We start from the raw sequence: 72,089 nt of genomic DNA on the forward strand, positions 1-72,089 counted from the left end.
GTGAGGAAAACAAATTTGCTACCATAAAACACTCATTCATAAGCATTTGTTAAAAGGGGGATTTAGGTTTGCATCTTTTTTCGTTAATTCATGGGAGAATTCAAATAATGACCATTGTGATTGGCTGTAAGCTTGGGAACCACATGCAAATCTGGCAGGCGCACACAGATGTCTATGTTGGTGTGAGTGGACGTACCATGTCCAGTGTCAGGTGGAGTTCTGACCAGTTGGCTTTTTATTTCCCAATGAAGTGATCGGGGGGGGGGGGGCGATGTGTCACATTAGAACAAAGCTTTCCTCAACCCAGACCATGAGTTGGACTTTTCAGGGATTAGCTGACCCATGTCACCAAATGAAAAATGAGCTTTTTGGCTTTCGCCCATTGTTGCCTGTGGATTCTTGTTAAGGCCAAGTTCAGTTTATAGTCACTGTCCTAGACTAACTTTGGTTATAAGCTAGTGGCAGTGCTGAACATTTACACTAATTACTCCTGTGGAAGAAACTTCAAGACTAACTATATTGTCTCTATTTCACCTGTAAAGTAAGTGACTGTCAGTGAGGTGAAGTAATCATCTTAAGGAAACACATAGATAAGCCATGACAGAACTGGGTAAGATGTCTGGATACCCGAAATTGTATTATCAGTTGTAACACACACTATTATTAAGTACTTTTAAAACCATCCCTTAAATATAACAATTGGGGTGATAGGTCATTAAGCTAATTCCAAGGAGATTTTTTCTTTCAGCTTTTGGTGGATGGAGCATGAAGCAGGGAGTACCAAGGAGCAGGCAAATCAAGATTTTACTGACAAATCCCACCCATGGGTTTTGCCTCTCTGGGGGATTTTGAACAACTTATTATAGTCTCCTATTTCTGTATATACACAAGGCCACAATGGATGTCTGTGTGATATACTAAATTAATTACACTGGTAAGGTACTTTCCATCCTTCCGCCTCATGCTGCCTTCCTCTGCTTCCTCCCCTTCCCCTTCCCCCTGTCCCCAGCCCCATGCCTCTCTTTCGCTCTGTTCTCCTTTCCCCTATTTTCAATGCCATAACTGGTTCCAAAATATTCTGTTACAAAATCTTCAATAATTCACAAACTTTTCGGTTGCTTTTAATAATTAAGAAAAATATTAAAGTTTGGAAAAGAAAAAAGAAACTTTTTTTCATGAAACTTCTTGCTTACCAGTTAACATTGGATAACCAATTAGGGGACTCTTCCCCAGAGACGACTATCTAATGCTCTCAGCATGCATTAGTTTTTTGTTCTTTGTTTGAGGGTGCTATCCTGTGAGATTTTCCCCTTCCCTATTTACATATTTCCAGGTGTTATTCGTGTTCAGGTGCTGTTTAGAAGTAACACGAGTGAAGAGACCTGTCACTTCTATGAGACAATGTCACGGAAGGTTTCCTGATCCTCTAGCTCTTGACATCTTTCTTTCATATATGTGTGTAACAATACCTAAGAAAAAGAGGTCATGAATTTGACAGAAGGCAAGGGGGTGGTAGGAGGGTTTGAGGTTGGAAAGGGAAAGGAGGAATAATATAATTATACTTTAATTAAAAAATAGAAAAACTCAGCCAAACCCTCCCATCAACCCACCCATAATTTAATCAATCAATCAATCAATCAATCAATCAATCAATCAGGATAAAACATCCAGGGCTTGACAAAGTTTGGAGCTAAAATGTGGTTTAAAAACAATCCCAGTCACATAATTTTCTAAACTGTCCCGTGTGGAAATGTGGGTCACTGGGATCCTCTGTGCTTTCACAGGTGAGTGGTTGTCGACCTCTGGGCAGATGGCTTTTTCCTGGAACTTTTACTTGCAAATGATTGCAGGAAATTTATTTCTGGTTGACCCCTGCTTCCTTCTTTCCATTTGAGCATGTTTGCCAATCAGTAAATTTTTGTCCCTCTATAGATTGTATGTTCTCTATTAAATGATGCAATACGCAGGCATTTTCCCTCCCTGTTCCAACGGAAACTCCTTTGTTAAAGCAGGAGGGGAGCACAGCCTGTCCTTTTTGGCTCAAGGAGGAAGAACAATTGCACACCCAAGTAAATTTCCTCAGACTTTCGCACTCTCAAACACTGATGGGTGCTCTCTCCTTTAGTAAGATGGACGTTTTCTGATCCTGCCAGCAGTTTGATAGTACTTGACTCTGTTTGTGTACTTACCAGGGATCTCAGCAGATTGGGGCAGTATTGGCCAAGCTGAAAGAGACCCTGGAATTCCAATAACACAGGCTGCTTACTTTGCCCATTCTGTGTTTATTTTTTGTCTTTCGTTTGATTAGATTAAGTTTCCTTTATTTAGACTTCAGCAAGAACAACAGACATAAAGAAATTTAGGGGATTTGAAACTTAATTTGAAAAGACAGTCAATTAAATCACTACCATAAAAATATCAGATCACATATAGAGGCTTATTCACCCCATGAGCTAAACGGCCCTAACGAGAGCCCAGGTTTACTGTGTTCACTGGGCAACTGGTATGGAAATTCAAGGGAGACGCTGCGCTCTGATTCCCTGCTTGGCACAGCTCATGTTCAGTGTCAGGCTCTGGCATGGTAGTGTGTTTGACATTGGCTGGGGATGAATTTTCCCAGTCAGCCTTACTCTTGCATGAGTTTCTGTTGACTGGGCATGTGACTTTGTACTTTTCTCTGCAAGAGAAGAACAAGAGAAAAACACAAAAGAACACCATGTAATAACATGAATTACTTGCAGGATTCCATCTGGTCCATTGTTTGAGGATGTTCAACCCTTAGTGATGTCCTGAAGCAAAGGCCATTCTTGTGTTTTAGGAGCAGCTAGTGAGGGAGGCAGAGGTTTCAGATTTATCTGATGTGTGATTCTGTCATGATGATAACACCTTATCTTCCAAGTATCTCTTTTTACGTTTTCCTACAGATCTTCCCTTGCTTTTTTTTTACTCTATATTAAGCTTTTTATTGATTCTTTGAGAACATCGTACAATGTATTTTAAACATATTTACCCCTCCCCTAACTGCTCCAAACCAACCTGTCTTCCCTTCCCTACCCACTCAACTGTGTTCTAAAATACCTATTAACTTAGATTTGGGTTGCCCTATACTTTTGTGTATATGGTCATCTGGTGGACCCCGCCTAGAATGGCTCAAGGTGCAAGCAGTTCTTTATCTAATTACTCATCCCTCATCACTCTTCATCTGGACTGATATAGCCAAGTTCTAAAAAGTCTTCTTATTCCAGTTCCTAAGGCGTGTCTTAGACTATAAGTACTCAGGTATTCAAACACTGTCACGTCATGTCATACAGGATCTCCAAGGACTGGTTCCACATATGCAGCACTCAGATCTTTCTACTCTGCTGCTTTAGCCCACCTACTGATTCATTCTCTTCCTGTCAGATACAAGCAAGTCAACACAGAGCTGCCACACTTGTCCAAACATCCCAGTGGCAGCCTTTGCACTCTGTATTCCTCAGGGTCTTTTACACTTAGATTGCACGTGTTTCTTACCGGTCACTCTAGTTAGACCTCTTGTATGAAATATTTATTTATACTCAGAGTTTTTTTTAAAAATCCCCACCCTCTTGTAATATTTGTTTATCAAAACTAGTAAGACTTCGGAAATGGATATGTTCAAAATACATTTTATTGGAATTCTTTGAAGAAACTTCTTGCATACCTTTATAATTATTTATTAAGTTTAGACATGGGGCATATATCCAACTTTGTCATTGATGTTCTTTATAAAGATTTTTAAAAATTAAGTTTTAACAGATATCTCCCTTCAGGGCCCACATCTGTCACTCTTCTTTCTTGATTTCGTAATACAATTAAAATATTTATTTACTTACTTGAGACAAGACCTTGCAGTGTAGCCCTGGCTGACCTTGATACAGAGACCATTGAACTTGCAATGATCTTTTAGATTCTGCTTCCTTTGATTATTTTAACATTATATCTTATTTATATAAGATCTTAACATGTTGATGTACGTCCCCATAATGCTTGATTTTCTATACAATGTTATATCATTTGAAATCTGAACCCATTATGAAACATTGATACCACCTCTTGTAGAACCACAATGTTTTAAAGTCTATGTAAACTTAAGAAGTTGTATCAAATAAGACAAGGGTTACAGTGATGAAAGATGCAGTCAGTTAATAGTTTACAAAATCCTATTTTCCGCAGCTTAAGAACAAAGAAACCAGACACTTCAGATTTTTCACATAAAAAGCTGATATTTAAATATTCAATTCCTTTAGTTTAAAAAAGTCATTATCTTTCTTCTTGGCTGTGATATCACCTTTTGGATGAGATCCTGGTCTATACATACACATTTAGAAGGGCATTTGCAGTTTTAATAGCACTGAGGGCAAAATGAGTTCTTTTACATATATGAAAGGGCTTCAAACTGTGTATTAACTAAATCTATAGCTGTTAGTGAAGCTAATAAATGCAGAATGCTAGTAGCCCCAAGGTGATCAAAAATGAATCAATAATTGGTTAGCCTTTTATATTTCATGCCATGTTCTCACCCTGTATGCTCAGCCATTGCCACCAAGCAATTGACCAAACAGACTTGCTATAATACAAACATGGAAATTATGTATTTTATTGCACTAGCCTCTGGGATCTGGAAACCCACTCACTGGAGATGCTATGGGATGGAGCTAGCTGTATGTGGAAAAAGATAATTTTGTTTCCTTGCAATACCTATAGTCTGGCTATCATCTATCTAGGTACTTACAAGAAAGCATATCCAGTCAAGCATTAGCATGAGATGATCTCAGATATTTTCCAGTGGATGAGACTGAAAACCAGAAAATGACCAGCACCATGGTTTGCAAACAGCAGAAGCTCAACTTAAAACTATTGTTTCTCATCTTGTGGGTGTAGAGTCATAACTGAGACAGCCTTCCTGTTACATTGCACAGAGAGGACCTCAGAAGAATGAAAGAGAAGGGGTCGGGAAAGTATTATTTTCAGTTCAAAAGCATGAAGTGAGTCACAGGAACTGGGAACTAGTGAGCTCCAATTTCAGAGTTTGGTCTAGGGGCATAAGGAGCCAGCAGCTGGGAGTGTGTATCAAAAATATCCCTTGCTGGGGCAAAATAAAGAAGCTGACAGAGATTTTAAATATTCTAGGGAGGCATTTCACTTTGGCTCTTGTTAAAAATTATCAAGTGATGTTAGTTTGATTGGAAAGAAAAACCTTTCAAATTTTCTATGGATTTTCCCACCAATGGTTAAATTTTTTGAGTGTATTAAATTTCCCCTGCCAACATGTCTTACATGGTAAGTGATGTTTAAAAAGACCATACATTCTGAGATATCTCTGTAAGCCGAGAGTGAAAAGGTGGTGAGGATTGTTTTGGCCATTTATACCAACAGTAACTGGACTCTTTGGACCCTACAGAAATGGGTCCCTGTGACTAATTTAAAGGTTCAATGTTCTCTCCAGCCACGTTTTTCACTGTGTAGAGGAGGAAGAAACTTCCAGAAATAAATATCGCTCTGGTCTATTTTTGTTCTTCCTGATGATCATGAAAACCTAAAATATTTATTAAAATTCTAGATACAAGACTTTGGTTTATTTGTTTTTTTGATATTAGGGCAAGACCTTAGATCTGAACAATGTCTAAAATTGAGATATTGTGCTGAAAACGTAGATAAGGATGTTCATTCTCTCTGTGTCTCTGCCTCTGCCTCTGGTTCTCTGTATCTGTCTTCTCTGTCTGTGTCTGTGTCTGTGTCTCTGCCTCTGCCTCTGCCTCTGGTTCTCTGTCTTCTCTGTCTATGTCTATGTCTGGGTCTGGGTCTGTGTCTGTGTCTGTGTCTGTGTCTGTGTCTCTGCCTCTGCCTCTGCCTCTGGTTCTCTGTATCTGTCTTCTCTGTCTGTGTCTATGTCTGGGTCTGGGTCTGTGTCTGTGTCTCTGCCTCTGCCTCTGGTTCTCTGTATCTGTCTTCTCTGTCTGTGTCTATGTCTGGGTCTGTGTCTGTGTCTCTCTGCCTCTGCCTCTGCCTCTGTCTCTGTCTCTGTCTCTGTCTCTGTCTCTGTCTCTGTCTCTCTCTCTCTCTCATCCTGTGTGGTTTACCACAAACAAGCAGTTGCTGGGCCTTGTAAAGTATGTATCTAGGACAGACTCAAAGCCTTTATTTTCCTTCCAGTAGACAGTGTGTGTTGTCATGCTATATTCTAAAAATTCTGTTTTGGATAGTTTTAAGATAGCTGTTAGTTCTCTGTCCTGTGTTGTATTTTACAGCACTTTTTTTTCCATTACACAACTATCTTTTTACACACTTTGCTTTAGTTTATGCCTATAGCTGCATCTCTGAGAGTCATTGTTTTTACAATATAGTTTACCAAGACCTCAAATTCTTCACAACAATTATCACAGGATGGAACACATTCCTCCAAGGGTCAATTTAAAAGGTTTCTCTTTTAGCATGTTATCTATCATCTATATTTGCTCATTTGTCATAAATCATTTGGAATTCAGCATTGCTGCTATAATCCAGTTTTTCTCAGAATTCTTCAACCTTCCTGTCCTGGTTAATGTTAGAGTTTTCTTCTATAATTTTGTTGAAGATATTTACTGGCCCTTTAAGTTGGGAGTCTTCACTCTCTTATATATTATCCTTAGGTTTGATTTTCTCATTGTCTCATTGTGTCCTGGATTTCCTGGATGTTTTGGGCTAGGAGCTCTTTGCGTTTTACATTATCTTTGATGGTTGTGTTGATGTTTTCAATGGTATATTCTGCCCCTGAGATTCTCACTTCTATTTCTTGTATTCTGTTGGTGATGCTTGCATCTATGACTCCTGATCTCTTCCCTAAGTTTTCTATATCCTGAACTAAAAAATATCATCCTGAGTGAGGTAACCCAATCACAGAAAACCACACATAGCATGCACTCACTGATAAGTGGATATTGGCCCAAAAGCTCAAATTACCTAAGATGCAATCTAAGAAGAAGAAAGACCAAAATGTGGATGTTTCACTCCTTCTTAAAAGGGGGAACAAAAATATCCATAGGAGGGGATATGGAGGCAAAGTTTAGAGCAGAGACTGAAGGAATGGCTTGTCAAAGCCTGCTCCACATGTGTCCTGTATGTATACAGACCCCAAAACTAGTTAAGATTGATGAAGCTAAGAAGGGCATGCTGATAGGAATATAGATCTCTCCTGAGAGACACATCCAGAGCATGTAATACAGAGGTGAATGCTAGCAGCAAACCACTGAACTGAGAACGAGACCCCCGTTGAAGGAATCTTAGAAAGGACTGAAAGAGCTGGAAGGGGCTTGAGACCCCATATGAACAACAATGCCAACCAACCAGAGCTTCCAGGGACTAAACCACTACTGAAAGACTATACATGGACTGACCTTGTTGGGCACCAGTGGAAGGAGAAGCCCTTGGTCCTGCCTAAGTTGGACCCCCCCCCCCCAGGGCAGGGGAATGACAGGGGGCTGTTAAGGGGGGTTGGATGTGGTGGAGGGGAACACCCTTATGGGGGAGTGGATGGAGGCTTATGGACAGGAAACTGGGAAAGGGAATAACATTTGAAATATAAATAAAGAAATATATCCAATAAAAAAAGGAAAAAAGAGTTTTAATTTTAAGGCAAGAAGCACTCACTGTATTAGAAGCAAGATGAAAGTCAACTAGATTTCGAGACTCCCAAAAGAGTTCCCTCATTCATATATACTTTGATGGAGTTAAGAGAAGGAAAAAGCCAGAGGCTCTGTCTAATCCACTCTTCTACAGTCATCTTCCAGGGGCATTCATGGAGCAGTTAACAGCAGGAGGACTCATGCGCACACTTTACTGTCTTGCTCTTGACCTCAGCCCCGATTCAATCCCTAACTAACTCTGCTGGTTGATTGTAAGTTTGGAAAGAATAACATCATCTTAGGATAGTTCTTTTAATAGAGAAGACAGCATTGTACTGTATAGAGTTATAGGACTGAGAATGTTCCTGAACCTATCTTGCCCTGTCATCTTCCCTTCTCTCCAAAGACTTTCAAGAAGTTTCTGTCCTTTAAATCAGAGGACTGCACCTCTGATGAAGCTGTGTGTTAATCTAAATCCCCTTAGCTATCAAAGGAGCCCCCTGAAGCCTGATTTCTCATCTCTGCATATCATATGTTAACATTCCTTTGTTCACCTGAGATCTTTCTTAATGCTTTCAGACTGTAACAATGGTATTTTCTCCTCCTTTGCTGTCTGTATTGTGTCATTCACTCGTTGATTTTTGCTCAATGCCAAAGTATGGGCTTTCCTTTTCCTTAGTCTGAGATCTTGTGAGATAGACAAGCTGAAAGTTTAGGGTTATTAAATCCTTACTCTTTCATTCAGGTCAGACAAATACAGCAGGGATATCCTTGTAGGCATAATTTTATTAAGCATTGGATAAAGATTATCCATGTATTTTTCAAATGCTGCCCCCATATCGGATTGCAATCCAAATATGGCATTGTAATGCTTATTCTAAGTATCTCCTACCTGAATTTGGTTTTAAACATTACTTCCTCTTTATTCTGACTTGTCAATAAAGCTGATTAGCCAATGGCTGAGCAGAAGAGAAAATAGGGCTGGATTTCCAATCTCAGCCAGAAGAAGTAGAGGGGAGGTAGGGAGAGGATTCGCTAAGAGGAGACAGGGATCTAGAAGACACCATGGGGACACACCTGGAACAGAGAGAGCCAGCCCAATACTAAAATTCAAGTGTCTTGGGGATTTTGGCTGGGAAGTAGCCATAATAGTTTCGAGAAATAGAATAGATTAATAGCTGCTCATCTACTGTGCCATGAAGCCTATTAAATAAATCTTATAGTCTCTGTCTCACTTATTCGGGAGCTAGCTGGGATGGAGAAAAGATTATCACTCTTAAAAAACACTAACATTTGGCACCCATTATCACTTAAAATTGCAGTAACATGTGCTATTTACAGCAGTATTGAGAATGAATTAGAATGGAAGTGATTTTTCACTGTTTTTTATGAGGTTCAAATTGTTCTAATTTTGTCTTTGAAACCTTGCCTATCACTAAAATTTAACTATGTATCTACAGGTGGTCTGGCAGTACTTTGAATGAAAATAATGTTGAAATCAGGCAACATTACTTATTTCCTCCCATTTGCTATTTCTTCATTTCCTGTAAAGATCATTGAAGAATGGCAATCAAATTATACGCATAGCCACACAAAAAGGCAAGAATAATTACTTTATCAAGATGTCTCCCCTGATTATAAAATAATTGCCCAACTCCTCTTTAAATGCAGTTATTAAGTTGTAGCTTACATGTGGCTTTGTAGTAGATATAGTAGAAACAGGAGTACAAAGGCTCTGCCCTGCTTCTTCCCTGAAAAAGAAAACATATAATGAAATGTTATTGGTTAGGTATTAATACCTTGATTCCCAATGTGGGTGTGGGTACCATTCCGGTGATGTCTAAGTCCTGGCTAAAATGGAACATGTATCTGCCACTAGTCATAACTGAAAACCATAGTCAGAACTTGCTTAGTCACTTTTGGATCCTCTTGAGGAAAAGCGGCAACAGATGAGTTTCAGATCAAGTAAAAAACTAAAAAGAAAAAAAATATAACAATCTTTTTGATTTGTTTTCCTCCCATATATTTTGATGGAGAATTTAGAAGAGCTCAAACTCCTGAACTTCATAGCAGGTGCTGGCACAGAAATATCTAAGAGAAGTTCACCATCTTTTTACTTCAGGCATAGGTTGAGAAAACAAAACTCTGTAAGATGGAGATTTGTGAAAGTAAAAACAACAAACAAACAAACAAACAACCCAACTCATGTTCTAGCTCCAAGCTAATCTCAATCTTACACTTAACTACCATGAAGTCACCTAAATCTTCAAAGGAAAATTATAAATTTTTGGTCCAGTCAGTAACTCCCTATGTTCCAAAGAACATTATTTTTCTCTCCTCGAGTCTACTGTCTCCACTCCTAAGGCAAACTCTATTTGGAAGAACTTAGTATTGGAAAGAAGTCAAGACTCCAGTAGAGGACCAGAGGAAAGGTACTATAGTATGTGTGTGGGGAAAAATGGAGAAACAGAAATGGGAAAACTGGAGAAAGAAACCCCTAAATATGAACACGAAATCTCAGGCTGTTCTTCAGTCTGAATAAGGGTTGAGGAAAGTTGGTCTACTTCATCATGAGAAAGGCATGGTCCTGGAAGCACGTGTGGGGATCAGTGCCAAGAGCACTAATGAGACTGTAAACACACACAAAATCCAGTCTATAGAAGGTGATTTGATAGAGTATGACTCTAACCACACACACTGCAAGTCAACTTTCTCTAGAGGCTTGTCACAGTACCCAGCCTCAAAGCCTATTTGTCAAAACCATCAATTCATAATTACTTAACATCCAACCATCTAGGAAAAATACAAAGTACTTTAGGAAGTACACAGTACCTAGCCTCAAAGCCTATTTGTCAAAACCATCAATGCAAAGTTACTTAACATCCAACCATCTAGGAAAAATACAAAGTACTTTAGGAAGAAAAAAATATTGAAAAAGTACCAACATTTGCAACATCTCCAATGGTAAGAAAATATAATAGGGTCCATTAAGCAGCTGTGACAGCTTTGGAGTAAAAGTGAGCTCAGTGAATGCAGAGAAGAAGTTGTTAGCTAAGGAGTGAACAGTAAAAAAGAACTAAAGGAAAATTGGTATTGAAAATAAAACAAATGAGTCTGCACCAGGGTGTAGGCCTGGGAGGTTTAAGATAAAACATTGACTCGGGCCATCCACGTTTCACTAATGCCAAAGCTTTTACTGAGGTTTACAGAATATATACCACAAGCCCACTGGGTAGAGAAATCCAGGAAGCACAGTGGAAAAACAGGTTTATGCCCTCAGGAACAAAGAAACAGGACCGAAAAACAGGAACCGATTTAACAGTGTTATCGCTCAGGTGTACCAACCAGTTGTACCACCCAGGGCAAACGGAAAGGTCAGTTCGTTCCTTTGTTAGGAACAAAAGGTTTCCACATGCATTAGCAAGGCTCAGCAGGGGTCAAACACTGTTGGGGCCCAGGAGGGTCAGGCCCAGGAGAACAGATTCCACTGCAGAAAACAGCAGAGTAGTAACCATGGAAGAGGCAGATAGCCTCAGGACAGACCCATAGAAATGTTCACAATCTGAACAAGCAAGGAAAACACACACACACACACACACACACACACACACACACACACACACACACACACACACAGGACCAATAGTCAGACTGAACATCTTGTTATAAAAGTGGTATGATACAGAAAAATATGACTGTAAACTTTCCAACTTTGTTGAAAGATGTGCAAATATACCAGCTCAAGAAAACCAGAAATCTGAACACGATAAATGCAAAGAAAGTCATTCTGGGGCTTTCAAGTCAAATGCTGAAAACTTCCAACGTGGAGAAAGAAGCAGTATACCACACATGAAGCAATACTTGGAATGACTTCGTGAACCTCATCAGAAACCACAGACAGAGGAGAACTGAAAAAAAAAATCTGTCAATCTACATTTCTATGTCAAGTAAAAACATCCTTTAGGAAGAAGTGACAACATTCATCTGTTTCCAGCTACAAAGCCTGACAATAAAATGTATGAAAATTTAAGAATAAAGAATGGGAAACATAGTAATTACTGCTACAAACATTACTACCTTTTTTTTTCTTAGATTTTTTAAGTACTAATCCTAGCCTAAGGCAAACATGGGATATCAAATATTAGGGCTGTCAGTGTACACAAACACAGTGTGTACATCAACCTCAATGTTTTGTGTGGTTGTTTTGTAACATCTCTACACTCTGTTTGAAGTGGTAAATTTCCCCAAGTAGGTGATAAAAAGCTAAGTATTTTGTAATCCCTTGGGCAATCCCTGAAAAGTTAAAACAACAGAAGTAACCAAAATTCAATATATTTAATAAGTGGAGTACTACAAACAAAAAAGAAAAGGGAAATTAAATAATAAAGATAGGGGGTGGAGGATGAGAGGAAAGATAGACCATAATCAGAGTGCAATTGTACATGTATTTATAGTAGGTGCAATACATATACTACCTACGGTATGTAAAAAAATAAATAATCTAAATATCATCAACTTAAAAGTCTAGAAATTTGAAATGCAAAGGCTTAATTCTAATCCTGTTCATATAACTATTTTCATCTTTTATTAAAAATAGATTAATTTCTCACATAAGATACCTGATTACAGTTTCCTCTTCCTCTACTCCATTTCCTACCCACCTCCCTTGCCTTTTTGATATACTCCCTTTCTGTCTCTTGTTGAAAAAGAGCAGGTTTGTAAGTGATAGTAATAAAATATAGCAAAAAGAAATATGAGATAAAGCAAAAAGTGTCACATTGAAATGGAAAAGAACAAACCAAAACAGAAGGGAAATTGCCCAAGAGAAGGCACAAGAATGAGAGACCTACTCATTTGCATACTCAGGAATCCCACAACAACACTAAACTGGAAGTCATATGATAGACACAGAAAACATGGTGAAGACCTGTGCAGGTGCTGTGCATGTTGTCTCAGTCTCTGTGAGCTCATGTTGACTTAGAGGGCCTTGTTCTCCTGGCTCCTTGTTCCCATCTGGCTCTTAGACTTTTACTGCCTCCTCCTCTGTGGGGTTCCCTGAGCCATGAGGGGAGGGATTTGGTGGAAACATCCCATTCAGGACTGAGTGTTCTAATGTCTCTCACTCTGCATAATGTCTGGCTGCAGGTCTCTGCATTTCTTCCCATCTGATGCTGGAAGAAACATCTCCAGCAGTAGCTAAGGAAGGCAGTAATGGTCTATGAGGATAGCAGAATGCCTTTTTGTTGCTACTCTATCCCCCTCTTCATTTAGAACTACTGTTCTATTTGTAGTATTTGCTTCTACAGTAGGGTCTTAGGCTACCTAATCTCTGGTTCTTAGTCACTCAAACAGTGCAGGTTATGGGTTCCAATTCACTGAGTGGGTCTTAAGTCAGATCTGTTATTGGTTGGTTATGCCCACAAACTTTGTGCCACCATTGTCCTGGTGGTCCTCAACCTGTGGATCATGACCCCTTTGTCAAACCTCTTCAAAAAGTATTTACATTACTATTCATTACAGCAGCAAAATTGCAGTTACAAAATGGCAAAGAAAATAATTTTACAGCTGGGGCCACCACTGAAGGAGGAACTGTATTAAAGGCTTGCAGCATTGAAAAGATACAGGCAGGACATGATTGCAGATCTAAGGATTTATGGCTGGCTTGGCATTTATGTTCCTCTTTTGGTAGCGTACAAAGTATCTTCCTGTCCAAGAGAGTCTAGAACATAGGGATGAAAGCTCTACGTAGGCACCAGCTTAACTCTTCTGTTTGGTGAGTTGTGTAGTTGTTGTCTTTAGCAATGGGGCCTTGTTGTCAGATTGTGGAGAACACCCTTTTGATAATCTTAGCACAGATTGCGTTGTTCGGGGGTTTCCATTGAACCCTTTGACCACCAATTCAACTAGATGACATCCAATCCCAGTGCAGAGAGCTTTATTTGGTGGTAGAGAGCTCCCATGACAAAAATTGTCCCAGCAGGGATTGCTTGCTGTATACTCAACTATTATGCAATTAGGGCAAAACAAGTAATAAATGTAAATACGAGCCGTCCTCTGTTGTATTACGTGACTGCCAACAATCCAATGCACAACCCCTTTTTATAATGTGGAAAATGTAGAGGAATCAAGCTAAAGGCAAAGAGTTTAAGGCAATTGGCTTCTGCCTCCTTTATTGACACAGTCAAGATACAATTAGGCAATTAGATCCCTCTATAGATCTAACCCTCCCTAATGCTGACACCCTTCAATACAGTTGCTCATGGTGTAGTAACCCCATGGTTCTCAACCTTCCTAATGATGCAACTGTTTACTACAGTTCCTTGTGTTGAGGTGACCCACAGCTTTGAAATTAATTCATTGCTACTTCATAACTGTAATTTTGCTACTGTTACAAATCATAATGTAAACATCTATTTCCAATGGCCCTAGGCGATCCCTGTCAAAGAGTCATTCAACCGTCCACAACTTACATGTTGAGAGTCACAGATTTAAGTTCTCTGCCAGAAATCTTTCCTTTAGTTGCAAAATCCTCATCTACATACAACAGGTCATTATAAATGTTCTCTTAAGGGAAAAGTACACATATTTGTAAATAGCTTTTATGATGCCTCTGACTCACAGGAAGATTATGAATATGTAGACCATTTCAAGGAACACAACTGCTTTATTGCATACAATCAACCACTTATATAATCCACAATGTTAGTTAGCACATTACCTCATACCACCAGAGATGCTGTGCAGGGGAAGCACATTAAAGGAGATGTGCAAAGTGCAGATGCATCCACAGACCATTTACTGGCTACTCTACTATTTCAGAATTAGTGTTCTGACTTCAGAAGAATGGTATGCAATGTTTGTAGACTAAAAGATTATTAATATTCTGTATATTAATTAATTAATGCTTGAAATTAATATGGTGGCAATTATTCCTTAATCAGCTAGTTGCTCTAATAACCACAGAGAAACTCTTTACTATTTCAAAGCTATGTCTTAGCTAGGCAGAGTTTCAACTAGTTCATCTAGGTTAATCCAATCACCTCTCTCCATCCAGCTACAAGGCTAGTTATACTTTCCAGGCCTAATAGGATATTTCCCTGGCCCAATAGTCCCATCTTCTCCCATGTCTCCTGGTGCAAGGGTTCTCCCCTTCTTCTTTCCAGGGTTCCCTTTTCCACCCCTAGAAGTCCGGCCTTCCACTTCCTGCCCAGCTAACTGGCCATCAGAGTTTTATTAAAGCCAATCAGAGAATACCTTAGATAGATGAGAAAGGACAGAAACAGTTTTATGAACAATGCTGATGACTTAAAAGTGCGATGTTCCAGGTACACTGACTGCCAGGTCATGACTGTACTTTCTCCTACAAGTATTATACTATTTTATATTCTCAATTACACTTCAAAGTATTCTATTTTATTTAATTTGAATACCACATGTCACCCTACTATTAATCGTTGCTAAGTTTCTAAATTAACATGTGCTGATCTTAATAATGTTATGATAACCATGCTCTAAAAATTCTTCTTCTCTTCCTTCATACAAATAATTAGAAATAGAATTGTAGTGAGACACAAGGAACAGAAAATGATTTTATTTGCTTCTGTTTGGGTAAGAGGAAGAAACCAAGATCAGATCTAGAAAATAGTACCATCCTATGCAAAAATCAGACTTTGCCCATATGTCTACTGTGAGGATACTTCTTCAAATTTGTCAAAAAGAAAAAAAAATCCCAAACATGTGAATTGAACTAAAATGTTAAAATATGCCGTTTAGCTGGATTTTGTGGACCAGATTTCCTTTTGTAAATATGTCATGTTATGATCAAAAGAGTTAGATATTAAAACATTTGAAGAGTAAACCAACACTCATAAAATAAATTATACAGTCTTTAAAATTTAATTTAAATTTTTTTGTGTGTGATTTTGAGACAGGGTATCTTTCTGTAGTTCTGGCTGTCCTGAAACACACTCTGTAGACTAGGTTGACATTCAACTCAAAGATTCTTCTGCCTCTAACTCCTGTGTGCTTGGATTAATGGCACACACCACCACCACCCAGACAATTTAATACATTTACCTCTTACCTCTGTCCAAACCCTCCCATGTTCTCTTCCTCCAACTTCTTCCAATATTTCCCCATTCTGAAAATTGTAGCTTTATTATTATTGTTGTTGTTGTTGTTATTAATTAGTATTAGTATTGTTGTTAAATTATATGTTTAAGTATGAACAAATAAATAAGTTACTGAGTTTGTTTTTCTTGTTGAGGATGTATGGTTTCAGGGTTGACTACTTCATATTAGGTAACCAGTAAGGGGGCTTATCTCCAGGAGAGGCAAATTCTTCCTCTCTCAGCAATCATTCATTGCCTATAGTTCTTTGTCTAAGTGTAGGACTCAAGGACTCTTCCACATTGGTATATCTATTAGTATGTCTACTGCTACTCTTCAGGACTTATTTTTACAGTCATTTCTATGAGAGATAGTTTCACAGTAGACTTCCTGATATTATGGCTCATTGATGAAGGATATTGTATGTCCAAAGTATATCTTTAGGATATAAGTTTAAAATTTAGAATGTATTAGGAATTATGCTGGTCTCTCAAAGTGGCATTACTTAGATTCTTATCTAAGACTTATGACCTCATTGGCCCAGGCATCTGGCTAGATCCCTAGTTCCAGACATGCTTGTTCTCCTACTGAGTAGGACTTAAGTTCAATTAGACCGTTGTTGGGTGCCACCAACATGTGAATGCAGCTTACTACACATTTATGGATATCTTGCAATGCTAAACTCTCATTATTGAGGTTCATAGGTGTTGCATCTGTTTAGAATGAATGTTCCCCTCCCTAGGCCATGGGCATAATATTTTCTGGTACTGTGCAAGCTAGATCAAGAAAGAAGGTTTCAGATAACACGTAGATCAAATTGACTGTGTCCTGTATTCTAAGAGTATGGGCTCCTCAGAAACTTTCAAGCTCTGAGAGGCAAACAAGGGCTATGCCCATAGCTTATACTATTTTCAGACTCATTTGGAACACCTTAACTAACCATTCAAAAGGAAGCTTTTTATACCTCGTATTGGGGCTTTTGTTAATCTATGATTCTCTTAGGTGGCAACTGTCAGCCAAACACACACACACACACACACACACACACACACACACACACACACACACACACACACACACACAGAGAGAGAGAGAGAGAGAGAGAGAGAGAGAGAGAGAGAGAGAGAGAGAGTTTCTCTGGCCTCCTTATACTTTATGGATCTTACTCAGTATTCACTTAATAGAACATTTACTAGGCAATCCATTTACCTGCGAATTTCATGATTCCATTTTTCTTTAAAGCTGAATACTCCTGCATTGTTTATCCATGTCCCACTCTTACCCATTTATATGTTCAAGGATATTGTAGGTTGTTTCCCATTCTAACCCCCGTGAATAAGTTGGCAATGAACTTGTCTGAGCAAATATCTATGGAGTAGGATGGTAAGTCCTTTCTGTATATGTGAAGGAGTGGTACAGCTGGATCCTGTGATAGATTCACTTTTACATTCTCAAAAATTCTCCATACTGATTTCTGGTGTGGTTGTACTGTTTTGCATTCCTACCCACTGTGAATGAGGAACCTTTTTCGCCTTCCACCTTGCCAGCATCTGTTGTCAGATTTGGTTCTTGCTGTTGACTTTAGCCATTCTGTCTGAGGCAAAATGAGTCACAAAGCTGTATTAATTTACATTTCCCTAACTGATAAGGGTGATGAACATGTTTTGAAGTACTTTTTAGTCATTTTTGTTTCTTCTATTGAGAACTCTGTTCAGATCCTAACCTATTTTTAATTGGGTAATTTGTTTCCTTCATGCTTTCTCCTTTGAATTCTTTGTGTATTCTGTCCTTTAATCCTTTGTCAGGTGGATTGTTGGAAAAGATTCTTCTTCATTTGATTGGTTTTTTAGGTGTGCAGAAGCTTTTAAGTTTTATGAAGTCCAGTTTCCAATTGACTGCCTTAAGCACCCTCAGCAAATGGAGTCCTGTTCAGGAAGTCCTTTCCACAGCCACCCTTTGCAGGGTAATGCCTACACTTTCCTGTAGCAGTTTTGGCATTTCAGGCTTTAAATTGAAGCATTCGATCCACTTGTATCTATTTGGGGGAAGGATGATAGTGTAGGTCTAGTTCCTTCTTCACGGGGCCATGCAGTGGACACAGCACCATCTGTTAACAGGTCTGTCTTTTCTCTAGTGCATGTTTTTGCCTCTTCATCAAATATCAGATGACCCTACTGGTGAGTACTCAGGCTTGTGCTGTCTATTGACTTTCATTGGTCTGCATTTCTGCTTCTGTGACACTACCACATTGACTTTATTACGACAGCTACATAATACATCTCGAAGTCTAGATCTGTGGCAATTCTGGCAGTATTGTTCTTTTTGCTTAGGGCTGCTTTGGCTATCTTGGGTCTTTTCTGGTTCCATACAAATTTTCCTCCTATTTTTGTAAATAACGTCATGTATATTTTGATTGTGATTCTATTAAATATGTAAATTAATTTGAAAAGTTGGTTGTTTTCACAGTATAAATTCTACCAATTCATGAACATAAGACACCTCTCCATTATCTAGTGTTCTAGGGTTGTTTTTAAAATTTTTTATTTTCATTATCTCTGCAGAGATTTGACATTTTCATTGCTGAGGTCTTTGCCTCCTTGGGGAGGTTTATTTCAAGACAGTTGATTGTCTTTGGTGTGATTATAAACAGGAGTGTTTCCATAGTTACTTTATCAGTGTGTTGATTGTATGTGTGTAGAGGGGCTGGCTTTTGTAAGTTGGTTTTGTACCCAATCATTTCTTTGAAATTCTTGATAGTATCTTGGAATATTTAGGTGGACTTTTGGTCGTCTCTTATTTCTGATAGCATGTCATCCACAAATAGAGATAATCTGACTTCTTTTCCTATTTTAATCTTTTAGTTTCCCTCCTTTACCTTATTATTCCAGCTAGTGCTGCATTATATTTAAAAATTAGAGTAGGGATAGGGGTGAGCTCCTTTCTGTTCCTGATTGTGATGTGATTACTTCAAGTGATAGAAGGTAGGCTTTGGGTTTGCCACATATAACCTTTGTTATATTGTCACATGTTCCCTTCACTTCTACTTTCTCTAGGACTTTTATGAGGAAGTCATGTTGGATTTTTGTTGGAGGCTTGTTCTCTCTATATAGAGATGATCTATTGGTGTTGCCTTTAAGTCCATTTATAAAAGGTATTATATTTATTAACCTATGTATGTTGAACAAACTGAATTTCCAAGATAAAGACATCTTGATTATAGTGGATGATCTTGGAGTGTGCCTGTTTTCAATATTTTATTTAATATTCAATAATATTTTATTGAGGATTTTTGTGTTCAGGGGTACTGTTCTGTAGGGTTCTGTTGTTCTTACTGGTGTGTGTGTGGTGTGTGTGTGTGTGTGTGTGTGTGTGTGTGTGTGTGTGTGTGTGTGTGTGTAAAGGTTAGCATTAGGATGCTTTCGATTCTGGTTTCTATCTCCTTTTTTGTTATGGATCTGTTACTGAGGTTTGTTGATCTCTTCTTGATACTTTGGATAAATCAGGAAAATCATCCGTTTCTTTTAGATTTACCACTGCTTTATTTTTCTGAGGTTTCTTGTAATGTTTCCCTATTCATTTCTGATTCTGTCCATTGAACAATCATGTTCTTTCTTGGTGAAGGTTGGCTAAGGCAAAGAGTCAGCTTTTATATGAGTTGATTTTTTGTTTCTATTTCATTAATTTTTGTTCTGATTTTTATTATTTTTGTGATCTACTGAATTTGTGTTTCAATTATTCTTGTTTTTACAACTTCTTGAGGTGCATCATTAAGCAGTGTGTTCTTTCCAATCTTTAAATGTAAACATTTAGGGCTATACACTTCCCTCTTGAACTGATTTTAATGTGGTCTAAGGTTTTGTTGTATTGTGTTTTTATTTTCCTTTAGTTACCAGAATATTTTGATTTTCTCTTCGAATTTTTCATCATTCAGTGATGGTTTGGTTAATCTCCATGAGTTTATAAAATTACTATATTTTTGTTTGTTGTTGGTTTCAAGTGTTATTGCATAGTGGTTGGATAGAATTCTTTCCATACAGGAATTCTTTCCACTTTTCTGTGCTTGTTAAGATTTGCTTTGTGTTCCATCTTGTGGTCTGCTTTACCGAAGTTTCAAATCACTTGTCTTTGAACCTGACACCTTTGACTGGTGCCTTTTCTCTCCCATCTTCTCTTAGCCTTAGTGTCATGATTGAATCTAGAAGCCTAGCTCCAGATCTGTGATTTTTGAGGTCATTATGTCTGGCCCAATTGAATACCTTACCTACTAGATTTACCTGAGTCATCTCTCCACCCACAAATTGTAGTTTTAAAGGCTCATTTAAAAAAAGTCTATGTCTGTATTTACTAAGCAAATATAGAATAGCAAGCCAAAACAGAAACTTGATGCAATTACTGCCTCTTGCCTTTTATTTGCTATTTTACAAATATTTAAAGCAGTTGAAGACAAGCATTCAATATTTCTTATTTTACTATCAAAACCTATAAAGGGAGTGTATTAAGCTTGAGTGTGAATTTAAGAGTTTCTGCCTTTATATCTAAGACTGTATTAATATCAAATATGAAATAGTTGCAATTTAGTTACTGTCTTACTTCTTGTCATTCTTATATGGCAAGTAACTGAAACTAATGCCTGGAAAGGATTTAAGGATTACTTGCAGACAGATAATGTAAATTCATACATGAAAACAAATTGTTTACAAGGTTTCTTTTGTACATAATCTGTTGGCCGCTGATTTGGAGATGATGCTGGGAAGGGAGGCACTGTGACATGACTTTAGCTTGCAATAAACATCCAAAAGAGGTGAAAGATTATAAAATTGTGTAATAATATAAAAGGGTGTTGACTTGTTTTAATCCACAGTATAAAATCCTCCCTTTATCTATTTCTAAATACTTTGATTTTGTTACTGAATATTCTAGAAGAGTGGCTATAAAATAGCTAAAAAGAAAAAGATTTTGAAATCATCGTAACTTTACTTTTTAAAATAGGAGAATAGGAAATTTTGATATCATCATGACTTTATGTTTTTTTGTTTGTTTTACACTTGGGCTATCTTTTCTTGGTAGTGATAAACAACTTCAGCAAACTGGCTAGATATAAAATTAACTCAAATAAATCAGTAGCCTTCCTCTATTAAAAGGATAAATGGTCTAAAAGAAATTAGGGAAACAATACTCTTCACAATAGTCACAAATAATATAAAATATCTTAGTGTAACTCAAACCGTACAAGTGCAAGATCTATATAATGAGAACTTTAAGTCTTTGAAAAAGAAATTGACAAAGACCTCAAAAGATAGAAAGATCTCCCATGCTCATGGATCTGTAGGATTAACATAGTAAAAATGGCCAACTTACCAAAAGCAATCTACAGATTCAATGCAATCCACATCAAAATTCCAATTCAATTCTTCACAAAGAGCAATAATCAACTTCATATGAAATAACAAAAAACCCAAGAGAGCAAAAACAATTCTAAACAATAAAAGAACTTCTGTGGGAAATCACCATCCCTGACCTCAAGCTATACTACAAAGCAGTAGTGACAAAACCCTCATAGTATTGATACAGAAACAGTCAGGCAAATCAATGAAATAGAATTGAAGACCCATATTTAAACCCACACACCTATAAACACTTGATCTTTGACAAAGAACCCAAAACCAAACAGTGGAAAAGAGAAAGCATCTTCAACAAATGCTGCTGGTCTAACTGGTGGTCTGTATGCAGAAGAATACAAATTGATCCATATTTATCACCTTGTATAAAGTCTAAGTGGATCAAGGACCTCCACATAAAACCAGATACACTGAATCTAATAGAAGAGAAAGTAGGAAATTGCCTCAAACACATTGGCACAAGGGAAAATTTCCTGAACAGATCACCAATGGCTCAGCCTCTAAGATCAACAATTGATAAGTGGGACTTCATGAAACTGAAAAGCTTCTGTAAGCCAAAGTACACTGTGAGTAAGACAAAACAGCAACCTACAGATTGGGAAAAGATCTTCACTAACTCTATATCAGATAGAGGACTAATATCGAAAATATACAAATAACTCAAGAAGCTATAGTCCAGAAAACCAAATAAGTCAATTCTAAAATGGGCTACAGGACTAAACAGAATATTCTCAACTGAGGATTCTTGAATGGTTGAGAAGCACCTAAAGAAATGTTCAACATTCTTAGTCATCAGGGAAATGAAAACCAAAATGTCCCTGAGATTCTACCTCACACCAGTCAGAATGGTTAAGATAAAAAACTCAGGTGACAGCAAATGCGTGTGAGGATGTGGAGAAAGAGCAGCACTCCTCTAATGCTGGTGGGATTGTGAACTGTTACAACCTCTCTGGAAATTAATCTGACAGTTCCTCAGAAAACTGGAAATAGTTCTACCTGAAGACCTAGCTTCTTTTGAGAATATAATCAAAAGAAGTTCCACCATATCACAAAGACACATGCTCCTCTACGTTCATAGCAGCCTTATTTACAACAGCCAGAAGCTGGAAAGAACCTAGATGTCCCTCAACTGAAGAATGGATACAGAAAATGTGGTCCATTTACACAATGGAGTACTACTCAGCTGTTAAAAAATGAGGACATCATGGATTTTGCAGGCCAATGGATGCAACTAGAAAATATTATCCTGAATGAGGTAACTCAGATCCAGAGGACAATTGATGGTATATAATCACTGATAAGTGGATATTAGCCAAAATGTTCAGAATACCCATGTTATTACTCACAGACTATATGAATCTTAACAAGAAGGTGAGTCCAGAGACTAAAGGAAAGGCCATCCAGAGACTACCCCAGCGTAAGATCCATCCCATGCTCAGGCACCAAATCCTAATACTATTGCTGATGTTGTGTTGTGCTTGCAGATAGGAGCTGGCATGTCTGTCCTTTGAGAGGCTCTACCAGCACCTGACTGAGACAGATGCTCACAGCTCACCATTAGAGTGAGCCTGTGGACCGCTATGGAAATGTTAGGGGGAAGTCTGAAGGAGCTGAAGGGGTTTGCAACCTCAAAGGAAGAACAAAACCATCAACCGACCAGAAACCTCAGAGCTCCCAGGGACTGAGCCACTAACCAAAGAGCACACATGTGCTTGTCCTTGGCCCCTGCTACATATGTAGCAGAGGACCACCATGTCTGGCCTCAGTGGGGGTACATACTTGGTCCTGTAGAAGCTTGATGCCCCAGAGAATGAAGATGCTCGAGGGGTGATGTGGAAGTTGGTGGGTAGAGGGGAGGGGGAAAGGGATGACTCATGGAGAGGGGACTGGAAAGTGGGACAACATTTGAAATGTAAATAAATAAAATAATTTTAAAAAAGAAGAAATAATTCAAAACAAGCACAAAACCTTAATTTGTCTCATTCTATTCAATTTGATGAATAAGTCAGTTATTCATAAAAACAACTAATATTCTATCAGTATTATCAAAATTATGTCTTTAAAGTCAGGGGTCTAATTTAACTCTATTGTAATCAATATAAATTTTATCTAGCTGTAGGGAAATTCACTTACTTTTCTCTAAACAGACAACTGTTTGAATGGGAAGAAAACAAGCGTATTTTATCTACTGCTGGTAAATCTAGAAGTCTACAAGTTTGGTCACATTGACTTATCTCGTTAAGATGCTGAAAAAATTATTAGGAACTAAAATAGGATGGACTTTATGGGCAAATTACTTTAATTAATTTAACAAAATCATTTAATTCAAAATCATTTTAAATGTAATTCCTTTCTTCCAAATACTGAGGGCCAGCAGGTTGGCTCTGTAGGCAATGTGGTGCTTATTGTCCTGCGTGGCACTTTCATGAGCTGTGTTTAATCCCCAGAACCTGTATGGTGGAAAGAGAGACCCAACCCACAGCTATCCTTTCACCACCACAGGCATACTCTGACAGCATGTGTCCAGTCACAGAAACACAAATAAAGTGTAAAAAAATTAAAATACTTCCTCCTTTTATAAATGAGTATTTCATGCACAGAAAATGAAATTCTTCACATCCTGAATTTTTGCAATAAGTTGAAACATCCTTTGATAACAGTATCTGATGATAACACTCTCTCTTATGCAATTATCTTTCTATGTTGCATATATATACATATAGATATATATACATATACATATATATATATAATATTTTGAGTTATTCTTAGAATACCAGCATTGTTTATTGACTAACAACAAAATTCAGTTTTTACTAGCAATTTTGGAGTCTCTCAGCTGTTAGGTTACACAGCTTCGAAAAGGCTACAATAGAATTGGAATTAAAGTTTGCTACAGTTATCTGACTACTGAACAGACTTCCTCAAATAGTCTCCATACCTGGTAATTTTTCCTAAATAGTTCTCAATTGACACAAAACACTGCAAAATATTTGTTTAAATAGAACAAAATTATAAAGGATAAAGAAATATATGTTAATAAAAGTGAATATTGATAACACAATCAATATTCTTTTAACAGTTATTCTTGAACTATTTGTTGTAAAGGTAAATAGGCATGAGCATACAGCTCACAGAATCAACAAAGTAGGGCTCATAGCGGTTCACAAAGACTGAACTGACAATCCAGGAATGTTCATGTGTCTGGCTAGGTCCTCTGGATACCTGTTGAGGTTGTTGCTTGGGGTTTTGGTACCACTGATAACAGTGGGAGTGTGGGTATCTCTGACTCTTTTGCTTGCTCATGGGACCCCTTTCTTCTTGCTGGGTTGCCTTGTTCAGTCTTGATATGAGGATTTGTGCCTAGCGTTATTGTCAGTTGTAATGCTCTTTTTTTTTTTTTGAAGGAAAATGGAGGAGCAGTGGATCTGGAGGTAAAGGGACATAGAGGAAACTGGGAAGAGGGGGAGTGGAACCTGGGGTTGGTCTGAATTGTATGAGAGGAAAAAAAAGAAAAAGAAAAAAAAAGAGAGAAAATAACATATGTTTACAGTTTTTCTTTAATTTTACCTGCTACATATTTAATAAATTCACTCATTTAAAACTCATTATATCACTACTGTCAACAATTTCTCTGTATGTAAAAGAATTTTGATCCAGCAGCATGGCTGCTCTGGCAAGGAATCACATCCAAAGACTTCTATGATTCAGCCAGAATGAAGACATTCCCCAGATTATAGTATGATCTGGCTGGCATACAGACACTCACTTAGTATATACCTTTAATTCCTAACAATGGAAGTAAGGTTAATTTGTAAAAGTAAGCAGCCATTTTTGAAAGTGTTGTCTGATTGAGGGGCAGACAAAGTGATAAATCAGAGAAAGATTTGACAGAATGAGTCAGAGATAGGATATTCCCAACTCTTATGAAAACAGCACAGGACAGAGAGGCTCTTAAATGCAGTGCAGGGAAATAAAGGGGATGTAGCGAGGTGGTATGTGGTATAAGCAATTTATTCAGATGTAGGGAGCTGTATTGGATTTTGGGCCTGTGACTGTATGGCCATAAAGTCTTGAGATTGTTGGACAAAAGCCTCTCCCATGAATTTACGGCACAGAATTGACTCCAGGGACCCGAACCAGGAGAGCTGAATCTTCATGCACCCAGGATCAGCATGTCTCACCAGCCACTCAGGCAGCTGGCACACTCCTGTAGCATCCTGTAGAAAAACCACAAAGATTCCCTCTTCCCCATAAAAATACCTGGACAGGATCATGCCAATATGTGGATCTTTCTATTTCACCTAGGCAGAAGTATGCCTAGTTGTAGGATGCCATAAACTCAGAGTGTTGCTTGGCATCCAAATTTTAAAATTGAAATAAAAGGAGCATTATTTAGCATACAGGGATAACTCCCCTTTTTTATTTATTAAGATAGTTAAGATTTTTTATTAAGATAAGTCCTCGACGATTAAATTGAGGACACTGAGCACTTGTATTTATAAATTGACTTTTATACCAAATTATTGTCTCCAGCATTGTTGTTTTGGTGATATAAAGAATGAGATTTTTTGACTAATTGTTCCTATGTAAGGCCTATAATCTGTCTGGTATCATTGTCCTCCCTTGTTAAGGGGTCCAAGCAATCCAGTTTGAGTTCTTAAATGGCCTATAAAGAAACAGTACTTAGTGCTCTTAACCACTAAGCCATCTCTCCAGCACCTCACAAACTTCATTTACCTAAACATAAGCATTAATTAGAGATGCCAAATCCTATAAATATTGTCCAGATTCAGTCGTACTAGAAATCTCTGAGCTGGCAAGGTGAGACTGGGAGTTGAAAGTAAGCGAATGGAGTATTCCTCTTTTTGTGAGGGTGTGTTGTCAACTCCATTATCATTTCCACAAAGCTAGGTATGAGTCTATGGTTTAATTTAGTTGTCTGAGCCAGAGCTCTAAAAGGACAGTGAGTTGTCAGACAATCACACTGGAATCATCACTCACTGATTTCATGTAGAAAACCTGTCTCTGGTTAACCATTAAGTAATTGAAATCAAGTGTAAACCACAAGCCACACATTGGCTATCAGTATATGAATTGAAAGCTTGATTTTTTAACATTTTAAAAACAGTGGCTACAGCACGTAATTTAATAATCTGTGCTGAAGCAGCGGAAACTCAAGAGAATAAACAAGTGATCCAGTCATATCTACCTATAAATACAGTAAGCGCATTTCCTATGGGTTGTATGCACAAATTTATAGGAAATACAAAAGCATGTTTAGAGTAAAATTGTCAATTTTGCCTGAAAAATTTGTATATGTGATAGGGCAAATATCAGTATTTTGTAATAACCAATTTAATTGCTGTTTGGAATAAGATATGTTTTACCAGGTTTCTTTTTTAAAATACTTTCAAGACTCTAGCCTACAATTCTGTATTAACACAACTGAAGCTTTATCTCCAATGAGGATAACAAACAAAGACCTAAGTCCTCTGGTAAGGTGAGGTACTTAGCCAACTAACATATTCTTAGAAGCTTAAAATTAGTTTCAAATATTCTTTTCTGGAGTAGTGTAACAGCTACTCCCCAAGTATTAAAGCTCATTTTGAGAGCAAAGGTTTGTAGTAAAAATTTCCATATACACTGAAAGATTTAAAGTTTTAATTTCTTACATTGAAAAAGTGACAAAATTACATAATAAGGCTATTAGCCTTTTTTAAAAAAATTATAAATAAGTTTGAGTTAGTCAATGTAACACTGGCACTCCTTAATCACAATCCTTAAGTTGTCCTTGTAACATCAGAGCACAACCACAACTTTGGGAAGTCATCTGAGTTCTGAGTATGTGACTAGGCAGCTGTTCTTGGGGCAGTGGAATTAGCATCAAAATACAGATAATTTCAGGGCAAACCACAACTTTGGAAAGCAAAACTCAACCTCTAACAATCTAGTCTCCAAAATCCAGTCTCCAAAACGCTGAGTCTGTCCTTCATGCTACAAAGTTTGACTGCCATTTCCTACATATGAACGCACGATGGTGCGGTCTCCAATACCTCAACAAAGAGACATTGTCCTAAATTCTTTTAGAAGCCTGATTTCTAGGATAAGAATTCCATAAGAATATTATCTCAATTTAGACCTGTTTCCCTAGGTTGGCTCATGCCACATGTTGTCTAGAATGACTTCATCCAAATTGCAGTTTTAAACCAACTTTCTGTTACCAATATTACACTTTTTTAACCATATCTAATAGCTTAAAAGCCAACAGTCCATAACCAAGGCATGTAGAGCATATTTATACATTTAAAACCAATCAGAAACAAAATTGAAGTGGCTACACATATCTTTAATATTTAGACCAAGCACCATTTTTACTTTTTCTAGCTGTAATATTAAGAGAAGCACCTTGTCACCTGCTAAGTCTAATAATAAGTCAGGGATTTTTCTAAGAGAAACAGCCATCAGCTCTCTACCATAGAAGCTGAGGAGCTGCAGGTGCCTTTAAGATCAGCTCCTGCAGACGCTCGATCCCTGGGCTTCTCCAGCTGACCTAGGCTCCTAGCTGCAGGTACAGGGCTCCAAAGGCCGATTGAAACTGCTTTTTATTCATTTGTTCCTTTTTTTTGAAATGAGTTAAAACCAAATCAAGGTGTGAACGACCAGCAGATAAAGTTTTTACCATTTTTTCTTCTGAACATGAAACATAAAACATTTAAACAACGAGAAACAAAAACCACAGACATAAACTGACAAGCGACAAGGACAGCTTGGTGCACCAAGGACAGACAATAGACATAGAGGGGAAAAACTAGATGGTGTCCCACCAAAGGGACCCAGATATCCTACCTATGGAACCCAGAACCAGAAATAAGCGTTTCTCCAATAGGAGCCAGCAGAGAGGAAGGATGTCTCCGGCCTTTCTTCTGTTCCCAGGAGAGCTCTGAAAGTTTTTCTCTTTTTCCAAAGCATCCACAGAGAGTCCCGGAGGACTGTTTTTCCCAAACCCATTCTCTCTCATGTCTGGGCTGTAAACTATCTCTAATTAGGGTCCAAAGACTAAAACATAACTCTAAAAGAACGCATATGCAAAAACACTTTGCCATTACCTTGTCCCTTTTTTTATGACAAGTTTTACTCACGCTAGCCCAAATCATCAAGGCCTTTTCTAGCCCATCTTACCCCAATACGTCCCTGCTTCTGCTCCGGCTTCCTGGGATGTCCCATCAGGAGACCTTTTCTTTCCCGATCTCGGATCACTGGATTCAAAGTTCAAATCTCGGTGGGACCTCCATTTGTCAGCGCCTGCACCGACACGGTACCGAGAATTGGACGAAAGCCTGCGGGATTAAAGAAACACACACACACACACACACACACACACACACACACACACACACACACACGTTATTCGTGTCAAGCCAGGAGAGGAAGAGAGAGACTCCTGTAGCTTTATTCACCACTTATATACCCAAGTTCCCCAGGTAGAAAATATCTGGAAGCACAGTGGGAAAGTGACTTCGGTAACAAAAGACCACTACGAGACCTGAATTAATTAGGGAAATATCCAGGAAGACCAGCCTAAATCTTAAAGACAAAGGCTGAGAAATCAAAAGGCAGCAGGGAATTGACCAGTGCCCAGGTGTGGCCCAGGTGTTGATTCCACATGCATCAGCCGGGCTCAAAGCATTCTGTGATTATTTTCTTCCTGTGCTGTAAATTCATGGGAGAGGCTTTTGTCCAACAATCTCAAGACTTTATGGCCATACAGTCACAAAGCGGCCAGGCCCAAATCCAATACAGCTCCCTACATCCAGAAGTCAAGAGAAGGTGGATTGAATCAGTAAGCATGGATGATTGGAATGTACAGAAGCTAGATGCTTTTAGGTCTAGGCCTTGGGATCGTTAGACTAGAGAAAGAAATGAATGTTCTGATCTCAGCACAAACCATGTATTCTCACAGAGTAGATATGGCTCTCATCTCACCCTTTCATCTGAGGAAATACAAGCAGTATTTACATCTGTATAGAAGAAACGAGCATTGGGATTGATCTGCGTGTTCATCCACCTAACGTAATCAGGGGCTTTCAGGGTTGACTGAATGGGTACGTCAGAGCCTGGAAGCAAATCACAGATTCATGGTCAAAGTGGGGAGACTTGGGGATGACATTGTTTTTGTAGCTGCAACAGTAAGAGTGGAGTAGACAGTTGGTGTTTGATGAAGACTTTTCCATAACAAAGAATAATATTTCTTCTACAACATGACAAACCAGAAGCACATGCACAATGGAACACCCTTAGTATGAAAATCTGAAGTGCAAAATACTCCAAAATTTAAAAGTTTTTGAATGTAGATATATAGTGCCAGAGATGGAAAATTGCTCTTACACACAATTTTAGAAATAATGTATAAAATATAACGTCAGGCCTTAAGTTTAAGGTATATATGGAATATAAATAAGTTTTGTGTTTAGGCCTGTGTTTCATCTCCAATATATTTCATTAGAGATATTCAAATATTTCTAATGCTGAAAAAAAAAAAAAGACCCGAATCTGCCACGCCCAACCTCGACCAGCAAGGAAGACACGACCACAGGAGATCTTCTTCAAGCAGTTTTACTCAGGAACCTTGATACAATCTTCTGACCTCTATCTCTTCTGACTCTCTCTCCCTTCTGACACTCTCTCTCTCTCTCTCTCTCTCTCTCTCTCTCTCTCTCTCTCTCTTTCTCCTGACTCTCCCCCTTCTCTCTCCTGACTCTCTGGGGAATGCCCTGCACCACACTTAAATAGCTAGCACTGGCCAGAACTAGCAAGCCACGTGGGTCATGTAGATAGGCTGTCACTATGCGGAAGCTAGCGGGCCAGGCAGACATAGCCAAATAAGGACTTGTTTACTGCAAGGAGCGCTCACCATTGGGAGGGTGGAAGGCGGAAACCAGCACCATCTTTGAGGCGTGGCACGTCGCAGCTCTCTACAGTTCCCCCTTTTTGTTTAATTAATCAAGCAGGCAAAGGCACCGCTGAGCGTGGTGACCCCCCCGCCCCCGTCTTAGGATCATCCCTTCATTAAAACCGGCGTAGGACACCTTGTCGCCCACAAGCTTCCATGCCTTAGGTAGAAGGGAAGTTGCCCGTCTCTGGGCAAGGTCACTCACATATACTCAGGGGTGAGGTGCAACTAGGTCTTCTGAATGACCGTAAGCCAGGCTTGAGGGGACTGTCCTGCTTCAATGGCTGTAAATGTCTGTACCACCATAGCCGCGTGCCGCCTCTGAACAAACCTCATTCTACAGAGACAGCACAGGCTCACTAGGGAGACCAGCAGCAAGAGTCCAGCTAGGGCTCCCATACCCGCCCACTCTCTCAGATGATTCATAGCAGCAGCAATCCAAGATGACAATTCCGTAGCAAGTCTAGCATCTGCACATGTGGAGTTCACGGTCACGATGGCTACACGTAGCTGATCCATTAAGAAATCGAATTCTCCAGTCCAATTACCCAGAAGATAACTTGACAACTGTTTAGACAGATTAGAGGAGTGGGCTTAAAGGTCATGACGTATCGGCATGAGTCTCGGGAACACCGGAAATTGGCAGCAGTCTGTTCATTGGCATATTCAATTAGAAAAGCTCTCCAGTCCAAATACTGTCCCAGACTATGACAGGCCCGAGCAAGGTTAGTCCAATCACTAGGAGTCATGCAAAATCTGTGTAAGGCCTCAACCTGAGCTATGGTAAATGAGGCCGTAATGCCATATGTCCTGACTGATTCCGCCAGGGACTTGATCACCTTAAAGTCTAAAGGCTCATGATACCTTTGTTGATTAGCATCCGCATAAACAGGATAGGCCAGATGTAGTTCTGTGCAGACTGCCTTCCACACTTCTGGGCAGAATGTACTACCTGAAACTCTACTTCCTCCCTCTACAACATTGCAGGGAGGAGGAGCCGAGGGGAACCACCCAGGAGGTTCCTCCGCCATTTTAGGCTTTTTCCTATTCTTCTTCTGTCTATTCCTTAGAGACTGTTTCCGCAATTGATCTATCAACACTTGTAACTCTTCTTCTGAAACCGTTTCGTCTGTTTCCTCCTCTGTATCTGTCTTTTTTGAGTCTGTCTCCTTTGCGCTTCCCTGCTTTTCTGACCTCTCCTCTTGAAGCATTTCTAGGGCAGCTTGCCCCTTCTCTATAGCTGCCTGACAACATTTCTGATCCTCAAGGCAGCTACGCACTAAGCGCCATACTGTACGGACCCCAGGTCTTAGAGTCCCCTGTTCCCGGGCAAAATCAAGGTCTTTTCCTAACTTGTCCCAGCTCGCCACCGTGAGATTACCAGAGGCTGCGAACTAGGTTGCAATGGCTTCGCATTCACTCAAAAATCTCTCTATGGTGCTTCTTTTTATTTTTAGTTTCTTGCTAAATTCACCGCGCGTCTTACTACTTTCAGTTCGCTGCCACCACGAACTTTACTTTCGGTTCGCTGCTCCTGAATAAAATTTTCAGGCGGTCTACCTCTATCAAATCTGATCAGTATGACTCTGTGAGGTTTCCAGAGCCTAATCACACTTTTTAAAAGCACAAAGACAAAATCTTTCTCCCAAAATACTGTGTTCCTTAGTCTGAAACGGGAAAAGCTTGTATCTTGTACTCTCTCCCAGAGTAATAATATAACCATAAAACTCAAAGTCACACCCATCATAATATCTGCTTGTTCCTGGAGCAAATCGACTCTTTGACACAGCAGCAAAATTCCCGCTTTTAACTATTAATATTACCCTGAACATCTAAAGCTTCTGCAACACTTGCGGATAGATTACTTACAGCTGCCGCAGTCTGTACTACGGAGGTAAGGGATATGGCCACAGCAATGGCTGCGGCGGCAGAAACTGCTATTAACAGTAACAATGGCTGTAGTAATGCAGAAAGATCTCCAGATTTCCGGGTGTAAGCTACGTCCCTCTTAAGTTGTCCCAAAACCGGGAACCTTATAGTCTCAATCCGAGAGCTTTGCGACTTGTCCCAAAACTGGGAACCTTATTGTCTTAATCCGTGAACGTAACCCTCGTCCCAAAACCTGGGAACTTTATTGTCTCCTTTTGGTTCGCTGCTACCGCGAACTTTACTTGCTCACTACCCTGAGACTTTATAGCCGCTTATTTCCCACGGTCCTTATTGTCCCACCTTACCTTGGGAACTTTCCAGCTCTGCCCTGACTGCAAGAAGTTCTGATCTCAGAGAGAGTTGAGTCCATTTACGGTGGATTCAAGGAGTTCCCTGTACAGGCCACCACTTGCCGCTCCCAACCTCGACCAGCAAGGAAGACATGACCACAGGAGATCTTCTTCAAGCAGTTTTACTCAGGAACCTTGATACAATCTTCTGACCTCTATCTCTTCTGACCCTCTCTCCCTTCTGACTCTCTCTCTCTCTCTCTCTTTCTCTCTCTGACTCTCTCTTTCTTTTTCTCCCTCTCTCTCTTTTCCGACTCTCTCTTTCTCTCTCTCTTTCTTCTGACTCTCTCCCTTCTCTCTCTCTCCTGACTCTCTGGGGAATGCCCTGCACCACACTTAAATAGCTAGCACTGGCCAGTCCTAGCAAGCCACGTGGGTCATGTAGATAGGCTGTCACTGTGTGGAAGCTAGCGGGCCAGGCAGACATAGCCAAATATGGACTTGTTTACTGCAAGGAGCGCTCACTGTTGGGAGGGTGGAAGGTGGAAACCAGTGCCATCTTTGAGGCGCGGCACGTCGCAGCTCTCTACACGAATCTAAAATACTTTTCATCCTGAACATTTTGGATTAAACACAGGCCTTCTGCATGTATATTAACTCACAAGTACATCTGAGTTGTTGAGTGTCTCCCTTCAGCTTTGCTTCCTCGTACCTTAGAGATAGCTCTGGCTGCTAATAAGAACTGCGAATGATGAAAACCCTTCCTAACAGCAGCAGACTCAAACAGGTGACAGCATGAGCCAGGAAAAATGACCAATAGGGGCAGGATGAACCACCTAGGAACTGACACAAGGAACAACACAAAAAGAAAGCACAGTGGTTGGTGGAAACAGACTCTGGCTGGCTGAGGACAGCAGGCAGAGTGATGCGAGGGCAGTGGCCGAAGACACAGGAAACCACTTTGCCTATACAGGCTTCAACCCTGTAGAAACCTGCTTAGTACACTGCCATAGTGCAGGTCAGTCTGCTCTAATTCTGCACATGCGTGTGTACATGATTCTTGTGTATAACCCTTTTAATTTTCTTTTATTAACTGATACTTTATTTTTATGCTCATTTTTTCAGCCACATCAAACTAAAACTGAAGGTACATTTCCTCCTGAAATGTGAGCACTTGGCAATGGAGGACCAGTGACAGATGGATTGCGAGTTTGGGACCAGCTTATCAATACAGAAAGAAGCAGTTGTAAGGCAAACAAAACACCTAAATCAAAGTCTCCAAGTATACTATGAGAGACGAATGTGTTTTGTCCTTTATTAGATCTTTTCTTTATTCTTTCCAGTTGGTGTAGAAGCATCTTGGTTACATTTCCAGGGAGTTTGCAAACCTTCCAGGGAGTTGAGCAAGCTGAGTGAAGGCCTTCACCGCAGTTTGCTGGAATGTTTCAGTTTTGTTTCATTTTAGTTTTGAGACGAGCTTTCACTTTTTATCCTGGCTGGACATGAACTCGTGACTTTCCTGCTTCGCCCTCCTGATTACTGGGCTTGTAGATGTGTGCTACCCTGCCTGGCCTGTATCTATATGTCTCCAAATTGTGCATCTTCACCAGATTGCTTCAGAACAGGAAAATCTGCTCATTCAATTAAATATTTAGCACAGTATCTGGCATAAAGTAAGCATCTAGTACATGTTTACATAAATTAGGTTGAAATATGTTTTATATTTTATTTAGGTCTCAAAAATCTAAAATATTTTATTATCTTCTGCTACATAAACATAATTAACCATATGTTTTTATTTTTCTCATTTCTTCTAGTGAGCTATGCTTTTAATTGGTATTTATGAATCTTGAATGCCAGAGAAAATTGTATATTCATTTATGTGATATATTTTTTTTATCAGTTTACTATGTTCTAAAGTTTGTGCAGCACTGAATTCTTTTTTACCCACATGAAATGTATATTCAAGTAGAATACTAAAAAGCCTTAACATTTAATTTGTCAAGCATTTCGATTTTTTAATTCTCTTTTAGCATGTATTGACCCCATGGGTCTAGAGTTCTACATCTGTTGATTTGCAATTTAATCTGTTGATTCAATACCAACCCTTAAAGTAAAAAGTCTAGTTTTCCTTCTCTATAGATGTTTTCCATTAGCGTCTCCCATAGACTGAAAAGGACAGTGGGCTCTCAGGTACCTTTCACACAACACCAGGCTACAGTGCCCCCCCCCACCCCCTTCCAGCAACTGACCCCATGTAACTGAACAAGTGGCTTCTCTGGGCATTGCTTCTTGACTTTTCCACTTGCAACTCTTCTTTGCCAAAGGAATTTTGTTGCATTTCTGAGTACTGAAGTTTATGAAAGAGGAATACAATCCAATACCTATTGATTAACAACAATATTTGCAAACAATTTTTAAGTATCCATGACAATTTGCCTTTTATTAAAGTTTAAAGATAATTTGTATAATGCTGGGATGGATATGCTTGGTTTTTACATAAAGGACTAACAGTAAAATAAATATTTGATGATGTAAAACATACAACATTGTTATTAGTTTTCAGGGGTTATTAATATTTTGACTTTATAATCATCAATGTTGGGACTCTTGTTTCTCATAAAATCTATAACGGTGAAAGTATGCTCCAGGCTACTTCAGAACCTGTTAGAAATTCTTTTCCACGCCAAAATTCATTGAATGATTTTTTTTTTATGAACCCAATCAGCAACTTGGAGTCAAGCCAACTCCAACAGCCATTCTTGTGTGTTAGTGCACAGTTGTGAGCAGGTGGTATCTTGTGTGTTAGTGCACAGTTGTGAGCAGGCGCCATCTTGCTGTGCTGAGTGCTCAGATCTGTTATGGTCCACACATCTACCTGTCCATGTGCACTGTCTGAAGCAAACATCAAGAGTCCTGATCTGTCACTCTCTACTTCATTTCCTTGAGACAACATCTTTCACAGAGGTTGGAGCTAGGCTAGCACTAAGCTAGTCCAGGGATCATCCTGTCTTCATCCCTCAACCATTCCCTGGGCTGGAGTTATAGGCACACAGCCACAGCAGCTTTTCATGTAGGTGTTCAGTATTCAAACTCAGCTTATCATACTCGATCAGCAAGCATACACTGAACTATGTCCCCACCCCATCAAGCAGGACTTTTAAAAAAAATCAAACATCCTAATGCAACACAATCCAAGAATATGCCAATGTGATACTTGCATGCTGAGAAATGATAGTAGGAACATATTTGTTTTCTACAATTTAAGCCATAATTGTAGAAAGAATTAAACTATTGCTAGAATAGACAACTTTGGATGTACAGTAGAAACACTGGAAGTCCTGCATGTGATGGTCTCACATCTGAGCTAAGGTAGTGTAGACAGTATCTCCATGGTGCTTTGTGAGCAGGCGCACAGCCTGTGTTGAGAACCCAGGCTGCACAGAGGTGCTCCATGTTGCACAGAAGTGCTCCACGCAGCACAGGGAAGGAACTACCAGGAATTCATTGTGTGGATTCTGAATGAGTTTTTGGTATTGTCCATGTAGAAATCTGTGGCTTTTGTCAACTTTTCCACACCTCCACATTTACTAACATGACTCCATTTGGGCTCACCATCCAGTGTTGGGGACACTAGCTCTATGTGTAGTATGGTGAGACCATGATTCTAGTTGTTTTTCCAAAATCTTTGCAAAATCGAATATATGTAAGACAAATACAAACGAAGGTCTTTAAATTCAAACTCTTAATGCTTACTTTGAGTCACACCTATATCTCCCTCTACTTGCCCTCCATGTCACTGCTAACACATAAGAACACATGATAGCAGCCAGTTCCCAGATAAAAAGGAAGATCGGGCAGGCCTCTCACAAGATGAGACTTATCTTGTTTACTACACCCAGAACTCAAATGCTAATGTCTGGGAATTTAAGTCCTAGAAGCTCACAGAATCTAACACAGCTGTATCTACTCAGAGTCTGTGTTCCACAAAACCCCGGCTTCTGGGGAAAACTAACTTCTCTTACAGAAGAGCCATTTTAACATTTTCAAATGCCTCAACCTCCCACTCTCATTGGATTTTCCACTGATGCATTCCCATCAGTGTGGATAGAACGCAGGTCATAACTAGCTTCGTTTTCTTCATAGGCATTTTCTTACATTCTAATTGTTTCTGTTTTTCTCTGTGTAAGACACGATTACTGTGTAGCTCTGAATTCCCAGATCTATTTTTCACATTTTCCCATCCATACCCACCATAAAAAGAGGTTTTGAGTCACCTCATCTTTAGACACTGTGCTGACGTGAGAGTTAGGAGATAAATGATAGTATTACTCACATCCTTGTCCCTCTGATGACACCACTCGGAAGTCCCTGGCACCACTAATCACCACAAACCCAAGTCACATTTTTTCCAATTTGGCTCCTCTGACTGATCACAGTCTTTGCTGACCATACACCCATTTTTAAACTGGGTTTTGGTGGTGGAGAAGATGAAACTATGGGAAACAGTTTTCCTGGCACAAAGCCACTAGAAAATTATCCCTCTTGGAGACCCAGGGAGACTCCCTCTGGTGTTTTCATGTTTCTCCACTTAGAAATGCTTCTTGCTAGCAGACATAGATTAAGAAACAAAAACCCCAGTTCCCAGAGTCCTTCCCAGGCTCCAGGGCTTTCATGCTTGTGATTCACAGCTATCCCTTGTGCCTATGTCCAAAGTGGTGAGTTGCAGATGTGTGACGCATTTTTATGAAAGAAATAGATAAGAATGAAAGGTACCCTGAAATGTTTATTAAAATATCAAACAAGGCATTGCAAATTGTGTACCTCAGTTATAAAGTACTCAAATGAACAAAGCCCTGAGTTCAATCCCAGAGCAGCATAAACTGGACACAGTCTCACATGCCTCTAATCACGTCACTTGGAAGTCAAGTGTGGGAGAATTAGAACGTCCAGTGTCATCCTTGGCTACTTAGAAGGTTCAAGTTTGTCTACCTGAGACTGTCTCAAAAAAAAATTAAAATAAAATGAGAATAAAAAAGAAAAGCTCTTCAATTAGGACATTTTTCAATGTATAAATGGGCTCAAGAACAAACCAGGGAAGGGGCCAGAAATTACTTAACTTTAGCTTAAATCTGTACCCAGAACATAGGAAAAGCTTGGTAGAGAAGGCCTTAAAAGACAGGCCTTGAAGACTGAGGCCAATAAAATCGCATCCTAAAAACAAAACAAAACGAACAAACATACAAAACAACTCACCTTGGAAGACCAGGCCCTTGCGCTGTGGTTTCACAGAGGACATCCAGGCTTCAAAGAGAGCTGATGCTTGTTGGTCATTTACTATGGGTGTGTCTAGCACCGCAAACCATCGCGATGAGTGCATAGGAACAATTACTGCTTATAAATAATTTCAAGACGAAGAACATTGGGCAAAACTTTGCTAATTGTTTTGACTCCAGACTACATTGTTAATTAATGGCAGGAACAAATCTCAGAGTGGGCATAGATGAACAACTTGTTGTGGCAAGGACATTCCCCTAATGAGTAAAGATTTCAGGAGGCCAATCACTAGGCGAGGAGTAGGCGGGGCTTCCTGGTCGGAGGGGTGAAGAGAGGAGGAGAAAAGGGACTTGTGGTTTTGGGGATGGAGAAGGAGCTGGGGGTTGAGGATCTAACGAACTAGAGGCCCCCGACGATTTAACCCAGTATGGTTTACTAATTAGGATGTTAGTGGTTGTACCCAGTGATTGAGTCACTTGTTTCTAAATTAAGTTTCTGTGGTGTTTTCCTTCCCACAGCGGCGACTCTACTGAGTTCAAGAGAAAGGTTCGGACATGCGGAATTTGGATTAATGGGCCGATCCGCCATGGGGACATAGCATAGTGATTCAGGTGGAAACATTTCCGGAACTCTGGACCAGAGAGTCTGCTGAGATAAAAACACCCTGCTGGCTCCATGTGGCGCGCTGGTGGCCGACATAGTGTGGGATGGAAAAATCCTTTTATTATTATTATTATTATTATTATTATTATTATTATTATTATTATTATTATTATTATTTAACTCTACAACTTGTTAGTAAACAACCAAACTGACAGCCATACCAAAGCTGATCAGAGCAATATGTAATATAAAAATTATACGTGTTATTAGAATTCAATTTTTTTAATTGTATTTTTTTACGTCAATGCTATTATTGAAACAAGTAAGGCCAGTTCATAGTGGCAGTCGTTGTCTTAATTTGCTTTTTCCATGGCTGTAATAAAACATCACAACCAAAAACAACTTCGGGAGCAAAGTGTTTATTTGCTTACAGGTGCAGAGAAGGCAGGAAAATAGGCAGGACAGGGTAGAAGGCTGCAACTCTGGCGGAGACCATGAAGGTTTGACTGATATTTACTGGCTTGCTCCTCATGGCCTGCTCAACCAGCTTTTCTTCCTCTCCGTCTCCCTCTCCCACTCTCTCTCTCCCTCCCCCTCTCCTTCCCCCTCCTCCACTGTCTTTTAGACAGTGTCTCTATGTAGTTCTGTTCAGCCTCAAACTCACAGAGATCTGCCTGCCTCTACCTCCTAAGTGCTGGGATTAAAAGAATGTGTCGTGGTTGGGGATTTAGCTCAGTGGTAGAGCGCTTGCCTCGAAAGCGCAAGGCCCTAGGTTTGGTCCTCAGCTCCGGGGGGAAAAAAAAAGACAAAATAAAAGATTGTGTCACCACACCCATCTCATTCTGCTTCCTTATACAACTCAGAACCACCGGCCCAAGGTTGACACTGCCCTCAGTGGACTGACCCTACTACATTAACCATAAATCAAGAAAAAGGACCCAAAAATTTGCCTAGGGGCCAGTTTATGTGGGCTCTTTTTTTTTTTTTTTTTTTTTTTTTTACTGCGGTTTCCTCTTCTCAGATGATTCTAGCTTGTGTCAAATTGACTAAAACTATCCTGGATAGCAGTAATTAGTAGTTGGAATAATTAGACCAATACAAATGACAAAATAGTCACTTAATAAAACTTCATAGCTGTGATGCAGTAAGGGTGTGTGTGTGTGTGTGTGTGTGTGTGTGTGTGCGTGTGTGTTAATAATGACACCCTAGCCTACTTGTAGCCTAGGACATTTTCTATTTATTTTATGAAGTCTTAAAACAGAGTTGAGTCAAGAGTCAAATACAGTTTCCATCTGGCTACATTCTTGTCCAACTGGAATGAAACAGGTTCTGCAATGTTTCCCTCAGGACAACATAAAGCTAGGAAACTTCTCAGCAAAAGAACCCAGAAGCAGAGTACTTAGGACTCAGTGATGTAGTGGGATCTGTGTAGACTTGGATGGAATCAGGCTTTGGGTCTCAGGAAAGCCTGGTCTCTTTCTGAGCCCTGTGTGGCTGACCAGCTGTTGTGAGGTGAGCCTTCTGTGTCTCTTTACTGCTCCTCTCATCTCCTCACTGGCTTGGAACATTAGAAGACACACTGAATGACACCTTAAATCATACTTCTCTTTCCCAGGGAAAATGGATTTTAAATTATGGGGCTGATTTGACCTTGTAAAATTGAGTTGGAGTTTTAGAAAAGAAATCAAGAACATCCTAGTTGTTTTGGGTGTCCTTAGCTGTTGATAACTGTTCTCTACATTCTAAGGGTGTCTATTTCCTTTGTTAATGTCAGGATTTCCCCCCTCCATGTGCCTTTAAACCCAATACTGAACATTACTCACACAGTCATTTCTCCTTATTTTATGTCCTTTTTGTTCTCATCAGAAAAATCAGTGAACAATCCTGAAATACAGCATATATATTTATGTTTTGTCCCACGTGTCTTCTGAATTCCTGTTCTAAATTGCAGGGCATTCTTCTTGTCCCTGCTTTTGAAAACCATATACTGTGCCAGGCTAGCATTTTCCTCTCCCGTTTGTCTCCAGCTATCAGGATAGGCATCTCTCTACAGTCTGTAAGACAGCTGACAAGGAAGCAAACACTTTTATTAGCATATAACACCATCATAAGTAGTAAAGCACACACAGTTTGGGCAGCTTTGTGCACGAAGTACACAGGACACAACAGGTTACATTCTTTCTGAAGCTGAAAGAGTGCTGGGGAATTTCCAAGAACCACAGTTCCCCTTGCTGGCATGTATGTGGATAGGTGTGCAAATTTTAGTGTGCTTTAAAAATCAGATTTCAATTTGTTTGTTCATTTTTGTCATATGTTTTCTGATATTTTACTAGAATTGTCATAGAAGTCAGATAATTTAGGAATCTGTTGCTTGAATCACAGTTTGGAAGAAATAAAAGAACGTTTTCATTTTTGGTGCCATCTACACAAGCTACAGACTAGATACTGCATGAAGCACAGCTGTTTGCATCATCAGACAGAATGTGAGCTATACTTTCGGGCAAACATGTCTCTTATTGTACACTCCCTTGTGTTTTCCCACAGTTGTAGTTTAAAGAACGGTTTACATCAGTGGATAGAACCTTATTCAGAAGCAGGTGCCACCTGGGTTTCTACAGAAGAAAATGGCTGCTGGAGGGAATTTGTCTACCCTACAATCTTTCTGATTCTGGATAAATCTAAAGATGAAATTCAAATGATTTATAAATAAAATGTTGCTAAGATTTGAGTCTCAATTTCAAGATTAGAAGTTAAGGTTAGCTGTGTGGTAGTGGTGTGTGCCTTTAATCCCAGCAATTGGGGGGCAGGGGCAGGGGCAGGGGCAGGGGCAGAGGCAGAGGCAGAGGCAGAGGCAGAGGCGGAATCTCTCTGTGGGTTCAAGGTCAGTATGGTCTAAGAGCAAGTTCCAGGACAGCTATATAGTAAGACTCTGTCTCAAGAAACATCATCATCATCATCAACAACAATAATAATAAAAATAAAATAATAAAAAGAAGGTAAGGCTTAATTTGAAGCATACTTCTGCTTTTAATCAGAATGATTGTTTCAAAGTTCACATTGTATTGGCAATATGAAATCTTTTGGGCTTGAGCGGTGGCTCAGTGGGTTGGACTTCTTGCTACCCATTTGGAGGACTGGAGTTTATTTCCCAGCACAACGCCAGGTGGTTTACAACTGCCAGTGTGTCCAGCTCGGAAGGATCTGGGACCTTCTGACTTCCACAGGTACCAAACGCATGTGCGTGAACAAATAAAATATTTTTAAAACTTTTACTAAAAATTGTTTCTAGATAAATTTTCAAGTAATAATACTGGCAATAGTTTTATGATAATGTTAAGGAAGACTGTCACCTAGTTTCTCACAGTTACCCGCAATATAAATTTTAACTCAATAATCTTTGATTCTTCTCTCGGAGACGAAAAATGCCTTTCATACGGACAGCCAAATGGCTGGTTATGGACCTCTTTGTCTGTAAACAAACTGGTTTCTGTTGTCCATAAGCTCTTTGTCCATATGATGCTGTTGGGTAATAAAGCCAGCATGGAGTGATCCAGTATCAGGTGAGCGTGTTGATGCTCAAACCTGTACAGTACACACGCTTGCAAACACTGCGATGCCCAATTTTCCTTTGGTAAAATTCTGATCCGATAGTAGATTCTTTGTTTATTTTAACATTCTTGTTTATTCAGAAACACAAACCCATTTCCTGGAAACAAGAGGGGAGAAAAAAGCCTAGCTTCCTATTCGGAGGAGAAATGCTCTTGTTCCCTGCTGGTTCAGTTTTGCCTCTGCCCTCAGGACATCCAGGCAGCACCTTACAGGAATGGAAAGAATGAGGTTTATCCAGATGGCTGGCTCTGCAGGGTGTTGGTGACTTGAGTGCTGGGGAGAAGCAGCCCTCTCCAAGATGGCTTTCAGTGAAATAACAAGGGCTATATAAACCTTGGGGTCTGGTTAAGGTTTTTTGGAGGGTGAGTATACATGATTGGTTGGTACCTAGGTACTGGGAATGCTTCATTTGCATGAGGAGACATTTCGGGTGCTTGATGAACATGTCCTTATTTAGAGAAAAGTTATAGCTGCAATTTGGCCACCAGGCCATGAGACTACTTCAAGGGTGGGGGGACGGGCAAAGGGATAATACAGGCTACATGCCAGAACTTGCAGGCCCAGAGGAAGGAAGGAATAGTTCTAACTCCTCTTGGTCCCAAGAGAAAATTTTTCAGGGTTCAGACAGGACTTGACCTCACTCTTGTTCCAGACTGTCTCCCTTAGCCACACGGCTTTTAGGCCCCACAGTTGCCAAATGTTTTTCATCATTCTCTGAGAGTGCTTACACTACATATATTAATTAACACACTTCAGGTTTTATAACTACAATTTTCAAATCCTTGAGGCCTAACTCACTTTTCTGTTCATGTTTACCTACTTGCCGTACTCTGATATTAAGGCATTGGAATGAGACATTCCCCATAGTTTTAGGTCTTTGAGGAAGTCCCTACTCGGTAGAGTTGTTTGGACAGTTTAGCAGGTGTGGACTTGCTGGAGAGGTATGTCATTGTGGATAGGCTTTGAGCATTTGCTAGTTTGACTCCCACCTCCTCTTTGTTCTTGAGATGTGAGTGCACAGCCTATGCTCTACCACCATGGAATTTATCCCTCCGGAACTGGAAGCCCAAATAAACTCTTCCTTCTTCCTTCTAGAAGTGTCCTTAGCCAAGGTGTTGTGTTGCATCAATAGAAGTGTAACTAACTTAGGGATCTTTGTAAACTTCTCACATTCATACAGATTGAAACACTCAGTTGACATAATTTGATCGGTAGGTCCAAACTTCAGTCACTTTGATGGTAGCCACTGTGATTCTCTTCCTGCTGCTGCTGAGAGGCTTGCCTCCTTCCTTCCAAGTTCTGTTTGTCAAGGAAAGTCGCTCAAGTGAGTGTTTACTCCTGAACAACCATCCTTCTACCCTGCCAACCATATTCTGTGTCCTCAGAACCACATACCTCTCAGCGTGCTCTCCCACAACCTCTCAGCACGCTCTCCAACAACCTCTCAGTGTGCTCTCCCACAACCTCTCAGTGTGCTCTCCTACAACCTCTCAGTGTGCTCTCCCACAACCTCTCAGCATGCTCTCCTACAACCTCTCAGAATGCTCTCCTACAACCTCTCAGTGTGCTCTCCTACAACCTCTCAGTGTGCTCTCCCACAACCTCTCAGTGTGCTCTCCCACACACCTCTCAGCGTGCTCTCCTACAACCTCTCAGTGTGCTCTTCCACACACCTCTCAGCATGCTCTCCTACAACCTCTCAGTGTGCTCTCCCACAACCTCTCAGTGTGCTCCCCTACAACCTCTCAGCATGCTCTCCTACAACCTCTCAGTGTGCTCTCCTACAACCTCTCAGTGTGCTCTCCCACAACCTCTCAGTGTGCTCTCCTACAGCCTCTCAGTGTGCTCTCCCTTTCTGCTGTTTTGGCCTCACTAGTGCTACCTTATCATCTCTGTCTTTTAATTCTACCTGTTCTTGCCAGATACACTCACATCAATACTCTTTCACGTTCCTTTGTCCCCATGGTCCATACTTCTGAGCATCCACTGCATTTAGAGAAGTCAGTGCCTTTCAACACAATGGTCAGGAAAGTGATTTCTTCTGACCACACATAACTGTCCATAGTGATAAACTAAGTGAAACAAGTGTTTGGAGTGAAAGCCTGTTTGTTTCCGAATTTGAGCTTAAATCTTCCCCAACTTTGATGGACAGAAACATTGTCAAGCTCTTATCATTCTGAGCTCCTGAAATGTCTCACACAAGTATTTCCTAGACCAATTGTACTTCACACCCTTGGTGGGTTTTTCGTTTGGTTTGGTTTGGTTGTTGTTCTTACAAATACACTGAGTAGTGTGTCTTTAGTGCAGGCCACCTCTGTCATTCTTCCTATTTGGAAGTTGTTTCTTTCTGGAAGTTCACTGTCCCTCTCTTCAGCTATTAGAAAATTAGGGTAAGGAGCCTCATGCTGTCAGGTTAGGAAGTGACTTGGATTCCTCAGATTGATGGGCCTATCTGTGAAGTTTGCTTTACCTTATTTCATCATAGTTATTTCTATGAACTTAGTCTTCTTTTTCTGTCACATATTATTTACCTCTTATGATTTAAAAAATGTTTATTTTTACTTATGTGAATGTGTCTACATGAATGCATGTTCTGTGTGTGTTGAATCCCTTGGATCTGGGGTTACAGGCAGTTGCAGACCATTGCATGGGTGCTACAAACTGAACTCAAGTCTTTAGAAGAACACTCACCCTTGACAGTGGAGCCATCTCTGTGCCCACTTAATTCTTGAAGGAATTAAGTAAAGCAATGCATCTGCAGTGGTCTGACTTCTTTTGGGTCCTATCATTGGCCTAACAATGATAGCGTTATTAATAATAGTTATTTCGCATGACTTCTTATCCTGAGTGATTTTATCTAGAGCCAGAGGAGATATTCTTAGTTTTCCTGAGATAGACTTATACCAAAACCTTCATGAAGAGTTATACAAATGGCTACAAGAGCAGGGAGAAGCAGACCACACTACAAAGGCAAGGCTCACACTTCTGTGGATCATTCACACTGCTGTCTGTCATTTATGCCACTTAGAATCATGAGAGCTTGACAATGTTTCTGTCCAAATCAGATCCGGAAGCAAACCAGCTTTCACTCCGCACACTTACCTTTCACTTAGTTTATCCCTGTGGACAGTTATGACTGAGTCAGGTTTGCCTTTTGGTTTTACAAATTATAAAAACTGTACATGCCGGTGGTGTCCTGTTCTGCTTACTTCTTGCTGCATCGGTAAATGTTGTGTTACCAGAGGAATTGTATTACTGGAGGAAGAAAGAGAACTTATTTCATCTTATGCTTTAGGTTTATCATGGACAAAAAGCAACACAGGAATTGCGAGGCAGGAACCTGGGGCAGAAACCATGGAGGGAAGCGGCTTCCCCCTTGGTTTGCTCAGTGAGCTTGATTATGTATCCCAGGCCCACCTGTCTAGGTTTGGCACCACCCAGAGTAACCCAGGCCCTTCTATACAGAAAATGAGAAAATATCTCCCAGACATGGAAACAGCACTGTGATGAAGCCATGTTTTCAGCTGAGGTTCCCTCTTTCTTCGTAGGTGACTTAGTATTTCTGTCAAACGGACAGTGACGCAGTGACAGGTGCCACGCCATGTTTTATCACACAGAGATATTGTGTAGTGTGATTTATTAATGTAACCCAGTTTGGCTTCACATTCACCATCCACTTGCCTCTGCCTCCCTTGTAAAATATTTAAATCATATATTAAACTTATCTGCTTCCTCAAATATCATTTCATGCTTGAAAACTTCTTCCCAAATCCAGTTTTTCTAGCCTTTTGACATATTAAGCATGTTACTGCTGAGTGTAGTCAAGTGCTAAATGGGTAGAAAAAACATGGTACAAACACACAATGGAAACTATGTAGCCAAAAATAATATAATTGTATCATTTGCACCAAGGTGGGTAGAACCTGAGATCATTGTGCTCAGCGGAAAAATCCAGACATGATAGACCAGCATTACAGGATCTCAATCTTGTGTGGAGACCAGCACAGCACGATCTCTCTAATGTGAAGTAAGAAGAGGTGATGTCATGGGAAGACAGAGTAGACTAGTGCTTCACAGAGGTTCAGGAGAGAGATGCGAGGGGCTGGGTGGGGAAAGATCAACAAGGGTACTAAGTCTGTCAAGTCCCCTTTAAACAAAGACAAGAATGCACATGCCTCTGGTTTTGTGCATCTGTTTTGTAAAGGCAATAGGCAATTGACGTTCACATCAACACACTCTTGTCTAACCCTGGCAAGATTTTAACTACTTCAGAGATCGTTGTTGAGCTCTGATAACCCTTTGAAACTGATTCAAAATGTATTGCATTCGTGAGGAAATGCAGTTTCTTTTCTCTTACCCTGTCACCTGACCACCCACAAAAGCTCTTCATGATTGTGTCCTGTAATTCTTCAGGGGTAGCTTACTGTACCTTTGTTCTTCACTCAAAAGTTATTGATTGCTGTCTCTCATCTTTGCAGACTGAACTAATGATCTCCTGACTGGAGCTAGCCAAACAATTGCTGAAATCAAATAGCAGAATAACCGCACTGATTGATGTTGCAGTGAACTGGTGTCTCAGAGGATAACTGTAGTTCCAGGGACAGTCACCTTGTGTTTCTGACTGCATTTCTCTTTAGTTGTTGACAACAAGCAGTCTTCTTCGATTTGGTAAAAATTCTCTTTCTTGTCTTGTTTTCCTTGCCCTCATATTGAGTGGGTGATGATACTCGCGAGTGTGGTCTGCTTCACTACTTAGTCTGTACTAAAAGATTCACATTCCTCTCCAAGGCTGCCATCAGGAAGCCCAGAAAGGAAAAGACATAAATAAAGGAAAAGATTTCCAGTAATTGGGTGGAGAAAGATGTGTCTAAGACCTCCCTGAACTATTCTACAAGAAGTCATTTTGGCCAAATGAAGTGATGTTGGGGGTGGGATAATTGGTCCTTATTTTTAATTTTGAGGGGATTTACAGCACATTCTTCCTTCTTAAGAAAACAGTGGCAAAAATAGGGCACTACCTGCCAGCCTTGGCTGAGGTGAAACACATCAAAACATTTCCCCGTTGTCAGCCCAGAGCACCCAGCAGTGACAAAGGACTCGATCTTGCTGGAAATGTCATCCAAAGCCTGTTTTGTTTTATCCTTATTAGGATTTCAAAGGTTACTGAAAACTATGTTTCACAGAAGTTATCAAGAGGAGGAGGTTTTGTTAATGAGAATATGATCCATGATCTTGCTTTTTATCACACTCTTCTAACATGTGTGTTCCGTGGCCTCTCCTTTGAATAATTATCCTCATGAGTTGGGTAGCTTAGCTTATACATAAAATAACGCCAATATGCAGCCTAGGAATGTGATTTCAAGCTCAGTTACTTTGTATTAAAAGCTGTCTCATAGACCCCTCCTGCAAAGAAGAAAGGAAGGAAGGAAGGAAGGAAGGAAGAATGAATGAATGAATGACAAAACTGGGGGAAATATCCATAAATAGATTTGGCGGCATTTTTCTGTATTTAAAATATCAGTGCACTATTTTACACTATTTTACTGTTAATTAGTTCTTTACATAACAAGATGTCAGTAAAGATGATTGATGAACTGAATTGATTTATGAGAGCTTGAAGATGAAAGGGAGACAAGGTGTTCATTCTGTAAACAAATTGAATCACTCCTTTGAATTTGGTGTGTGTATGTGTGTGTGTGTGTGGTCAGAGGCTGATGTACACCATATTCTTTTATTATATTATTTAATTACACTAGACTTTCATTTTGAGGTTCCCTGAGCCTGCAGCTCACTACTTGACTAGACTGCTTGTCCAGCAAGCTCCAGTGATCTGCTTGTCTCTGGTCCACAAGTGCCACTAGGGTTACTCATGTGCATAGGTTTTGGAGATCCAAACTTGGGTTCTCTTCCTTGTATGACAGGCACTCTATTGTTGTAGTAATCTCTTCAGTCCCAATATTATTCATTTTATTCACCCATTGTGCCCAATATTGCTTATTTTTGTTTCTTTATGCTTAACCTTGTCAATGACAATGCAGAAAACACAAGGCAAACTGTATCCAAATCATCGAACAACTTCTAAGCAAAGGTAATGGACTTCCAGGAGCTGACCCAGTTCTACTAACACGATAAAACCTTGGGAGGTAGGTATTTTGGGAAAGCCTCTAAATTCAAGTATTTTCAAATAGCACCAACTTTATTGCCTGATATTAGAATAAGAGAACTAAGAATAAATGTAATTCATAGATATCTTTCCTTAGCACATTTGGACAGGTGTTTTGAGAACTGTGCTCGCATCCCAACCTCCTTCCCTTGGTTCTTTGTTTTTCAGTACCTAGACAATGGTTTCTTCTAGCTATTGGACAAATTCCTGCTACTTTTGTTGCACCAGCCAATGCTTGAGCTTCTATTTAAAGCTTAACCTGATTGTTTCACTCCCTCCTAGTCTATCTTGCCTCTGAATTCCTAAGCACTGATAGCAGTGTACTGACCTTACTCTGTGTGTCTTATCTTGACTAGAGAGGAGATCCCTCCAGTTAATGTTAAATGTCTCTTTCATACACAGCCTTGCTTCTACTCTCTCCTACTCAACACCCAGTGATAGTATATAAGATACATATCATCTTTACTTAATCCTACTATTTTCCTAGGAGGCAGATGTTAAACATCCTTAAAAGAAAGACCCATAACTTACAAACCTCCGAGGCAGTGTGTTGCTCTGGGCAACAGTACTTGCTGCGAAGCCCCCTTATTCAGACACATTCTTTCCAGCATACTACTCTGATAAAAGAGCATTTCCAACACTTTAACAGGGCTCGTTTCTAAGGCAGGCAAAGAAGTCAGACCACACATCTGCAACCTGTTCTTATGCACAACGTATGATGACAGGGATTGCCAGCATTATGCTGTCATTCTTTTAGTGGGAGTCACGGTTGGCCCAGAAGTGCATTCTGGGCTTGGACAATATGAAACCTAAAGCATGTTTAACGTCACACAAGTCCAGATTTGCTGTTGCTATTGCTTGACTTTTTTCTGTTACTATCTTTGAAGGAAAAGGGAGTAAAGAAAGAGGGAGGCAGAAGAAGGAAGAGGGGAGAGAGGTTGGGGTAGAAGGAGGATAGAAAGAAGAGAAGAAAAGAATAGGTGACTTCTAAACCAAGACAAAATATGAGCATCAGTCCTCATGCTCTGCAGACAGCACTATGGGGCTTTAGCTGGTGTAGGCAGTTCAAAAGGACAGAGCTGGATTACTTGAAACTAAGGAGTTTATTGTCAGAGTTTTTAATTACTTTGAGAGAGGCAACTGCATGCCTGGGGATTGGAGGATAATTCAGTTTGAGTATCACCAGCGGCAGTATGCTTGGCATTTCCTAAGAGAGTCAAAGCCCATGTAACAGAAGATGGAGCCTCTTCTTCTCTTCCGTGAAGGTGAGAGAGGTTCATAGGAAGCAGTTGCAGCCAGTAGTTTTGGTTTCCAGGCAACAAGCAGGGACATGAGTAGAGAACAGGATGTGGTACTTCTCTGATGGATACTCAGTAGACTTCCTTCCTAGGTGGGATGCTCTGGCACTATGAAGACTGCTAGCTGGGTCTACAATTACCTGGTAGGGAACCTGTCCATGTCTGAGAGAGGAGGCCTGCTCAGAGGGTTGATTCTTGTGACCATTAAGAAGAAAAGCATTGTCTCTGAGACACACATGCTGAGTACATTTTGTGAGAAATGATGACGCTTTCTGGACTTTGTGAGGAATGGAAGGAAAAGCTATGAATGGGTCGACCTTTCCCCTCTTTTTAATGTCTCTTTCAACATTGGCCACCAATAATAAAATCTTTACGGCCTTTTATGGCTTAATGGGTTTTCACTCAATATAAATTTGTTCTTGCAAAAATTGTTCTTGAAAAAAATACTTTTCCCATCACAGAAAAGCCAGTAAAGTACTCAACATATTACTTGACAAAATTCAAGATTCTAAAGGCAAATAATACCATAGAGACTTTTTTGGTAAGTTCTGTTTAAATAGTGAACTATTCTGACACATAGAAATAGTAACGATGTGTTTCCCTAGGATAGCTGCTGGATTACTGTAAATAAAGTGTAGTTCTAAATGTTAATCCTTGGGTTATTTTCTCTCTTCATTAGCATGCTCCACCTATTATTCAAAATATCACTGAAATATCCATGTAGTTGACTATCACACATGTATTGCTTTCCAAACTTACAGATCAGATCATGTCTTCTCTTGTGAGAGATTTTTCTATTGTAAAATGCAATTCGAGCATGAAACTGAGTAACTGGGAATATAAATGGCATGAAAGTCCAAAGAGAATCTTCTGTAATATCCCAGGACAAATAGCTTTTCACATCACACCACATGCACTGAATCCTGCATTTTACTTTCAAAAACTTAGTTTATCAACATAATCTTGTAATATATTTATTCCTAGATACTATGTTTCTTTAAGAAAATTATGGTTTTAAAATTTCAGTTGTAGCCTGACATGCGTGCTGGGGAAAACAAGCAAACTAAAACAAATAAATACGTTTATTTTCCAGCAAATCAATGCAACTAGAAATGTTATATTGAGTGAGGTGGCCCAGTACCAGAAAGGCCAACACTGTATGTCCTCTCTTATCACTGGTTCTTGGCTCCAAATTTTCAGATATAAGTGTAGAACCCAGAGTAATTGCAGAAACCAAAAAAGGTAACAAGGTACTATGGAGTACAGGTAATATAAGAAAGAATAGGGAAATGGGGAGCTTTAATTGAGTGAGGGGGTAGAGGTGAATAAAGGAGAGAGAGGGAGGAGGGGAAAATAACACTAAGAATGTTAGAAGACACCATGAAGATCGTATTATTTTTATTTAGCTAAATTACATATAATATAGAAAATATACACATATGCATATCTGTACATACATATACACACATACATCAATACACAGTATTGATGGTAAGCCATTCGGACTGACAGTGTTGCTGACAAGAGCCATATCCAGAAATAATATAGGGCCTATGTGAAAGTTCATTGCTATTGTAACTAGGAGCTGAGTAATTAGATTTAAAATCTGCTCATGGGAAGAAAATCATGCCCAGTTCTGGAAACCTAGCTAACCACACAGGACTAATGAAGTCCTAGACCAGCATTATTCCTGTGTTCCACACACTATGTCCATACCCGCAGGTAAGTGTAGCTCTCACCCCTTGTTTAGTTTATAGTCTAAACTCCTATTATTATGGGTCATCAAGGTTGACCTATGGTATTTAGCACTTTTCCAAGACCAGAGAACTAAAGCCTCCTATATTTAGCCAAAAATAGCATAGTCATGTTTGTCAGAGCAGTAGCCCATTTCCTCGTACTGCCTTAATTATTTTTCTATTGTGATAATACACTGTGACTAAGGCAAGTTATAGGAAAAAGAATGTATTTGGTGCTTACAGTTTTAAAGGGTTAGATCCATAGCCATCGTGGTAGGAAGCATAGCACTAGATAAGAAAGCAGGCTTCTGCATCTGTAGCTGAGCTTACAACTTGAGATATAGTCCCAAACAGAGAGACCTAACTAGGAAGAACGTGGGCTTTGAAAGCCCACCTGTAGTGGTAAACAAGGCTACACCTCCTGATGTTTCCCAAATAGTTCTACCAACTGGGACTCAGTATGCAAATGCATGAGCCAATGGGAGCCTCTTTAGTTCAAACCACTACACCATTTGTCAAAGAACAGAGACTATTACAGAAACACAATCTGTTCAAATGAAGAGAGCAGTTATGTAGTGCCTAGCGCCAGTTGATACAACTACAATACAGCTGTGTTACCTTAAACTCAGAGGATATCAGGGAAAAAAGCTTACAATGATTTTAAGAGCCAGAAGGCCAGGGAATCTGTTGTGAGATTGTATCTCCTAGAAGTGGCAGAGAAGATTTACAGATGACAGCCAATATTATGGCTGCCTAAGCAAGACATGAATAACTACTTCATCAAAAGACATGCTAACACGAGAAGAGGAAATTTCACAGGTCCCTAACTCTGTTCACACAACTACAGACAACTAAGGAGTTAAGAAAGAGGAGTAAATAGTCTTGCTTAGGGATAAGCCCTCTAATTGATTATATAGTAGCAAGTGGTCAGCCCTGAAACCGTAGGCATACAAGTAACACTAAAGTGACAGGGTGAGTTGTAGCTATTTATGCATGTGTGTGTGTGTGTGTGTGTGTGTGTGTGTGTTGTTTATCTGTGAGACAGAGGCTATGGATTTGAGAGGACTCAGGAGGAAGGGCATAAGGGACTGAAGAGAAAGAGAATTGGAAAAATGATGAAATATACTTTAATTTCAAAGAAATTTTACAAGGAAAGAGTGAAAAATCTTGATCATTCATCTTGTAACTGGGAATCCTAAAAAGAAAAACAATAGAAAATCAAGATACTATAGACTGAAACAAAGAAAAACAATGGAATGTAGTTGCTAAGTGGTAATGTATTTGTGTGTCCTGGGAATTAAAGTCTGTTTCCTTTAAGGAAGGCCATAAGTAAGAAAATATGAACAATTTTCCGTGGTTGCCTACCCTGTCCTTGTGGTGACAGCCTTCTTACTGTACAGTTTTTCTCATAGCAGTATTAGCCATTAGATGATTGCACAAGCATTTGAATAATGTAGGCAGAAGACAAAAATTGCTGTTAGCAAAAACTTGGTGCTTCACATTAAATCCGAAGTTATTGTTTTTCATTTATAGGCTGCACAAATTCTCAGATGGTAAATACTTTCTCCAGCTTTCCAAACACTGACTCTGCAGTGATGGGTGTTGTGATGGTTCTGACGGTGGCTTTGTATCATGCGATCTGGAATATTGATGATCTGCATCTCTCCCCCATCCCTGGGGGTGTGTCTGTATTTATTTTGTTTCTCCAGAAAGTTGAAACATTTTTAAAAATAGAGACTACTATCCCTAAACTAATGGAAGAAAAAGTAAAAAATCATTACAATTCCTCAACTGTGCATTTTGGTTTCTTTCCAGAAAGAACAGATTTTTCCATAATCAATTTTAAATATATCTCTATCATATAGATGTATTTCCAAATATATCGATTTACTCTTTAATTATGATTCAAGGTCAAAGAAAAGCAAACAAATATAACTGACTTTTGGCTCCCTGACACTTACAGGGACCCATTTAGACATTTAATCTTCCTACCTGTTTCTACTAGAAGTTGTAGCCTCGTAGTAGCCTTGTGCTGTCCCTTAAACTCTCTGCTGTATATTCTAACATTGAACAAAGACAATGCTCTGATTACTTCAGTCTTGTGTTTATTCTTCTGAAGGTGATATGTGGAGAGAGCTTTTCTGACGCAAAGGCAATTCATCTTTCTGGTTTAATTTATTCTACTACAGTTTTTTTCCTCTTTCCATCTGTCACTACCAAAATGCCACTCAACATACAGAGTTTTTAATGTTTTTATTCTATTTTTATTGTGTTGTATGCGTTTGCTATGGTATGGCCATCTAAAAAGAACTGAGAATGTCTTGAGAGCTTTGCTGTAGCGTATAACAGCCTTGATGAGCTCATACTCTACTGTTGGACAGACATTTTGTAAATCTGTGTTTTAGACTTACAAGATGAATGAAAGGCACAATAGCATTTTCATGTTACAGGTGGCAAGAAGAAAATGAAAGCTTCTGAAAACAGAAGTTATTAAAAGTCAAACTAAGTACATTGCACAGGCCAAGATCTTAAACTAGCTCTGAAACAAATTCCAATAAAACCGGGGCAGCATCAGAATGTTCCAGCTGTGCTTCCTGAGAACTCATTCTTTTCAGAGATTTTCAACTTTAATAAATTGAAATTCATACATAGAAAATAACTCCTATATTGGGAGTTATTTTAAACATCTTTTTTAGTGCTAGGTCTAAGACGCATTAACCAAATATCCTGATGCCTATCATACACCATTCATATGACAACACTAAATTTATTAACAGTTTTTAATGCCTGATAAAGATAGCATTTTCCTAAAATTTCCATGGGTATCTTTGTGTTTAATTAGATATACAAACTTAAAATATTTATTCCAAAAACAGTGCTTCTTCATTTTCAGTCAAAACTGTTACTCACACTGCCTTTCCCTTACTTTTGCATTTTCGGTAAAATCTTTCGGTTTGCAGAAGTACTGTGTTGACTGCTTTTCAAAGGAAGAATAAATGAGTCGCTAAGATTTCTCAGAGTAAGGGGCTAAAGGGATAGTTCTGGGGTAAGAGCACTCATTCTATGAGTGCGAGGACCTGAGTGTGAGTGTGGAATACTCGCACACACAGGCAAAATGAAGAACAGCTGTGTGTGCCTATAATCCCAACATTGGGTGGTGGTGATGGGGAGAGCCTAAGAGCTCACTGCTCCTTCCAGCCTAGCCAACAAGGCAAACTTCCAGTCCAGTGAGAGATCCTGTCCCCAGATGGCACTGCAGAAAGCAACAGAGGGAAGCAGCTGGCATCTCGTCCTGTACTTTGCATTAATACACATCTCTACGTACACAATCACGTTCGTGCATGACACACACTGCACAAAGTCTCGCACTGACACACACACACACACACACAGAGACATGCACGCACACACACACAGACATGCATGCACAAAGACATACAGACACATACACTCACCCACAGATACACAGACACACAGACACACACACACACACACACGACTAGGTTACAGGAATGAGGAAGACTATATGGTCTTTTGATCTGAGATTGTATGACCTTGATTAGTTTTATACATTATAAATCTATCAATTTTCATGCAACTTTTGTGACAACACTTTTTCTTTAAAAAAAAAGCTGAATAGTTGTGTGTGTGTGTGTGTGTGTGTGTGTGTGTGTGTGTGTGTGATATTTTCAGTATCCTGTCATGTCTTGATGGATATCTAGGCTGATTCCAATCTTTCGCTGCGGTGAGAAGAGCAACAGTGAACATAGGGTAGTCTATGGAATGGAATAGCTTAACTGTATGGTAGTTCTGTTTTAATTTTTTTTGAGAAATGTTCAAATTGATTTTCACAATGGCAGTATTAATATAAACTCACACTAAAATTAATTGATTAATATTAACTCACACCAGTAATGGTTTCTCTCTCTCTCCATATCCCTTCCAACATTGTCAGATCTGTTGATGACAGTCATTCTGACTGGGGTGGAAAGGGGTATCTCAGAGTAGTTTTAGTTTGTTTTTCTGTAGTAGTTAGAGATATTGAACAATTTAAAGTAGCTATTAGCTATTTGTGTTTCTAAGACAATCTTCTATAAAGAAAAGGGGCAAAGTCAAAGATTAAGAAAATCAGAGATAAAAGGGTGTCCTCACAACTGACTTCAGTGAAATATAGAACATCAGGAAAACCTATTCTCTGAAATTCTGGGTAACACAGGAGAAACAGAGGAACTTCTAAGTGCCTAACATCTATCAAAATCAAGCCTTGAACACATAAATTACCTAATAGAACCATTCCATGCAAGGAATTCCAAATCTTTAAAGAAAAGCCCATGAACAAATGAATTACCTGATAAATTCTATTAGATTTCCATGAAGACCTCATGCCAACTCTTTGTAATGTGTTTCATAAGCTAGAATGTGAAGGAACACTACCAAATTCTTCTAGGAATTCAGCATTATACAATCTAAAAACCAGGTAAAGGCTCTCTGATGAACATAAATACATTTTTTAAGCAAACCCTAGAAAAGTCCATTCTGAAACACAGTGAGAAGATTATACTTTGTGACAAAGTGGCCTTCAAAGGCAAAACCAGGTCAACATACAAAAATCAATAGATGTAATATTCCCTGTAAATAAACTTAAGGACAGAAAGCACAAAATTATTTCAATGGATGGTGAAAGGTTGTTAAAAAAGTTCAACATGCTTGTATGATAAAAGTTCTAGAGGATTTATGGATGGATGAAACATACCTTAAAGTATTAAAGTCTATCTCCAAGGAGCCGATTGCCAATGTTAATCTAAATGGAGATAAGATAGAACATTTCCTCTAAAATCAGGGATGAAACTAGAATGTCCACTTTCTCCTCTCTTATTTGAGATAATGCTTGAAGTCTTAGCTACAGAAATCAAACAAGAGTAAAACATAAAGAGGATAAAAGTCAGAAAGACAAAAATCAAGCTACCTGATTTGAAGACAACATGATTCTTTACTTACTGACTAAACTGAGTTTACTATGAAACTTGTGAACCTAATAACCCACACTAAGCTTGGAGAAAATAAAATCAACTAAAAGTCACTTATACTAACAGTGCACTCTTCAAAAAGGAAATTATAAAAAATTGTTCCTTTCAAAATAACTTAAAAAATAAATGTTGAGGTTCATAACTAACCAAAGAGGTGAAAGGCATTTGCAAGGCAAACTTAAAGAAAGTGAAAAGGAGTTTACCACAGATGGAACGATTACATGCTCTTAGTTTGGTAGATTCATATGGGAAAATGATCTAACTACATTAATTTACAGATTTAATGTAATACCCACTAAAATTCCGATGTGCCATTTCACAGGTTGATAAAGAACAAGAATTCCTATGGAACTGCAAAAGACCATGGAGAGTCACAGCATTCTAAGGAGCAAAAATATTGCTGGAAATATTACAATACCCTACCTCATATTATAGTATAGGAATATGGTGATAAAATAGCCTGACCCTGGCCTAAAATCAAACTTCCAGGGACCTGAAAGTAACAGACCTGAAAATAATTTGACAAAGTTATGCTCCCTTATGTTTTGACAACAAAAGCAAAGACACATATTGAAAAAAAAAGGACAGCCCTTTCAACAAATGGTGCTGCCAAAGTTGTATTTCTACATGCAGAAGAATGAAATGAAATTCACCTTGTATAAAAAGCAATTCAAAAATGAACAAAAGACTTTCATCTAAAAGGTGAAACACTGGAACTTCTAGAAAAAGACATAGATATTGGTGTAGGAAAGAAACGTTTTCACTTTCAATATATCCTGAGTGCAGCCTCCCCTTCCTCAACTCCTCACAGGTTTCCCCCTTCTTCTCATCCGCAGATCTACTCCTCTGTTTCCCCTCAGGAAAGAGGCCTCCTAGGGATATCAACTAAGCATGGCAGACACAAAGTTACAGGCACGAACACTTATATCAAGACTGCAGAAGGGAACACAGTACAAGGAGAAGGGTACCAATAGCAGGCTAAAGAATCAGAGACAATATCACTCCCACTATTAGAAGTTCCAGAACACTGTACTGGCTAGGTTTGTGTGTCAACTTGATACAAGCTGGAGTTATCACAGAGAAGGAGCCTCAGTTGTGGAAATGGTGACCCAGGTCATGAAACCCAGCTGTAAGGCATTTTCTCAACTAGTGGTCAAGGTGGGAGGACCCTGCCCATTGTGGGTGGTGCCATCCCTGAGCTGCTGGTCTTGGGTTCTACAAGAAAGCAAGCTGAGCAAGCCAGGGGAAGCAAGCCAGTAAGTAACATCCTTCTATGGCCTCTGAATCAGCTCCTGCTTCCTGACCTGCTTGAGTTCCAGTCCTGACTTCCTTTGGAATGAGACAGTAATGTGAAAGTAAGCCGAATAAACCCTTTTGTCCCCAACTTGCTTCTGGTCATGATGTTTGTGCAGGAATAGAAACCCTAAGACAAACACCAAGGTAGCAACCATAGCATATATGCACAGGGACTAGCACTGTCTCATGCAGGCTCTGTGATGGCCTCTTTGAGCTCCTATGAGCCCTGCTTAGTTGATTCTTAAGCCTGTGTTCTCCTGGTGTCTTCAAACCCTCTGGTTCATACAATCCTTCCTGCTCCTCTTCCATGGTGTTCTCTGAGCTCCAAGGGGAAGTAACCAATGGAGAGCTCCAATGTAGGATATCTCTCTGCCCAATATTTAACTATGGGTCTCTACATCTGCTGGATGAAGCCTCTCTGATGCCAGTTGGTCTAGGCACCAATCTCAGTATAGCAGCTTATTATTAGAAATCATTTTACTGATTATTTTTTAATTCTAGGTCTCTAGGGTATTCAGCTTCTGATTTCTGGTCATCTAGGCAGTGTCTTGCATAGGGTCCCTCATCAGTCATGGGCTCCCTTTCAAGGAGTGGGCCTCAAATTAGACCACCCTCACAAGTGCTGTATCTCTACTGCCCCAGCATATCTTGCAGTCAGATAGATTATAGGTCGAAGGTTTTGAGACTGTATTGGTGTCCCAGTCTCACCTTAAGAACTCTTGCCAAGTTACAAAGGATGCCTGGTTCAGGCTCTGTACCCTCCTTTATTAGGAGTCCTTGCTAGGTCACCCTTGTAGAGTCCTGGGAGTAGGTTTCTATATTATCCCTCCATGCCCTCCAAATCCAATTGTCTCTCCCCATAATCTCTCCCTCCATTCCTTTCTCACCAGCTGTTCCTTCCTATTTAAATCCATACCCGCCTCAGCCTACCCAAGAAGTTGATTGTATTTCTCCATTTACAGGGACTTTGCATATCCCTGGAGCCCTCCTTGTTACTTAGCTCTTAGGCCTGTGGATTGTAGCACAATTTTCCTTTACTTTACAGCTAATATCCATTTATAAGTAAATATATGCCATGTTTGTCTTTCTGGATCTGGGTTACCTCTCTCAGGATGATTTTTTTTTCTAGTTCTACCCATTTGCCTATGAATTTCATGATGTCATTGTTTATAATAGCTAAGTAGTATTCCATTGTGTAAATGTACATTTTTTTTATCCATTCTTCAGTTAAGAGACACCTAGGTTGTTTCCAGTTTCTGGCTAAGATGAATAAAACTACTATGACATAGTTGAGAAAGTGTCTTTGTGATACGATAGATCATTCTTTGGGTATTTGGCTAGGAGTGGTATAGCTGGATGTGGGGGTATAGCTGTTTTCTGAGGAATGGTCATATTAATTTCAAAGTGACTGTACAAGTTTCCCACTCCCACTAGCAATGCAGGAGTGTTCCCCTTGCTCCACATCCTCACCAGTATGAACTATCACTTATTCTATTGATCTTTGTAATTCTGACAGGTACAAGATAGAATCTCAATGCCATTTTGATTTGCATTTTCTTGATGGCTAAGGATATTGAGTATTTTATTGCATGTTTCTCAGCCATTTATGACTCCTTTGTTAAGAATTCTGTTTAGACTTGCATCCCATTTTTAATATTATTATTTAGTTTGTTGATATTTTGTTTCTTAAATACTAAATACTTTTATACATTGAATGTTAGACCTCTATTATTTGTGGAGTTGGGGAAATCTCTCAATCTGCAGCTGCCATTTTGTTCTATTGTCTGGATCCTTTGCCTTACAGAAGCCTTTCAGTTTGATTAGGTCATGTTTGCCAATAACTCTTTGACTTAATCACCAATAACAGAGGAATTAACCTCAAGTAGCAACAGATGAAACTCCATGAAATAAAACCAAAATGTTTCTGTACAGCAAAGGAGACAAAGGGCAGAATAAACAGACAATACACTGAATAGGGGAGTGGATTTACCAGTTCTTCAAGGGGCTACTACTTAGGAATTACAAAGAATTGCTGAAGTTAAACACCAAGGAAATATGGCAGCCAATCAAGATGGAGGCAAATTAGTTCTTTATAATGTAGACTTTTATTTATTTATTTTATAAACCATGGCATTCAGCTGTCACCTTTTATTGTCTAAATAAGTTCCTGTTAGTCTCTCTCTTTTATTTATTAAATATTTCTTTATTTACATTTCAAATGTTATTCCCTTTGCTGAAACGGTTTCCTGTCCATAAGCACCCTATTCCTTCCCCTTCCCTTCTTCTATAAGGGTGTTCCCCCTCCCATCTTTCCCCCCTTCAATCCCCTCCAGACATTCCTTTTCACTGGGGGTACAATCTTGGCAAGACCAAGGGCTTCTTCTTCCATTGGTGCCCAACGAGGGCATCCTCTGCTACATATGGAGCTGGAGCCACAGGTAGTAATTTAGTCCCTGGTAGCTCTGGTTGGTTGGCATTATTCTTATGGAGTTGCAAACCCCTTCAGCTCTTTCAATCCTTTCTCTAATTCCCCTAAAGGGGGTCCCATTCTCAGTTCAGTGGTTTACTGCTAGCATTCAATCTCTGTATTTGACATGCTCTGGCTGTGTCTCTCAGGAGAATCTATATCCAGTTCCTGTTAGCATGCACTTCTTAGCTTCATCAATCTTGGTGGCTGTATATATGTGGGCCACATGTGGGGCAGGCTCTGAATGGCTGTTCCTTCAGTCTCTGCTCCCAACTTTACCTCCATATCCCTTCCTATAGATATTTTTGTTCCTCCTTTTAAGAAGTTAAGCATCCACACATTGGTCATCATTCTTCCTGAGCTTCATGTGGTCTGTGGATTTTATCTTGGGTATTTTGAGCTTTTGGGTTAATATCCACTTATCAGTGAATGCATACCATGTGTGTTTTTCTGCGACTGGGTTACCTCACTCAGGATGATATTTTCTAGTTTTATCCATTTGTCTTTGGATTTCATGAAGTCATTGTTTTTGATAGCTGAGTAGTACTCCATTGTGTAGATGTAACAAATTTTCTGTATCTATTCCTCTGTTGAAGGACATCTAGGATCTCTCCAGTTTCTGGCTATAATAAATAAGGCTGCTATGAACATAGTGGAGCATGTGTCTTTGTTTTATGTTGGAACATCTTTTGGGTATACGCCCAGGAGAGGTATAGCTGGGCCCTCAGGTATGGAATGTCCAATTTTCTAAGGAACCTCCAGACTGATTTCCAGAATGGTTGTACCAGTCTGTAGTCCCACCAACAATGGAGGAGTGTTCCTCTTTCTCCACATCCTCACCAGCATCTGTTGTCAGCTGAGTTTTTGATCTTAGCCATTCTCACTGGTGTGAGGTGGAATCTAAGGGTTGTTTTGATTTGCATTTCCCTTATGACTAAAGATGTTGAACACTTCTTTAGGCATTTCTCAGCCATTCGGCATTCCTCAGCTGAGAATTCTTGTTTAGCTCTGAACCCCATTTTTAATAGGGTTATTTGGCTCTCTAGAGTCTAACTTCTTGGGTTCTTTGTATATTTTGACTATTAACCCTCTATCAGATGTAGTATTGTTAAAGATATTTCCCAATCTGTTGGTTGCTGTTTTGTCCTAATGACAGTATCCTTTGCCTTATAGAAGCTTTGCAGTTTTATGAGGTCCCATTTGTTGATTTGTGATCTTAAAGCATAAGCCATTGGTGTTTTGTTCCAGAAAATTTCCCCAGTGCCCATGTATTCAAGACACCTCCCCACTTTTTCTTCTATAAGTTTGAGTGTATCTGCTTTGATGTGGAGGTCCTTGATTCATTTGGACTTAAGCTTTGTACAGGGCAATAAGAATGGGTCAATTTGCATTCTTCTATGTGCTGACCTTCAGTTGAACCAGCACTATTTGTTGAAAATGCTATCTTTTTTTCCATTGAATGGTTTTAGCTCCTTTTGTCGAAGATCAAGTGACCATAGGTGTGTGGGTTCATTTCTAGGTATTCAATTCCACTGGTCTATCTGCCTGTTTCTGTACAAATACCATGCAGTTTTTATCACTATTGCTCTGTAATACTGCTTGAGGTCCGGGATGATGATTCCTTCAGTTCTTTTGTTGTTGAGTACAGTTTTCACTGTACTGGGTTTTTTGTTAATCCAAATGAATTTGCAAATTGCTCTTTCTATCTTTATGAAGAATTGAGTTGGAATTTTAATGGGGATTGCATTGAATCTGTAGATTGCTTTTGGCAAAATGGCCATTTTTACTATATTAATCTTGCCAATCCATGAGTATGGGAGGTCTTTCTATCTTCTGAGATCTTCAATTTCTTTCTTCAGACACTTGAAGTTCTTGTCACACAGATTTTTCACTTGCTTGATTAGAGTCACACAGTGGTATTTTATGTTATTCGGGACTATTGTGAATGATATCATTTTCTTAACTTCTTTTTCAGACTGTTTATCCTTTAAGTGAGGCAGGCTACTGATTTGTTTGAGTTAATTTTATATGCAGCCACTTTGCTGAAGTTGTTTATCAGGCTTAGTAGTTTTCTGGTTGACCCTTTGTTGTCACTTAAGTATACTCTCGTATCATCTGCAAATAGTGATATTTTGACTTCTTCCTTTCCAATTTGTAACCCTTTGACCTTCTTTTGTTGCCTAATTGCTCTGGCTAGGACTTCGATTACTATACTGAATGCCTAGGGACAAAGTGGGAAGCCTTATTTAGCCTCTGATTTTAGTGAGATTGCTTCAAGTTTATCTCCATTTAGTTTAATGTTAGGTACTGGTTTGCTGTATACTGCTTTACTCTGTTTAAGTATGGGCCTTGAGTTCCTGATCTTTCCAGAACTTTTATCATGAAGCGGGTGTTGAATTTTGTCAAGTGCTTTCTCAGCATCTAAAGAGATGCTCATGTGATTTTTTTTCTTTGAGTTTGTTTATATAGTGGATTATGTTGATGGATTTTCATATATTGAACCATCCCTGCGTACCTGGATGAAGCCTATTTGATCATTATGGATGATCGTTTTGATGTGTTCTTGGATTCAGTTTGCAAGAATTTTATTGATTAGTTTTGCATCAATATTCATAAGGGAAATTGATCTGAAGTTTTCTTTCCTTGTTGGGTCTTTGTTGGTTTAGGTCTAAGAGTAATTGTGGCTTCATAGAAGGAATTGGATAGTGCTCCGTCTGTTTCTATTTTGTGGAATAGTTTGGATAATATTGGTATGAGGTCTTCTATGAAGGTCAGATAGAATTTTGCACTAAACCCATCTAGCCCTAGGCTCCTTTTGTTTGAGAGACTTTTTTTTTCTTTTTTCTTTTTTTCGGAGCTGGGGACTGAACCCAGGGCCTTGTGCTTGCTAGGCAAGCGCTCTACCACTGAGCTAAATCCCCAACCCCGTTTGGGAGACTTTTAATAACTGCTTCTATTTCTTTAGTAGTTATGGGGTTGTATAGATGGTTTGTCTGATCTCAATTTAAGTTTTGTACCTCATATTTGTCTAGAAAATTGTCCATGTCCTCCAGATTTTCCCATTTTGATGAATATAGGCTTTTGTAGTAGGATCTGATGATTCTTTGAATTTCCACAGATTCTGTTGTTATTTCTCCCTTTTCACTTTTGATTTTGTTAATTTGGATATACTCTCTGTGTCCTCTGGTTAGTCTGGCTAAGGGTTCATCTATCTTGTTGATTTTCTTTTTTTTCTTTTTTTTTTTGGGGGGGGGGCTGGGGACCAAACCCAGGGCCTTGTGCTTGCTAGGCAAGCACTCTACCACTGAGCTAAATCCCCAACCCCTTCTTGTCGATTTTCTTAAAGAACCAGTTTTGGTTCTGTTGATTCTTTGTATAGTTCTTTTTGTTTCTAATTGGTTAATTTTAGCCCTTCGTTTGATTTCCTGACTTCCACTCCTCTTAAGTGTATTTCTTTCTTTTTGTTCTGGAGCTTTTAGGTGTGCAGTCAATCTGCTGACGTATGGTCTCTCCTGTTTCTTTTTGCAGGTACTCAGAGCTATGAGTTTTCCTCTTAGCACTGCCTTCATGGTGTCCCATAAGTTTGTCTATGCTATATCTTCATTTTCATTAAATTGTAAGAACTCTTTAATTTTGTTTTTTACTTCTTCCTTGACTGAGTTGTCATTGAGTAGAGCATTGTTCAACTTCCATGTATATGTGGGTGTTCTGTTGTTATTGTTGTTATTGAAGAACAGCCTTAGTACATAGTGATCTGATAGGATACATGGGATTATTTCTATCTTCCTGTATCTGTTGAGGCCTGTTTTGTGACCCATTCTATGGTCAATTTTGGAAAAGTTACAATGAGGTGCTGAGAAGAAGGATATCTTTTTGTTTTAGGATGGAATGCTCTATAATTATCTGTTAAATCCATTTGGTCATAACTTCTGTTAGTCTCTCTGTTTCTCTGTTTAGATTCTGTTTCCATGATTTGTGCATTGATGAGAGTGGGATGTTGAAATCTCCTACTATTATTGCGTGAGGTGCAATGTGTGCTTTGAGCTTTAGTAAGGTTTCTTTTATCAATGTAGGTGCCCTTGATTTGTCCCATAGATATTTAGGATTGAGAGTTCATCTTGGTAGATTTTTCCTTTGATGAACATGAAGTTTCCTTCCTTATCGTTTTTCACAACTTTTGGTTGGAAGCTGATTTTATTTGATATTAGGATGGCTACTCCAGCTTGTTTCTTCAGACCATTTGCTTGAAAAGTTGTTTTCTAGCCTTTTACTCTCCCGTAGTGTCTGTCTTTGTCACTGACTTGTGTTTCCTTTATGCAGCAAAATTCTTGGTCCTCTTTACATATCCATTCTGGTAGTCTATGTCTTTTTATGGGGGAATCAAGTCCATTGATGTTTAGAGATATTAAGGAATAGTGAATTTTGCTTCCTGTTATTTTTGTTGTTAGAGTTGGAATTCTGTTTGTGTGTCTCTCTTCTTTTGGTGTCATTGCAAGGAGATTACTTTCCTGCTTTTCCTAGGGTGTAGTTTCCCTCCTTGTGCTCAAGTTTTTCATCTATTATCCTTTGTAGGGCTGGATTTGTAGAAAGATATTGTGTAAATTTGGGTTTTTCATGGAATATCTTGGTTTCTCCATCTATGTTAATTGCTGGATATAGTAGCCTGGGCTGGCATTTTTGTTCTCTTAGAGTCTGTATGACATCTTTCCAGAATAGTCTCTGGTGAGAAGTGCAGTATAATTCTGATAGGTCTGCCTTTATATGTTACTTGACCCTTTCCCCTTACTGCTTTTAATATTCTTTTTTGTTTTGTGCATTTGGTGTTTGACTATTATGTGACAGGAGGAGTTTCTTTTCTGGTCCCATCTATTTGGAGTTCTGTAGGCTTCTTGTATGTTTATGGGCATCTCTTTCTTTAGGTTTTCTTCTATAATTTTGTTGAAGGTATTTACTGGCCCTTTAAGTTGGGAGTCTTCACTCTCTTCTATACCTACTATCCTTAGGTTTGATCTTCTTATTTTGTCCTGGATTTCCTCGATGTTTTGTGCTAGGAGACTTTTGTATTTTACGTTATCTTTGAATGGTTATGTCGATGTTTTCTATGATATCTTCTGCCCCTGAGATTCTCTCTTCTATCTCTTGTATTCTGTTGGTGATGTTCTCATCTATGACTCCTGATCTCTTTTCTATCCCTAGGGTTTTTTGTGCTTTCTCTATTGTTTCTATTTCCATTTTTAAATCCTGGATGGTTTTATTCATTTCCTTCACCTGTTTCTTTGTGTTTTTCCTATAATTCTTTAAGGGATTCTTTAAGGGATTTTTCCTTTTCTTCTTTTAAGGGCTTCTATTTGTTTACGTGTGTTGTCCCATATTTCTCTAAGGGAGTTAGTTATTTATGTCCTCCTTAAAGTCCTCCATCATCATCATAAAATGTGATTTTAAGTCCAAGTACTGTTTTTCTGGTGTTTGGATATCCAGTATTTGCTTTGGTTGGAGAAATGGGCTCTGATGATGCCAAGTAGTCTTGGTTTCTGTTGCTTAGGTTCCTTTGCTTGCCTCTTGCCATAAGGTTGTCTCTGGTGTTGACTTGTCTTGCTGACTCTGAATGTGGCTTGGCCCTCCTGTAGGCCTGTGTGTCAGCACTCCTGTAGACCTGTTTTCTTTCAGCTGGATCTGGGAATAGAGAGTTCTGCTCTCCAGTGTGTAGGTGCTCCTGGTGACTGGCTTTAGCTCTTGGCACAGGCAGAAACCCGAAGGGTCCTGTCTTTGACTGCTCCTAGTTCCCTGTACTCAGGGGGCACAGATGGCACTAGGTGATTTCCTTTTGGGTTAGGAATGTGGGCAGAAAGTATTTGTCGACTCTGGGTTTTCAGGAGTCTTTGCACTTCTGAGGGTCTAGCTCTTTCCCCCATGGGATTAGGGTGCAGGGATCTGTGGTACAGGTTCAGTTCTGAATGCAGCCAGAAACCACCAGGTTCCTGCCACTGACTGTTCCTATATTCCTGTATCCAGAGGCACTATGAAGTTTCCTCTTGAGCTGGGAATGTGAGTTGAAGTGGGCAGAAGTGGTGGTCTGTCCTGAGGTCTCAGGATTGTTCGCACTTCTGGGAGTTCAGCTCTTAGTGGGAACCAAGGGATGTGGGTACGGGGAGATGCGGGACCAGTTCAGTTCAGTTCCAGGCACAGTCAGAAACTGGAAGTGTCCTGTCCCAGAGATTTCTGCCTTTGTGTGTCCTGGTGCCACCAGGCAGGTTTCATGGAGCAGAAAAGTTGATCTTACCTCTGCTCTTAGGTGTGTAGGTACTCCTGGCAATTGGTTTTTAATTTTGGTGCAGGCAGAAACCCGAAGAGTCTGGCCCCTGACTGCTCCTAGGTCCCTGTGCCCAGGGGGCACAGACGACACTAGGCGATTTCCTCTTGTGTCAGGAATGTGGGCAGAAAGGATTTGTCGATTCTGGGTTCTCAGAAGTGTCCACACTTCTGAGGGTCCAGCTCTTTCCCCGCATGGGATTTGGGTGCAGGGAGTGTGGTACCAGTTCAGTTCAGTTCCGGGCACAGTCAGAACCCCCCCTCTCTTAGTCTCTTTTCTTACTCATTTTCTACTTGTTACACTTTCTTCTAAACCACTGATAAAATTACTTTTCTGTCACTGTGAGTAAGAAAGGCTAGGGATGAGATGTAGCCTTCTAAAGCATGATCGTAATGACCAATGCCATCTATTCAGGCCTCACCTCTTTATAATTGAATAATCTCTGAACTCATAGGTGGGTCAGTCCAGTGATGAAGTTAGTGCTCTCCTGGTCTGTTTCCTCTGCACAGAGTGGTGATGAAGCTTTTATCATGTAAGCCTGGAAGAGGGAGGAGGGATCCTGTATAGCTTTGTTGGGAAAATACTATTTCAGGCCATAGTCTACCATGTCCCAACCGCTTGAAGCAAAATGGAGTATTTCCTTTTCTCAGTGGAACTTACTCTTGTCTGCCAGAGCTTATCTGGGGAGCCAGACCCCCACATCCTTTGTCTGAGGAGTGTCACATAGTCCTTGGCAGAAATTATAGGTACAACTTCCTTTCTCCCAGTAAAATCCTGCCCAGCAAGCATCTGAAATGCCTTTCCATGCACATGCAGCATTCCGGTACCTTAAGCTTCAGTCAATATACATTCACCTGAAAAGCCCCTTCCACCCTGCAAAGTTTATTTGGCTCTTGTCTACCCTAATAAAGAACACAAGATGTTTCACTGAATACCATTGGAAGAGCTGTAACACCAAAATCTTTGAAGACCATGGATCCACATAGCCAGCCTCAAGTAGCCATATTTATTTCTGTTCATTTTCTTCAGAACTTCCATGTGGATTTTTTTCATGCTGATATCATACTTCAAAAAATAATCCTGCCTTTATTTCATCTTCTGTCTACTTTTTTTTCTCCTGATTATCAGGTTATGTCAAGAATGTAAATTATCTTCACTGAAACGGGGATTTTCTATTGTCATACTGTGCTATCGTTTTTTTTTTTAATCATGTGACAGAAATTTATAAACATCTGTTGATTTTATGATTTGATGTAAAAATGAAGAGATCCATTTTTAGATTTTTAGTCAAGAATAGCCTTGTTTCTATTAATAAAATTACTACATAATTTATATGGTTTAACCAATTTATGTTCTAGTTTTGTTTCTGCTGTTGTGATAAAATATCCTGATGAAACAACTTAATGGAAAATGGTTTTCAGATAGGCATTCTATGTTACTATCCATATTAGGGAAGTCAAAACATAGGAACTTAAGACAGCTAGTCACTTCACATCCGCAGTCAAGGCATAGCACATGTCCAACCATGGCCAGAGAGAAGCTAACTCATAAATGCTAATTGTTTGGCTGCTTAGATTGATTTTTTCCACTCTTAAATGCTTTATTTAAAACTACTTTTATGCCCAGACCCTGTGAGAGAGAGACCCAACCGCCTGGTCAGGTGGGCACTCCTGAGGCTGCAGAGCGGAAGAGACCACCAACACTGCTCACCCCTGCCCACATCCCTGGCCCAAGAGGAAACTGTATAAGGCCTCTGGGCTCCTGTGGGGGAGGGCCCAGGAGCGGCAGGACCGCTGCCTGAGACACCGCCGGAACCTGAAGGAAACAGACCGGATAAACAGTTCTCTGCACCCAAATCCCGTAGGAGGGAGAGCTAAACCTTCAGAGAGGCAGACAAGCCTGGGAAACCAGAAAAGACTGCTCTCTGCACACACATCTCGGATGCCAGAGGAAAAAGCCAAAGACCATCTGGAACCCTGGTGCACTGAAGCTCCCGGAAGGGGCGGCACAGGTCTTCCTGGTTGCTGCCTCTGCAGAGAGCCTGTGGGCAGCACCCCACGAGCAAACTTGAGCCTCAGGACCACAGGTAAGACCAAATTTTCTGCTGCAAGAAAGCTGCCTGGTGAACTCAAGACACAGGCCCACAGGAACAGCTGAAGACCTGTAGAGAGGAAAAACTACACGCCCGAAAGCAGAACACTCTGTCCCCATAACTGACTGAAAGAGAGGAAAACAGGTCTACAGCACTCCTGACACACAGGCTTATAGGACAGTCTAGCCACTGTCAGAAATAGCAGAACAAAGTAACACTAGAGATAATCTGATGGCGAGAGGCAAGCGCAGGAACCCAAGCAACAGAAACCAAGACTACTTGGCATCATCGGAGCCCAATTCTCCCACCAAAACAAACATGGAATATCCAAACACACCAGAAAAGCAAGATCTAGTTTCAAAATCATATTTGATCATGATGCTGGAGGACTTCAAGAAAGACGTGAAGAACTCCCTTAGGGAAACACAGGAAAACATTAATAAACAAGTAGAAGCCTACAGAGAGGAATCGCAAAAATCCCTGAAAGAATTCCAGGAAAACACAATCAAACAGTTGAAGGAATTAAAAATGGAAATAGAAGCAATCAAGAAAGAACACATGGAAACAACCCTGGATATAGAAAACCAAAAGACGAGACAAGGAGCTGTAGATACAAGCTTCACCAACAGAATACAAGAGATGGAAGAGAGAATCTCAGGAGCAGAAGATTCCATAGGAATCATTGACTCAACTGTCAAAGATAATGTAAAGCGGAAAAAGCTACTGGTCCAAAACATACAGGAAATCCAGGACTCAATGAGAAGATCAAACCTAAGGATAATAGGTATAGAAGAGAGTGAAGACTCCCAGCTCAAAGGACCAGTAAATATCTTCAACAAAATCATAGAAGAAAACTTCCCTAATCTAAAAAAAGAGATACCCATAGGCATACAAGAAGCCTACAGAACTCCAAATAGATTGGACCAGAAAAGAAACACCTCCCGTCACATAATAGTCAAAACACCAAACGCACAAAATAAAGAAAGAATATTAAAAGCAGTAAGGGAAAAAGGTCAAGTAACATATAAAGGCAGACCTAACAGAATCACACCAGACTTCTCGCCAGAAACTATGAAGGCCAGAAGATCCTGGACTGATGTCATACAGACCCTAAGGGAACACAAATGCCAGCCCAGGTTACTGTATCCTGCAAAACTCTCAATGAACATAGATGGAGAAACCAAGATATTCCATGACAAAACCAAATTTACACAATATCTTTCTACAAATCCAGCACTACAAAGGATAATAAATGGTAAAGCCCAACATAAGGAGGCAAGCTATAACCTAGAAGAAGCAAGAAACTAATCGTCTTGGCAACAAAACAAAGAGAATGAAAGCACACAAACATAACCTCACATCCAAATATGAATAAAACGGGAAGCAATAATCACTATTCCTTAATATCTCTCAACATCAATGGCCTCAACTCCCCAATAAAAAGACATAGATTAACAAACTGGATACGCAACGAGGACCCTGCATTCTGCTGCCTACAGGAAACACACCTCAGAGACAAAGACAGACACTACCTCAGAGTGAAAGGCTGGAAAACAATTTTCCAAGCAAATGGTCAGAAGAAGCAAGCTGGAGTAGCCATTCTAATATCAAATAAAATCAATTTTCAATTAAAAGTCATCAAAAAAGATAAGGAAGGACACTTCATATTCATCAAAGGAAAAATCCACCAAGATGAACTCTCAATCCTAAATATCTATGCCCCAAATACAAGGGCACCTACATATGTAAAAGAAACCTTACTAAAGCTCAAAACACACATTGCACCTCACACAATAATAGTGGGAGATTTCAACACCCCATTCTCATCAATGAACAGATCATGGAAACAGAAATTGAACAGAGATGTAGACAGACTAAGAGAAGTCATGAGCCAAATGGACTTAACGGATATTTATAGAACATTCTATCCTAAAGCAAAAGGATATACCTTCTTCTCAGCTCCTCATGGTACTTTCTCCAAAATTGACCATATAATTGGTCAAAAAACGGGCCTCAACAGGTACAGAAAGATAGAAATTAGGACCACCACGGCCTAAAACTGGTCTTCAATAACAATCAAGGAAGAATGCCCACATATACTTGTAAATTGAACAATGCTCTACTCAATGATAACCTGGTCAAGGAAGAAATAAAGAAAGAAATTAAAAACTTTTTAGAATTTAATGAAAATGAAGGTACAACATACCCAAACTTATGGGACACAATGAAAGCTGTGCTAAGAGGAAAACTCATAGCGCTGAGTGCCTGCAGAAAGAAACAGGAAAGAGCATATGTCAGCAGCTTGACAGCACACCTAAAAGCTCTAGAACAAAAAGAAGCAAATACACCCAGGAGGAGTAGAAGGCAGGAAATAATCAAACTCAGAGCTGAAATCAACCAAGTAGAAACAAAAAGGACCATAGAAGGAATCAACAGAACCAAAAGTTGGTTCTTTGAGAAAATCAACAAGATAGATAAACCCTTAGCCAGACTAATACGAGGACACAGAGAGTGCGTCCAAATTAACAAAATCAGAAATGAAAAGGGAGACATAACAACAGATTCAGAGGAAATTAAAAAAATCATCAGATCTTACTATAAAAACCTATATTCAACAAAACTTGAAAATCTTCAGGAAATGGACAATTTCCTAGACAGATACCAGGTACCGAAGTTAAATCAGGAACAGATAAACCAGTTAAACAACCCCATACCTCCTAAGGAAATAGAAGCAGTCATTAAAGGTCTCCCAACCAAAAAGAGCCCAGGTCCAGACGGGTTTAGTGCAGAATTCTACCAAACCTTCAGAGAAGACCTCATACCAATATTATCCAAACTATTCCACAAAATTGAAACAGATGGATCACTACCGAATACCTTCTACGAAGCCACAGTTACTCTTATACCTAAACCACACAAAGACACAACAAAGAAAGAGAACTTCAGACCAATTTCCCTTATGAATATCGATGCAAAAATAATCAACAAAATTCTGGCAAACAGAATCCAAGAGCACATCAAAACAATCATCCACCATGACCAAGTAGGCTTCATCCCAGGCATGCAGGGATGGTTTAATATACGGAAAACCATCAACGTGATCCATTATATAAACAAACTGAAAGAACAAAACCACATGATCATTTCATTAGACGCTGAGAAAGCATTTGACAAAATTCAACACCCCTTCATGATAAAAGTCCTGGAAAGAATAGGAATTCAAGGCCCATACCTAAACATAGTAAAAGCCATATACAGCAAACGAGTTGCTAACATTAAACTAAATGGAGAGAAACTCCAAGCAATCCCACTAAAATCAGGGACTAGACAAGGCTGCCCACTCTCTCCCTACTTATTCAATATAGTTCTTGAAGTTCTAGCCAGAGCAATCAGACAACAAACGGAGGTCAAGGGGATACAGATCGGAAAAGAAGAAGTCAAAATATCACTGTTTGCAGATGATATGATAGTATATTTAAATGATCCCAAAAGTTCCACCAGAGAACTACTAAAGCTGATAAACAACTTCAGCAAAGTGGCTGGGTATAAAATAAACTCAAATAAATCAGTAGCCTTCCTCTACACAAAAGAGAAACAAGCCGAGAAAGAAATTAGGGAAACGACACCCTTCATAATAGACCCAAATAATATAAAGTACCTCGGTGTGACTTTAACCAAGCAAGTAAAAGATCTGTACAATAAGAACTTCAAGACACTGAAGAAGGAAATTGAAGAAGACCTCAGAAGATGGAAAGATCTCCCATGCTCATGGATTGGCAGGATTAATATAGTAAAAATGGCCATTTTACCAAAAGCAATCTACAGATTCAATGCAATCCCCATCAAAATACCAATCCAATTCTACAAAAAGTTAGTCAGGACAATTTGCAAATTCATCTGGAATAACAA

General features: G+C 39.5%; 1 protein-coding gene across 3 annotated transcripts; it reads right to left on the bottom strand.

The window, feature by feature from the left end:
• Positions 1–2,262: 2,262 nt before the first annotated feature.
• LOC148005630 (uncharacterized) lies at positions 2,263–32,718 on the bottom strand. 3 transcript variants are annotated; one of them, XM_087551470.1, is made up of 6 exons: positions 32,318–32,676; positions 30,289–30,650; positions 29,117–29,247; positions 28,313–28,470; positions 9,313–9,373; positions 2,263–2,677 (listed from the first exon to the last, which is right to left on the bottom strand). In XM_087551470.1, exons 3-6 carry the CDS (start codon positions 29,122–29,124, stop codon positions 2,464–2,466), a joined length of 441 nt encoding a protein of 146 aa, XP_087407596.1. In that variant the 5' UTR covers positions 29,125–29,247; positions 30,289–30,650; positions 32,318–32,676; the 3' UTR covers positions 2,263–2,463. The 3 variants fall into 3 exon arrangements, 2 of the variants coding, with proteins under 2 accessions (XP_087407596.1, XP_087407595.1); XR_015620104.1 differs by lacking the exon at positions 30,289–30,650 and having other exon boundaries at positions 28,313–28,435; positions 32,318–32,677; XM_087551469.1 differs by lacking the exon at positions 30,289–30,650 and having other exon boundaries at positions 32,318–32,718.
• Between the last annotated feature and the right edge of the window lie 39,371 nt (positions 32,719–72,089).

The sequence above is a fragment of the Rattus norvegicus genome, chromosome 5 (genome assembly GCF_021556685.1).
Source record: "Rattus norvegicus strain SHRSP/BbbUtx chromosome 5, alternate assembly SHRSP_T2T, whole genome shotgun sequence".
Classification (NCBI taxonomy): Eukaryota; Metazoa; Chordata; class Mammalia; order Rodentia; family Muridae; genus Rattus; species Rattus norvegicus.

What these genes read in the sequence shown, in the direction of transcription:
- LOC148005630 (XM_087551469.1), bottom strand. An exon ending in AGAAGCAGGGACGTATTGGG is followed by an intron (nt 9,374 to 28,312) that starts GTAAGATGGGCT and finishes TTTCTTTTTCAG; the next exon opens with GGAAGAAGCAGGGCAGAGCC. An exon ending in TATCTACTACAAAGCCACAT is followed by an intron (nt 2,678 to 9,312) that starts GTAAGCTACAAC and finishes CTTCTCTTGCAG; the next exon opens with AGAAAAGTACAAAGTCACAT.